General features: G+C 45.6%; 1 protein-coding gene across 1 annotated transcript; it reads left to right on the top strand.

Moving 5' to 3' along the window:
• Window positions 1-6396: 6396 nt before the first annotated feature.
• Window positions 6397-59648, top strand: LOC148454878 (von Willebrand factor C domain-containing protein 2-like). The gene is made up of 3 exons (XM_088460653.1): window positions 6397-7090; window positions 46873-47002; window positions 58398-59648. Exons 1-3 carry the CDS (start codon window positions 6746-6748, stop codon window positions 58583-58585), a joined length of 663 nt encoding a protein of 220 aa, XP_088316779.1. The 5' UTR covers window positions 6397-6745; the 3' UTR covers window positions 58586-59648.
• The last annotated feature ends 1300 nt before the right edge of the window (window positions 59649-60948 follow it).

A 60948-nucleotide genomic window follows, 5' to 3' on the forward strand; every position in this document is an offset into this window, starting at 1 on the left:
GTAGTACCTTAGTTCATTTTTTGAACCAGACAAAAAAAGTGCTCTAGTTAAATAAAATTTTTTGTAATCTCTTTATTTATAATTTTGATAGAAAATACAACATGAATATTATCATACACCAAAATTATTTGAATAATCTACAATTCAAATATATCAAATACTGTACTATTTCCAAAAAATAAAACTACACAAAAAATACACATCAATCAAATTTGATTTGTAACAAAAATACATAAAACAATAAAATAGAAAAATAAAAAATATACAGAATGAGAAAAAGAAAGGAGGGGGGGGGGAATTAAAGAAAGACAAGCTATGGTATAGTGAATCACTCACGGAAAACCAGGATCACTCCATACCGAGCAACTGTCTGTGAAATGCAGAATACCAAGGGCCCCAGGTAGCATGAAACTTGTTCACTGAATCATGAAGGAGTGCAGTGATGTATTCCATAGATGCCAAGTACCATATTTTATTCACCAATGAGGCTATTGCCAGGGCTTCAGTTTGCTTCCAGTTTGTGGCGATCAACAGATAGATATGGCCACAAAGTTTGTTCTGGGGTTTAGAGAGGGAGCCAGTGGGTTTACATAAAAGCATGTGTAGAAGGTCTCTAGGGGGAGAAACATTGAGCACCTTGGACACCAAAGATGTGACTTCATCCCAGTATTTGGATATCGTAGGGCAGTCCCACCACACATGGAAATAGGAACCTATTTGGCCACATTGTCTCCAACATAGGTCCGAAGACCCTGGGAAAATCTGATGTAGTTTTGCAGGAACCATGTTCCAGCGAGAATAAACTGAAGGAATTTTCCTTAATATTAGTGTTAATGGAGGACTTAGCCACCCATTTGCCTGATATCTACCCAGTCGTCGTCCTCCAAACTAATCCGTAGGTCTCGTTCCCAGGTCTGTTCAAATGGTTCCCTAAATTCAAGGGAAGATGGGGCTAACATTGAATACAAAGTAGATATACTCTCCCTTGCTGTCAGGGTTGTAAATACATTTGCGCTAGAATATGGTAGGTTGTCGTAATTTGTGAGGTTTACTGAGTGAGCGAATGAAACTACAAATCTGTAAATATGCAAATTGAAAATTAGGAGATAAACCATATTCTTCGCTCAGATCTGCAAAATTTTGTGGGGGGCAAAATCACCTAGAATGTACATAAGTCTGGTTAACCAGCCAGTATCCAAGGATGCATATAACAGTACACGCACCCTAATGGGAAGTGAGGATGGAGTGGAGTCAGAGGGGATGGATATGGTGCCAGTTGTAGGCGTTTATTCAGTTTGTCCCAAACCTGTAGGACAGCTCTTACACAAGGAACTTCTCGAACCGAGGCTGGTCTCAAGTTAGGGGGTAGCCAAGGAAGGTAACTAGCCGGGTGAATGCCCACCAGTTAATTTTCAAGTAGTACCCATTATCTTCTCCCCTCCTCCGAATGCCATGATGCAATATGACTCAGTTGTGTTGCTGCCCTAGTTCATTTTATGCGCTATAGTAGTGCCCTAGTTCATTTTATGCCCCATAGTAGTGCCCTATTTCATTTTATGCCCCATAGTAGTGCCCTAGTTCATTTATGCACCATAGTAGTACCTTAGTTCATTTTTTGAACCATACAAAAAAAGTGCCCTAGTTAAATTTTTTTTTTGTGATCTCTTTATTTATAATTTTGATAGAAAATACAACACGAATATTATCATACACCAAAATTATTTGAATAATCTACAATTCAAATATATCAAATACTGTACTATTTCCAAAAAATAAAACTACACAAAAAATACACATCAATCAAATTTGATTTGTAACAAAAATACATAAAACAATAAAATAGAAAAATAAAAAATATACAGAATGAGAAAAAGAAAGGAGGGGGGGATTAAAGAAAGACAAGCTATGGTATAGTGAATCACTCACGGAAAACCAGGATCACTCCATACCGAGCAACTGTCTGTGAAATGCAGAATACCAAGGGCTCCAGGTAGCATGAAACTTATTCACTGAATCATGAAGGAGTGCAGTGATGTATTCCATAGATGCCAAGTACCATATTTTATTCACCAATGAGGCTATTGCCAGGGCTTCAATTTGCTTCCAGTTTGTGGCGATCAACAGATAGATATGGCCACAAAGTTTGTTCTGGGGTTTAGAGAGGGAGCCAGTGGGTTTACATAAAAGCATGTGTAGAAGGTCTCTAGGGGGAGAAACATTGAGCACCTTGGACACCAAAGATGTGACTTCATCCCAGTATTTGGATATCGTAGGGCATTCCCACCACACATGGAAATAGGAACCTATTTGGCCACATTGTCTCCAACATAGGTCCGAAGACACTGGGAAAATCTGATGTAGTTTTGCAGGAAATATGTTCCAGCGAGAATAAACTTTGAAGGAATTTTCCTTAATATTAGTGTTAATGGAGGACTTAGCCACCCATTGCCTGATATCTACCCAGTCGTCGTCCTCCAAACTAATCCCTAGGTCTCGTTCCCAGGTCTGTTCAAATGGTTCCCTAAATTCAAGGGAAGATGGGGCTAACATTGAATACAAAGTAGATATACTCTCCCTTGCTGTCAGGGTTGTAAATACATTTGTGCTCGAATATGGTAGGTTGTCGTAATTTGTGAGGTTTACTGAGTAAGCGAATGAAACTACAAATCTGTAAGTATGCAAATTGAAAATTAGGAGATAAACCATATTCTTCGCTCAGATCTGCAAAATTTTGTGGGGGACAAAATCACCTAGAATGTACATAAGTCTGGTTAACCAGCCAGTATCCAAGGATGCATATAAGAGTACACGCACCCTAATGGGAAGTTAGGATGGAGTGGAGTCAGAGGGAATGGATATGGTGCCAGTTGTAGGCGTTTATTCAGTTTGTCCCAAACCTGTAGGACAGCTCTTACACAAGGAATTTCTCGAACCGAGGCTGGTCTTAAGTTAGGGGGTAGCCAAGGAAGGTAACTAGCCGGGTGAATGCCCACCAGTTCATTTTCAAGTAGTACCCATTTCCTACTCCCCTCCTCCGAATGCCATGATGCAATATGACTCAGTTGTGTTGCTGCCCTAGTTCATTTTATGCGCCATACTAGTGCCCTATTTCATTTTATGCCCCATAGTAGTGCCCTAGTTCATTTTATGCCCCATAGTAGTGTCATATTTCATTTTATGCCCCATAGTAGTTCCCCAGTTCATTTTATGCCCCATAGTAGTGCCCTAGTTCATTTTATGCCCCATGGTAGTGCCCTAGTTCATTTTATGCCACATAGAAGTGTTTTATTTCACATTATACCACCAGTTCATATTATGCCATACTGTATTCCCCCCCCATTCACAATATGCCACTGCTGCCAGTACACATAATGTCACACAGTCAGGGCCGGATTAACGGGGGGGGGGCGACAGGGGCAATCGTCCCTGGGCCCCCACACCTGAAGGGCCCCCACACCTGAAGGGGTTAAAGTGAACCGGAGGAGACGGAACCAGTTCCGCCTCCTCCAGCCAACCTAACCCCGGCGCCGCAGGGAGGCACCATTTGCCAGACGCCCGCTGAGATTGTAAGCAGCGGGCACCCGGCTACCTCCCCGCAGCGGCAGCTGGAGCCGGAGACTCGAGGGCTCCGGCTCACGCAGTGCACTATGGGAGAGACGTCATGACGTCTCTCCCATGGTGCAGAGGAGCAGCCGAGCGGCCTGGACGTGGACGGCAGCGGGCTTAAGGTAAGTAATAGCTTTTTTTTTTTTTTTCTTAGTGCAAGCGGCTATTGTACTGGGGGCATTACTCGGGGGGGGGGGAGCATTACTACTGGGGGCATTACTCGGGGGGAGCATTACTACTGGGGGCATTACTACTAGAGGCATTACTATTGGGGGCACCACTTCTGGGGGCATTACTATTGGGGGCTAATTGAAGCGGGGCATTACTACTGGGGCACTACTACAGAGGGAGCATTACTATTAGGGGCACTAATACAGGGGCATTACTACTGGGGGCATTTATACAGGGGGTACTACTAAAGGGGGCATGACTACTGGGGCCACTACTACAGGGGCCATGACTATTGGGGACACAACTACAGTGGTATTACTACTGGGGGTATTTATACAGGGGGCATTACTACTGGGGACACTACCACAGGGGGCATTACTACTTGGGGCATAACTACAGGGGGCATGACTACTGGGGGCACTACTAATGGGAGAATTGCATAGGGGGTGCTCGCACTCGCAAGCGGGTCAATGGTGGCGCAGTGCGCACGACGGAGCCGGCTCTGTCGTGCACATGCGCAAGACCCGGATAGCTACGGGCAAACCGTCGCTCCGGGTCTCGTACCAAAGGGGGCGTGCTGTCGATGTTGAGTGACAGCACGCCCCCTTTGGGGGGCGTGGCTGCTCAGACGGAGGCGTTCCCATGGGAAAGCCCACCGTCTGGGGCCGGCACCACTGACATCACAAGTGATGTCAGTGGGAGTGCTTTCGGCTCTGTTAGCCGAAAGCACTCTGGGGCTTGCGGCAACGAGACCCTACCACAAGGGTCTCGTCGCAAGCCCGATGGTCGCGATGGTCTTGACAATCGCGACCATCATCATGGCCGCTCGCTATAGCTGTGGGTGTTCACCCACAGCTATGCAAGCGGCCGGGAGGCCGCTCTAAAAAACCAGAAGGCCGGCCCTGATTCAGAGCGAGTGCTCTGTCAGAGCGTCCGGCTCTGAATCAGGCCCTTTGCTCCCAGGAAGATGTCTGTATAAACTTGTTCAGCAGCTTCAGCAAACTCCCATTGTTACTAGTCAATCAGTGCCATTGTCGCGACCTGGCCAGGATGTAGTTGGCATTCCGGTTTACACAATTCCGGTGGCCACAATCCCGACATCAGTCAGAATCCCGGTTGCGATCCCGACTGTGAGTTTTTGGGTTATGGGGTGGCTTAGAGTCATCGAGAGGGTTAGGCACTTGGTGGAGGATTAGGGTTTCGCCGCGGTAGGGGAGGGTTGGAGGGGTCAGGGTTAGGCTTGCGAAGGGGTAGGTTAGGGTTGGGCTGCGGGAGGGGTGGATTATGGTTAGGGAAAGGGCTAGAATACTTACCTGTATGTGTCGGGATTTCCACTGCCAGCATTCTGAACGCTGGCATTATCAGTGCCGGGATCGCGTACCCGACCTAGCTGTAGGGCTTGATCCAGAGGTGGACACAGTGCTGATGTTTGCGCAGTTAAGTGATTATTTGCTACTGTGCATGAGCGAAAAGTTCTGTAAACCCCTACGGCGCTTTTGTACCATCAAGTGTAAATAGACATCTCTGTTGCAAAAGAGATCGCTCCCATTTGAACTGGTGGCAGAAAGCCATGGGCGTTCCTGCGACTTGGAGGGTGCAAAAAAAGGCAGTGTTATGGGCGTGTGGGTGAACATGGCTGCATTCTCAAACGCAGAGCCGCAGCCACAGAGGCCACATTTAGAGAAATTTCAGAAGAAGACACTTGGTGTCCGCCATAGGTCGTAGTAAGTGGCAACGGTGCGCAGATGGAGTCCACCAGCAGATCTGCACTGTCCACAGATATTGAAAGTGGGTGTCTCAGACAGGGCCGCCATCAGGGGGGGACTGCCGGGCCTCGAGTCCCGGGCCCGGAGAGAGCAGAGACAGAAGGGGGTTCGGCTGGCTGCGGTGCTGCACCAGCAGCCATAGAGTACTGATAGTACCTGCTGCATTACAATTACAAATACGGTTCCGGCCGCGAGCCTGTTTCTGACTGATCGCTAGTACCTAGCATTGGGCTGGCGCATGTTCAGATGCTAATGGCGACTGCTGCGGCTATGTACAGAAAAATAACATGCGGAAAGGCCTCATGCTTGAAGCCGCGCAAATCCTGGTATTAGCCCTGTAGAAACTGATATTAGCATAAAGTAGTAAATCTGACTTCTGCGAATACAGCCACTTTGCGTTCGACTCTGAATAAGCCCTTTTATGTTCATTTTGTTACATTTAAGGGCTGGAGGGGGTCTAAAATGTCTAGTACCGCCTCTGGTGGTGATTAGTGGCTGCATATGTTGAGCGATGGTTGTTAAAGTTTCAATTTTTGGGGAAGATTAGTGAAAACCGTCTCAGTAAAAGGCCGGTTACTGGCAGCTGAGAGGCAGGAAGAGCAGCATGTGGGGAAGATCTGAAGAAGAACTGGAGCACTAGGCTGCTTATCTCTCACATCACAGGAGCTGCTGTCTCAGCTTAACTCCTTGATGCTCAGGTGTAATGATAACAAGGCTGCAAGTCCAAAGTTAGCAGCCAGATGCCCCCACCCCTAGCCCTGGCATCCCTCAGGCGTCTGTGTCTGCCCCTGTTTGTCATCCCATTCTGATGGGAAGGGGGGGGGGGGATCCGGGTCACATGCTGAGAGCCAGCCCTGAGAGCAGAAAAAGAATGAGGTTGTAATGGGATCCGAGAGCCCCCTCCCTCCAGACCAGGAATCATAAAGTGCAGCAGACACTCACTGAGCTCCAAAAAAAAACTTCTGGTCTCCAAGAAGGAGCCGCAGAGAACGAGGGTCTGAGCCGGCGCTTGTGGTGACCAGAGCAGAAATTATAACAGAAAATTGAATTGTGAAGAATTCACTTTTATCCTGTGACGGGATCGCCTGCCTGGCTGGGAGTCTCCGTACAGCAGAGGAGCACACTGGGGAGCCTGCTTGGAAGCACAGAATTTAGCAGTCTTAGGAGATAATAGGAATTGACCCTTATTCTGCACCTGTTTGATGGCAGACATCAGGATGGGCACCGTGTCGCAGAGCTGGTTACTACCCTCCTTGCTGTGCCTGCTGGCCATGAGTGCAATTGGCCTCTCTCTAAATCCCCAGGTGAACACCTGCGAGGCGAACGGCAGTGTCTATTATGTTGGGGAGTGGTACTTTCTGGATTCAGATCACTGCATGCAGTGTGAGTGCACCCCGGAGGGCCCAGCCTGCACCAGGACAGAATGCACAGCCCTACCACCGGCATGCATGCATGTCAGCCACTACCCCACCGATTGTTGCCCACGCTGTGAGAAGATCGGCTGCGAATACAGAGGAGAAGTGTACGAGCTTGGTGAACACTTCCAGGTACCATCACTATGCTTCCAAAATGCCCTAAACATCGGGCATCCTCTCTGCACTGTACCCCCTGTACTTCTTGCATACCGGGCATACTCCACACAGAGTACTGCACCTCCTACAGACTCTGCATCCTCTCCATACACTGCACTGTAAGCCATTGTACCTACTGCATATCCAGTATCCTTACCACACATTACACTGTGCCCATCTGTATCACCTACACACCCTGCATCTTCTCAACACAGCACTTACCCACTCTCCTGCACACCTACCCCTCTGTACCTGCTGCACTGTACCTTCTGCACACCCTGCACCCTGTACCTTCTGCACACACTGCACTTACCCACCCTTACCTCCTGCACACACTGCATCCCTCTGTACCTTCTGCACACCCTGCATCCTCTCTACACTGCACTCACCCACCCTTACCTCCTGCATACACTGCATCCTACTGTACCTGCTGTATACCCTGCATTATCTATACACTGCACTTATCCACCCTTACCTCCTGCACACCCACCATCCGCTCCTCACACTGCATCCCTCTGTACCTGCTGCACTGTACCACCTGCACACCCTGCATCCTCTCTACACTGCACTTATCCACCCTCACCTCCTGCACACCCACCATCTGCTCCACACACTGCACCCCTCTGTATCAGCTGCACTGTACCACCTGCACACCCTGCATCCCTTCTACACTGCACTTATCCACCCTTACCGTCTGCTCACCCACCATCCGCTCCACACAGTGAACCCCTCTGTACCTGCTGCACTGTACCACCTGCACACCCTGCATCCTCTCTACACTGCACTTATCCACCCTTACCTCCTGCACACCCACCATCTGCTCCACATACTGCACCCCTCTGTATCTGCTGCACTGTACCACCTGCACACCCTGCATCCTCTCTACACTGCACTTATCCACCCTTACCGTCTGCACACCCACCATCCGCTCCACACACTGCACCCCTCTGTACCTGCTGCACTGTACCACCTGCACACCCTGCATCCTCTCTACACTGCACTTATCCACCCTCACCTCCTGCACACCCACCATCTGCTCCACACACTGCACCCCTCTGTATCAGCTGCACTGTACCACCTGCACACCCTGCATCCCTTCTACACTGCACTTATCCACCCTTACCGTCTGCTCACCCACCATCCGCTCCACACAGTGAACCCCTCTGTACCTGCTGCACTGTACCACCTGCACACCCTGCATCCTCTCTACACTGCACTTATCCACCCTTACCTCCTGCACACCCACCATCTGCTCCACATACTGCACCCCTCTGTATCTGCTGCACTGTACCACCTGCACACCCTGCATCCTCTCTACACTGCACTTATCCACCCTTACCATCTGCACACCCACCATCCGCTCCACACACTGCACCCCTCTGTACCTGCTGCACTGTACCACCTGCATCCTCTCTCTCTACATTGCACTTATCCACCCTTACCTCCTGCACACCCACCATCCGCTCCACACACTGCACCCCTCTGTACCTGCTGCACTGTACCACCTGCACACCCTGCATCCTCTCTACACTGCACTTATCCACCCTTACTGTCTGCTCACCCACCATCCGCTCCACACACTGCACCCCTCTGTACCTGATACACTGTACCACCTGCACACCCTGCATCCTCTGTACACTGCACTTATCCACCCTTACCGCCTGCACACCCACCATCCACTGCACCTCTCTGTACCTGCTGCATACCCTGCATCCTCTCTACACTGCACACCCCTCTGTACCTGATGCACTGTACCACCTGCACACCCTGTATCCTCTCTACACTGCACTTATACACCCTTACCGTCTGCTCACCCACCATCCGCTCCACACACTGCACCCCTCTGTACCTGCTGCACTGTACCACCTGCACACCCTGCATTCTCTCTACACTGCACTTATTCGCCCTTACCTCCTGCACACCCACCATCCGCTCCACACACTGCACCCCTCTGTACCTGCTGCACTGTACCACCTGCATCCTCTCTCTCTACACTGCACTTATCCACCCTTACCTCCTGCACACCCACCATCCGCTCCACACACTGCACCCCTCTGTACCTGCTGCACTGTACCACCTGCACACCCTGCATCCTCTCTACACTGCACTTATCCACCCTTACTGTCTGCTCACCCACCATCCGCTTCACACACTGCACCCCTCTGTACCTGCTGCACTGTACCACCTGCACACCCTGCATCCTCTCTACACTGCACTTATCCACCCTTACTGTCTGCTCACCCACCATCCGCTCCACACACTGCACCCCTCTGTACCTGCTGCACTGTACCACCTGCATCCTCTCTCTCTACACTGCACTTATCCACCCTTACCTCCTGCACACCCACCATCTGCTCCACACACTGCACCCCTCTGTACCTGCTGCACTGTACCACCTGCACACCCTGCATCCTCTCTACACTGCACTTATCCACCCTTACTGTCTGCTCACCCACCATCCGCTCCACACACTGCACCCCTCTGTACCTGCTGCACTGTACCACCTGCACACCCTGCATTCTCTCTACACTGCACTTATCCACCCTTACCTCCTGCACACCCACCATCCGCTCCACACACTGCATCCCTCTGTACCTGCTGCACTGTACCACCTGCACACCCTGCATCCTCTCTACACTGCACTTATCCACCCTCACCTCCTGCACACCCACCATCTGCTCCACACACTGCACCCCTCTGTACCTGCTGCACTGTACCACCTGCACACCCTGCATCCTCTCTACACTGCACTTATCCACCCTTACTGTCTGCTCACCCACCATCCGCTCCACACACTGCACCCCTCTGTACCTGCTGCACTGTACCACCTGCACACCCTGCATTCTCTCTACACTGCACTTATCCACCCTTACTTCGTGCACACCACAGACATGCGGTTAGGTGAATGGATGGGGAGGCACTGGCTAGTATCAAAGCCAGATTTACACATACATATATGAACCTGCCCCATTTCCACAGATCTCCCCCACACACAGATTCCCCGTAGCACACATCCCCGCTAGCACAAAAGATTACACACACACTCACACAGATCTTCCCCTAGCAGCAGACCTTCCTCGCCTTTTTCTCCTTGGTGTATTTCCTCTGTCTGCATATTACAATTTCCTTCCCTCAGTGCTGCTGCTGAGCTCCAATGCCTGAGTGCTTCCTGGACGGGTCACCTGATTGTCAGAGGTGTCCATCAGAGCTCAAGGCACTCCCCCTCACAGTGAGGCATGCCTCCTTAGCTCTTTTTCTCTGTGTTTTATTGGCTGCTTCATGGCCCAGCCCTAGCTCCAGGCAGTGTCTGAGCTATTAGAGGTGAGGCTGAGTTCTTACTGCCTCATCTCTCCCTGTATTTCCAGTGAGTGCTGCAATTTTGGTGAGCTTTGTCTATAAAGAAGATATAAGTTCTAAATATCTTTTTTGTGTTATTCTAATCATTTTTATAGTCAAATCTCTGCAGTCTGACAGGGTGTATGACAGGGGAGGCCCTGCATGTCCCTGCTGCACACCCACCATCCGCTCCACACACTGCACCCCTTGTGTGCATACCTAGCATCCTCTCTACACTGCACTGTACTCCCCTGTACCACCTACACCCAGTTTCCACTCCACACTTAGCATCCCTCTTACCTTCTGCACACTCCGTATCCTCCCAACACACTGCACTTTACTACTGTGTCCCTCCTGCACACACCGGCATCCTCTCCACACACTACACCCCCCTGTTCCCCTTGCACACCTGCTATCCTTTCATCTTACATTATACCCAGCTGTACATCCTGGACAATGCACAGAGCCTACCTCTACCTCCTGCATACTCTAGCTGCCTAATCCTTCTGCCGCTGTGCATGTTAAGACGCTCCATCAGTCGCACCATCAAACATTGAACTAGCCCTATGGAGGTGGAAGATCTCTGTCTGAACATGGCCGCAGAAATCAGTGCAACTCCGGCAAAAGACACAGTTGCTGGCTCTGATAAGCCCGCGTCTGTCTAACTACCCAGGTACGCTTCCTTAAAGTGCCTCTCTCTCTGCGTCACACTTTCTTCTGTGGCTCCTGGCGGTAATCATCGGGATTCACGCACAGTGCAACTCGAAAGTATACTGGAAACATTGGCCGCTAGCATTCGGCATTGACACTGGCTCAGGCCTCCAGTATCCTCTCCATGCTCTGTATTGCACTCATCTCTACCTTCAACACACTCCACTGTATCCTCCTCTACCACTTCCATACCTGGCAATATCTCCATACACTGCACTGTTCCCACCACCACCCCAGACACCCAGCATCCTTTCCACACACTACATCTTACCTCCTCCTCCTCCTGCACACACAGGCTATACAGGTTGAGTCTCCCATATCCAAATATTCCGAAATACGGAATATTGTCAGCATGACTGAGATAGTGAAACCTTTGCTTTTTTGATGGTTCAATGTACACAAACTTTGTTTAAGTCACAAAATTATTAAAAATAAAGTATAAAATGACCTATAGACTTTGTGTATAATGTGTATATGAAACAAAGTAATTTTATGTATGTACACAAACTTTGTTGAACCCCAAAATTATTGAAAATATTGTATATAATTACTTTCAGGCTGTGTGTATAAGATGTATATGAATCATAAATGCATTCTGTGTTTGATTTGGGCCCTATTCCTAAGACATTTCAATATGGTATACAAATATTCCAAAATACGGAATATTCTGATATCCAATATACCCTTGGTCCCAAGCATTTTGGATATGGGAGACTCAACCTGTATTTACTAAAGTCAATACAACTAGAGACAGCGTTGTCTGTTCACAATATTCAGAATTGATGCCATTAATCTGTTCATGAGGGTCAGCTCCTCAGGTTTTTTGAAACAGCAGCAATCTGTCACATTAAAGTAAATTATTACCTAGTCCTCTATAGGGGTGATACGAGCGCTTATTTGGGGTTTTTAAAATATACTAAAGTGCTGGGTTTTAGAAGTGGAGATGTTGCCCATAGCAACCAATCAGATTCTAGCTATTATCTTCTAGGTGCTAGATAAATGATAAGTAGAATCTGATTGGTTGCTATGGGCAACATCTCCACTTCTAAAAACCTGCACTTTAGTAAATAGACCCCTCAGCATCTTCTACACACATTACATCATACCCAAATGTAGTTCAGGTGTGTGGGTCTAATGCTCGCTAGCTGCCTGCTGTCATCTGCTGATGTACTTTATGATATGAGAGATAATGGGACTGGTATTTATCTGGTCATTGGGAGATGCACTGGCTGATACAATGAGACCTCTTCATATCAGAAATGTTTCCATCTTCTGGGTTAATCCTCTGGGTCTGTGTTTGTGTCCTGGGGCTTTTTACTGCAGTAAATATAATTTACGAAAATGAAAATGAGAGAAATCATTATCAAGTGTCATTAAATGACAGCCTTTGTTTCTGGCCAAATATGGTGAAGAGGAATCATAGAAGAAATATAAAAAGTTTTCCATAACTGGGGGTGAAAATAAGACATTACTGATAAGTTATTAAGCATTTTATTTTCTGCTGTCTGCATATAAAAGCTTCTATATTGTATATGGGATCATACCGGCAGCTGTTTAGCCAATGGGTCATATCCCAACACGGGAAATCCCGACAGCAGAAGATCCCGACAGCGGCTGGTACGTACCCTAACCCTCCCCTCTCCTCTCCCCTAATCCTCCCTTAGGGGTGCCTAACCCTAAAACTCCCGGGGTGGTGCCTAACCCTAAGTACCCCTGGGGCGTGCCTAAACCTAATCCCCTCTTCCTACACCCTAAACCTAACCCTCCGGGGCGGGGGGGCCTAACCCTAACCTACCCCCGGGGTGCCTAACCCTCCCCCCTAGGGGTGCCTAACCCTAACCTTCTCCCCCAAAACCTAACCCTGCTGCACTCCCTAAACCTAACCCCCACCCCCCCCCCGTGGCTAACGCTAAGGACGCCCTGGACTTACCTTGTTCGGGTTGTCATCCTGCGGCGTTCCGGGTCGGGATTCAGATAGGCGTCATTGACGCCTATCTGAAGACCCTGTCGGGTTTCTCGTGTCGGGATATAGACCGGCGGCATTAAGTCTGCCGGTCTATAAACTGCATCACTTGTATATAAGGAGTCTTACCAGTACTCTGCTAAGCTGAGCTTGTCCTGTGCATTGTGAGTAAACGGGGTCTAGGCTACAAGTACCCCTGTACCCCCCTCCATGCCCAGGTCAATCTGCCCCAATTCCCCCTACACTAATATTGTTACTGGGAAACACAGTTGGTTAGAATAGACTGAATAGCAAAGAAACATGCAATATAAAGAGTACAAAGAGACGATATTAGAGATATGTAAGTTGCAACCTAACAACCCTAATTTATGGTAATTCCAGCCTTGAGCTTTAGATGACTTTTATGACTCTAGAACAACATAATACAGATTGACAGACTGTAAAAAGGTGATACATTTTCCACGTAACAACAGTACAACATAAATCCCCTCCAAAGGCTCCCAGGAGAGATACAGGGTTACTTTATCTTACAGTAAGTGGCTAGTGCTCACATTAGCCAGAGTTCAGTCATGTGCAGGCTGTATATGGTCTATTCACAGTTATAATTAGATGGTATGTTGTAGTTGGTGCATCCGACTCCCTATCCGACCACCACTGTGTCCTCTCATTATCCCATTAATTGGATATTTTCACAGTACAAGAGCAACCTGTAGCATAGAGCTCCAGCAATACCGAGTTCTGGCATAGTACTAGTAACCTTGTACAGGGAATGAGTACTGAATGCTTCATGGGGGATTTATTGCATGATTATAGGAAGTCTAGTATTTACTACAGCATACTAGATAAGTATTAGATGGATTTTAGAGGATATGAGGAGCTAGTACTAAATACTGCTTAGTACTGTGATGTTATATGGTTTACAGAAAACACAAGAATTTACTACTGAATTATGTTTAATAACAGCATGTTTTGGGGATTACAGAACACTAGAGGAGTCAGTACTAAATATCCAGTACTGGATCATTATTCTAATGATTAGAGTACATGAGAAGTTAACACTGAATACTGGTTAATAATACTGTGGTATTATAGGGATTACAGAGCACTGGTGGAGATGGTAATAAATACTGTTTAGTACTGGGGTATTATAGGGACTACATATGACATGAGGTGTTAGAATATTCCAGTAATAACCAGTATTTAGTACTAACACCTCATGTCATCTGTACTCCCTATAATACCCCAGTACTAAACGGTATTTATTACTATCTCCACCAATGCTCTGCAATTAGTATTGTACTGATAGTACTAAATACTGGTTATTACTGGAATATTCTATCAGTACAATACTAATTGCAGAGCATTGGTGGAGATAGTAATAAATACCGTTTAGTACTGGGGTATTATAGGGAGTACAGATGACATGAGGTGTTAGTACTAAATACTAGTTATTACTGGAATATTCTACTATCATCAGTACAATACTAATTGCAGAGCATTACAGGATTATCACTGAATGCTGTGTGTTACTAAAGTATTACATAGAATTCAGAGGTGAAAAGGAGCTAGTTCCAAATACCGGTAAGTACTGGATATTATACTGAGGTGTTATGAAAGTGCGTACACACGGTATGATTAAACAGGACGATATGAGCGATAACGATATCGATCATATCGTCCTGTTTTGGGCCCTTCCAGCCCCCAAACGACGGACGATGCGCCGGCATGGATGATCGATATCGACCATCGCCCGTGCATGCAGGCCAACCTGGTCGATATCGACCAGGTTAGCCTGGTTACTTAAGGGACCCGCAATCGTCGATCCCGGGTCGTTATATAGTGGTACGGAGCTTTAGTATTAAATACATGTTAGAACTGGAGTATTATACCAATTACACAGTACACTGGATATTCGTTTAAGACTGGGAAGTTATAGGGATTGGAGTGAACATGGGGGTCTATGTACTATGCCTTGGATGGAGATAAAGTACAACCAACCAGCTCCTAACTGTCATTTTTCGAACACAGCCTGTGACATGGCAGGTAGGAGCTGATTGGCTGGTACTTTATCTCCGTTCACTTTATCTCCATTCAAGGCTTAGTAAATAGACCCCAATATTAGTTAGTACTGAATACTGATCAGTACTGCAGTATTATATCATTTACAGAGTACCACAACTAGATAGTACTGAATTGTAAATAATACTGAGTTGTTATTATTGAGCTTATAGGGCAATGGAGGAGTTAATACTGAATACTTTTTAGAGAACATGATTAGTTAGTACTAAATACTGGTTAGTACTGCAGTCTTAGATCATTTACAGAGTACCACAACTACATAATACTGAATTGTGATTAATACTGGGGTATTATACAGTAGAGCACTGGAGGACATAGTACTGAATACGTTTTAGTACTGCTGTGTTATAGGGATTACAGAGTACACAAGGCTTTAGTACTCAATACTGACTAGTCTTGAGGTATTATACTGATTACAGAGTACTGAAGTAGCTAATACTGAATACTGGTTAGGACTAGGATATTATAGGGAGTAGAGAGACTCATGAGTTATTACAGATTACTGGTTAGTACCTCAGCATTAGTTGGTTTACAGAGAACACAAGTAGGTTGTACTGAATATTGGTTAATACTGGGGCATTAATCCAGGATTACAAAGCATGGACGTAATTAGTGTTAATAATTGGTTAGATCTGGAATATTTTAAGGATTACAGTATATTTGAGTTCTTAGTACTGAATACTTGTTAGTCTTTAGATATTATAATGATTACAGAGTACTGGAGGAGTTAATACTGATTACTGGTTAGTACTGGGGTATTGTACTGATGGAGTTAGTGCTGATTACTGATTAGTACTACGGTATTATATGGATTATAGAGTACACAGCAAATGAATACTTAACACTGCTCAGTACTGAGGGATTATAATGATTACAGAGTACACAAGGCTTTAGTACTCAATACTGACTAGTCTTGAGGTATTATACTGATTACAGAGTACTGAAGTAGCTAATACTGAATACTGGTTAGGACTAGGATATTATAGGGAGTAGAGAGACTCATGAGTTATTACAGATTACTGGTTAGTACCTCAGCATTAGTTGGTTTACAGAGAACACAAGTAGGTTGTACTGAATATTGGTTAATACTGGGGCATTAATCCAGGATTACAAAGCATGGACGTAATTAGTGTTAATAATTGGTTAGATCTGGAATATTTTAAGGATTACAGTATATTTGAGTTCTTAGTACTGAATACTTGTTAGTCTTTAGATATTATAATGATTACAGAGTACTGGAGGAGTTAATACTGATTACTGGTTAGTACTGGGGTATTGTACTGATGGAGTTAGTGCTGATTACTGATTAGTACTACGGTATTATATGGATTATAGAGTACACAGCAAATGAATACTTAACACTGCTCAGTACTGAGGGATTATAATGATTACAGAGTACACAAGGCTTTAGTACTCAATACTGACTAGTCTTGAGGTATTATACTGATTACAGAGTACTGAAGTAGCTAATACTGAATACTGGTTAGGACTAGGATATTATAGGGAGTAGAGAGACTCATGAGTTATTACAGATTACTGGTTAGTACCTCAGCATTAGTTGGTTTACAGAGAACACAAGTAGGTTGTACTGAATATTGGTTAATACTGGGGCATTAATCCAGGATTACAAAGCATGGACGTAATTAGTGTTAATAATTGGTTAGATCTGGAATATTTTAAGGATTACAGTATATTTGAGTTCTTAGTACTGAATACTTGTTAGTCTTTAGATATTATAATGATTACAGAGTACTGGAGGAGTTAATACTGATTACTGGTTAGTACTGGGGTATTGTACTGATGGAGTTAGTGCTGATTACTGATTAGTACTACGGTATTATATGGATTATAGAGTACACAGCAAATGAATACTTAACACTGCTCAGTACTGAGGGATTATAATGATTACAGAGTACACAAGGCATTTGTACTTAATATTGGTTAGTACTGGGTATTATAAGGATTACAGAATCCACGAGGAGTTAGTAATAAATTATATTTATTTGTATTATAGGGATTAAAGAGTACTGTAGGAGTTAGTACTGAGGTATAGTAATTAGTGTGTACAGGAGTAGTTAGTAATAAATACTGGCTGGTACTGAGGTACGATACTAAGTATACAAGTAGTTACTACTGAATACTGGTTAGTACTAATGTATTATGTACCTGATTCAGATTTGGGAATAGAATAATGCTGGGCAGGCCCGCCAAGAGCCGTGGCGGGCCCCGGTAATAGAGGGGCGTGGCCTAATAGCCATAGGCGTGGCCACGCCCCCTTGCCGAGAGAAAAGAAAAAGATTTGCAGCGCCGCGTAGCAGCGCTGGGGAGGGGGGCGCTCTGAGCCCCCTCAGCCCGGTCGCAAAGCCAGGGGGGGAGCGATCAGTGTGATCGCTCCCCCCCCACAGGCATAGGAGACTGCTCGTGGCTGCTACTCAGCAGCCACGAGCAGTCTGCAGCTCCGCACACGCTGTGCTGGGCTGCTGTGAGGGGGGCGGCGCCGGACCCGGGCCCCCGCCGGGCCCCTCAGAAAGCCCGGGCCCCCCCCCCCTCTCGGCACCCCTGATGCTGGGCACACACTGGTCAACACATTGGCCGTTCAATTGAACGACTGAATTATTGTGGGCGCGTCGGTGGGTGTGTACCAGCGATATGTGCAGCACAACCGATGGCCGATATATATCTGCAGCTTAAATCTATACTGCCAGGAAAAATAGTGGCGACAGAGATTTACATTTTGCGCAAGGTCTCTATAAATAGATCCCACATACCTATCACTGGTGAAAATGGTGTGTTCTTCAGAGATAGCGTTTCTGTTACACCCTCCATGCCAATCCAGGGCTGCTCTGCCAGGGTTATCTCCTCGCTTAACGCAACCAGCGAGGAATCCCTACAGTATTGGCCACGTCTGCACATGCGCGTTGAGCTTTGATCTGGGGGGGGGGGACTATTTGTATGGAATGTGTCGGTTCCTCACAGTCTACAGTATAAAATGTTTTGTTTGAGTACTAATATCTTCAGTCATTTCTCCACCCCATGGGAATAATCTGTGAGATGAGGGGGGGAGGGCGGACGGTTCTCTCTGAGCTAATTTTGGAAAAAAGTTAAACAAGGACAGTGATAGTCACATTTGCTTACACTTATATTAATCCAACTTTGCTTATTCTCTGCTGGTGTTTACACCCATTGGATTGTTTGGTTCATGTTACTGAACAAAGGGGTCAATCCTACTATGTGCAAAGGGCATTAAAACGCTGACAACAGACCGGCACCTTGCATCCTTCGTGGCTAAAATTGTGATTTTGACCTGTTGGCATGCAATCCAAAACCCAAGTTCGTTCTTTAAATCTGAGTTCCACATCGCTGGAAGATCTAAGAACCGGACCTGCACATCTCTACCTTTAATACAATCTTTTAGTGCTGATTTTTTATTATTTTTTTAACTTGTACATAAAATGAAAGACACAAATATAGCTGGATCCACCGCCCAAGCTCAGATTGTTTAAGAAACTGTGACGAGCTTAATAAAGAATTGAACATAAATATCTCCGTATAATGGAGGTAGCTCAGCATTTTACTGCTTTTGTAAAGTGTTTTATTATCTGTGAAGGTCATTAGGACCAATTTACAACCATTGTACTTACTGTTTAGTGCTCATTAGACAGTGAGAGAAAGTGCCTGATTGTCCGGGTTTAGTGTAAACTCTACACCTCGATGTTGGTTACTGAGCCCTGGGGACTGCACATACTGTAGCTAGCGCTCGTTGTCACGCCTGGGCTTATAATGAGGCACCTGTCATAAAACGTAGGAAATTAAAGAGTTTAATGTTCTTGGCTGCCGTAATTAGCAATTTTGCCATTTGTGGCTCTTGTTGACTCACAGGATTATGTAAGTTTTTATAGTGTACATTGCATGATTATGATAGGAGTACCACCATTTAAGTCTCTGGCTCATCCCACCCATACTTCCACTCCAGCCTGCCATGACCTGATGCCTTCACTCTCTGTAGTAGCTTCTGTTAGAGGGTGCTGGATGTGGGTCAGTGGCAGCAACACCCTCCGGATCATCAGGAGATGGGCAGCATCTGTGACTGGTGCATTTTGTGTGACTCTTTATACATGGCTGATTTCAAATGGGGGAGTCCAGCACAGGGCAATGACGGGGACTCTAACACCGCTGCTCTGCATAGCAGAGCAGTGGTGAACAGATAGGAAAGCAGAGCAGTGGTGAATGAAGGACATAGCAGAGCAGTGGTGAATGTATAGGTGAGCAGTGGTGAATGGATAGAGAGCATGGCAGTGGTGAATGGATAGGATAGCAGAGCAGTGGTGAATGGATATTAGAGCAGAGCAGTGGTGAATGGATAGGATAGCAGAGCAGTGGTGATTGGATAGATTGCAGAGCAGTGGTGAATGGTAGGAAAGCAGAGCAGTTGTGAATGGTAGGAAAGCAGAGCAGTTGTGAATGGATAGGTGAGCAGTGGTGAATGGTTAGCAGAACAGTGGTGAATGGACAGCAGAGCAGTGTTGAATGGATAGGAGAGCAAAGCAGTGGTGAATGGATAGGAGAGTAGTGGTGAATGCATAGCAGAGCAGTAGTGAAAGGATAGGAGAGCAGAGCAGTGGTGAATGGATAGGAGAGCAGTGGTGAATGGATGGGTGAGCAGAACAGTGGTGAATGGATAGCAGAGCAGTGGTGAATGGATAGAGAGCAGAGCAGTGGTGAATGAAGAGCAGAGCAGTGGTGAATGGATATTGAGCAGAGCAGAGCAGTGGTGAATGGATATTGAGCAGAGCAGTGGTGAATGGATAGGAGAGCAGAGCAGTGGTGAATGGATAGGAGAGCAGAGCAGTGGTGAATGGATAGGAGAGCAGAGCAGTGGTGAATGGATAGGAGAGCAGAGCAGAGTAGTGGTGAATGGATAGGAGAGCAGAGTAGTGGTGAATGGATAGGAGAGCAGAGTAGTGGTGAATGGATAGGAGAGCAGAGCAGTGGTGAATGGATAGAGAGCAGAGCAGTGGTGAATGGATAGGCGAGCAGAGCAGTGGTGAATGGATAGAGAGCAGAGCAGTGGTGATTGGATAGGAGAGCAGAGCAGTGGTGAATGGATAGGAGAGCAGAGCAGTGGTGAATGGATAGAGAGCAGAGCAGTCGTGAATGGATATTAGAGCAGAGCAGTGGTGAATGGATAGAGAGCAGAGCAGTGGTGAATGGATAGGAGAGCAGAGCAGTGGTGAATGGATAGGAGAGCAGAGCAGTGGTGAATGGATAGAGAGCAGAGCAGTGGTGAATGGATAGGCGAGCAGAGCAGTGGTGAATGGATAGAGAGCAGAGCAGTGGTGAATGGATAGGAGAGCAGAGCAGTGGTGAATGGATAGGAGAGCAGAGCAGTGGTGAATGGATAGAGAGCAGAGCAGTGGTGAATGGATAGGCGAGCAGAGCAGTGGTGAATGGATAGGAGAGCAGAGCAGTGGTGAATGGATAGGCGAGCAGAGCAGTGGTGAATGGATAGGAGAGCAGAGCAGTGGTGAATGGATAGAGAGCAGAGCAGTGGTGAATGGATAGGCGAGCAGAGCAGTGGTGAATGGATAGAGAGCAGAGCAGTGGTGATTGGATAGGAGAGCAGAGCAGTGGTGAATGGATAGGAGAGCAGAGCAGTGGTGAATGGATAGAGAGCAGAGCAGTGCAGTGGTGAATGGATAGAGAGCAGAGCAGTGGTGAATGGATAGGAGAGCAGAGCAGTGGTGAATGGATGGAGAGCAGAGCAGTGGTGAATGGATAGCAGAGCAGTGCTGAATAGATCCGCGCATCACCCGCACTGTACTGGGAGAAGCTGGGAGCTGCTCCCAGAGTACTGGGCAAGACCCCGGCCTGACGAGAACGGGGTCGTGACATGCAGTAGCGCCAGCAAAATGTGCTGAATAGGAGCTTAGGTGCACACCTTCGGTACGCGCACAAAAGTGCAGAGCCCATCTTCCCCAGTGTTGTAACATAGAGCCAGGGGAAGACACATGGATGAAAATTCGGAGCATATAGCTCTAGTACACACAATACCCAGCATGGTGGCAGGTGATTCTGTGGGGTCAATCCTATTAGGTGCGAACTGCGAGATGTGAGGTTTGATTTTCACTTTGAATTTGCATAGTGAATTAATTTTGCAATCCAATTAGCAACTCGCACTGATCAGTCAGACTGAATTCGCAACTTTCCACTCGCCCCTCCCTGAGGGTGAGAGATGTAAAGGAAAATCTTAATTTTAAAGTTAAAATGTGGGGACACTGTGCTGAACCCCTTGGACACCATCCCTAATGACTAATTAGGCATTTGGAATTTTATTTTCTAATTAGCTTAATTAGTCCAATAATTACATGTCATTTTTTGGGGTAAAAAAAAAAAAAAGTCCTCAAATTACTCCAAAATCAACTTATTTGTTAGCTAAGGCACCCCAAACTTAATTACAATAATTTTTTTTAGTTGAAAATTTTTTGTTTTTATTTATTTATTTTATTTTTTTCAAGGTGCCCTCAAAGTACTCCCAAAATCACTGTTTTTTTAATTCTACTTTTTTTTTTGTGTCATTTTTCATTTAATTCCTTTGAGATTAAACGAAAAAAGTTTTTTTTTTTTTATCATTTTCTTGCATTTAAAAAAAAAAGCACAAATCAGCCATTTAACACAATTTCAAAACCTACAGTACTTTCCTAATGGCCACAAGCAGCCTTCTATACGGTCCTGCTAACTAAATTATCCATTTTGGGGGGGGGGGTCCAGGATGGTCTCCCCATATCTTCATGCATTTCTCGCAAATCTCATTTGGCAGTCAATTCGCACCCCTCCGCTGCGAGTAGTGCGTAAAGGCATTTTTAATTGGATTGGAGAATTTTCGGGAGCGCACTTCGCGGGGAAGTCTGCGAGTTTTAAGACACAAGGATTTGACCCCTGTGACTGTTACTTCAACAGCAGCTAATGAGGAACAGGTTGTCCATCTCTGGACAATGTACAGGAAATTCTGCATTGGTGCACTGACTCGGGAAGTCCCTGAGAAGTGCCATCCCACAGAGGTGACCTGGAATAACACTGACTCTGTGTCCAAGGTTGGGTACGTGGCCTCTCACAAATACAGACAAGTAGTGCTTTTATTTGCCATGTGCTGCAATGTCCTGATGGAGCTAAACTGGACAATATAAATGGTTCCCATATGAGTCCATACACTAAACTGCACATTCCAAGTAAATATTTACATTGATGTGTGCATCGCGTGCTGTACATAAGGATTGGGGCCAGTTCCAGGAAAACAAAATAATGTTACCTAGTATCCTGTGGCTGCTGTCCTAAAAGTGAAATCAGATCCAATATTACTGGAAATATGCGCAAGGGGGGGTGGTGACGACTAGCGGGAACTGGGGTGTTTGTATCCTTTAGATGTCTGTCTAATTCTATAAATCATCTTCCTCATTGTTTATTTGTCAAGAGGCGCCACCAAAATACAAGGCTGTCTAAGGAGGTACAGATGTGAGGTAGAGGGGAGGGGGGGATCCTGAGATTATAGGAGCTAGTAGGATAGAATGGAGACAGCAGCACTACTTGTGTTTCTCCCCATCACCGGGCCTGGATTTGCCCCATAGTCATACAGCATTACTTGTGTTTCTCCCCATCACCGGGCCTGGATTTGCCCCATAGTCATACAGCATTACTTGTGTTTCTCCCAATCACTCGGCCTGGATTTACCTCATAGTTACACAGTATTACTTGTTTCTCCTACTCACTGGGCCTGGATTTACCCCATAGTTACACAGTATTACTTGTTTCTCCTACTCACTGGGCCTGGATTTACCCCAAAGTTATACAGTATTACTTGTGTTCCTCACCCTCACTGGGCCTGGATTTACCCCATAGTTATACAGCATTGCTTGCGTATCTCCACCTCACCGGGCTTGGATTACCCCATACTAATACAGTAATAGTTGTGTTTCTTCCCCTGACCTGGCCTGGATTTGCCACATAGATAGTCATAGTAATACTCGTGTTTCTCCCCCTTGCCTGGCCTGGATTACCCCATAGTAATACAGTAATAGCTGTGTTTCTCCCCCTCACCGGGCCTGGATTACCCCATAGTCATACAGTATTACTTGTGTTTCTCCCCCTCACAGGGCCTGGATTACTCCATAGTCATACAGTATTACTTGTGTTTCTCCCACTCACTGGGCCTGGATTTACCCCATAGTTACATAGTATTACTTGTTTCTTCTACTCACTGGGCCTGGATTTACCCCATAGTTACACAGTATTACTTGTTTCTCCTACTCACTGGGCCTGGATTTACCCCAAAGTTATACAGTATTACTTGTGTTCCTCACCCTCACTGGGCCTGGATTTACCCCATAGTTATACAGCATCGCTTGTGTATCTCCACCTCACCGGGCCTGGATTACCCCATAGTCATACAGTATTACTTGTGTTTCTCCCTCTTGCCGGGCCTGGATTACCCCATAGTAATACAGTATTACTTGTGTTTCTCCCCCTCACCGGGCCTGGATTACCCCATAGTCATACAGTATTACTTGTGTTTCTCCGCCTCACCAGGCCTGGATTACCCCATAGTCATACAGTATTACTTGTGTTTCTCCCCCTCACCAGGCCTGGATTACACTATAGGTCTGGATTTGTGGAAAGACAGCACTTTACGCAAAATATCTTTTCTCATCTTGTATAATAATTTAAATAAATATAAATCATTTTAGGAACAGCCCTTTACAGTAGATATAATAATAATAGACCCAGATTTGTGGTGTTTGATCAGTTAGAAAAGGGCCTTGACTTATAGTCAGCCTGGCTATAAATCAATCCAGAAACTCAAGTGGACAGACATATCTCTTTGTATTGGATTTATAGTCTCTCTATATTCCTTTTAAATGGAAAATGATGGCCACGCGCATGAAATGTCCGAGTTTATATTACAGGCTTATGATGACATGTATGATTACATGCAGCTGTATAGATGTACCTCACCAATCCATATGAGAACCTTTGTATGATTGTCTTCCAAAACTCTTTTGAAGAAGCTATTTATATATTGAGCTATTTTTATATTTACATATTCCTCCCACACATTAACTATAGGCCAATCATAGCCTGAGACACCATTGGTCACTAGTGCCTCAACTTTACTATTTTCCCACACAGACAGGTTCATTATATATCCATCTGGAATCAGTACTATACAAATAGATGGCATATTTAAAATGTAAAAAAGTAGATTATGACTACACTGGGTAGCTGTGACATGATGAGGGTTGTAGTGCTCCCTGGTCCGCCGAGACCTTATAGGACCATGAATCCAAGCTTGGGCCCCTGTGCCGCTTCGCAGCCCTGACCCAGAGAAAATGGCCGCGAGTCTGGACTTGGTGCTAAATATTTAATATCAGCGTTAAAGTATTGAGGGAAATGTGTAAATATGAGGAAATTATTAAATACTAAATAGAAAGTTCAGGTACAATAATCACAGTGTGACACAGTTACCTGATATTATACTAACATTTTATTTAGGTTTTAGCATTTTGTTGTCATAGAAGAATTGCAGCATTTACATAATGATCGAAACAGAAGAATAAATTCCGTGTGTCAGTCAGGGCACTGTCAATTCTTATCGTGTGACCACGGCACAGGCGTCGAGAGTTATTGTCATGCATGCCAGGTTTATCGGTGCTGCCTGTTAGGCGATTTGTTCTCTGCACTGTGCTGTCAGTGCTGTATATTGGGCATAAAGAACATTAATAATAATTATAGCCACCTAGAGCTAACTATGAATGAACATGCTCCTTAATTTAGTCTGGGAGGTCACTAGAATCAAATTCCCAGCCTGGAGAAAAGGTTTCCGACTGGTTCTCAGGGGTCATAGTGCAGCAAAATAGGTTTGAACATGAACATAACTGTGTTCCTTCATACAATAGTAGAGGTGAAGTCTTATGTGCAGTTGTATTTTATGCTATGCATTTATAAGTAATACAGTATTATATATTATTTATAGAGTATAATTATTTCGGAATATTATACTACATGCTGAGCCCAGGTGCAGGGATTGTTTCCGTCTGTGGAGTCCTGTCGGGATAATGTAGCCCGGTCCTGGGTCTGTTTGGTTGGTCTTGTGGTTTATAGATCTGTACAGCAGAATAATATCCGGGACAGGAAGTGTTTTCATGGTTCCCTGGATCTCATTACCAGACTGTGAGCATCTGTGGGCTGAGGAGAAGAGTGTTTACAGGGAAAACATTCCCTAAATCCATCCACCTGGGGCCCTACATAGTTCTGTCTGCTTTCATTTCCATCCTCATTCCTGAAATCCTCTACAATGTCTGGCATTATAGATCCCAGCCTTATTAGCATGTGGGTATAAAATACATATATCCCATTATACAAACATGCATATAATATACATACATCCCCCCATGCATACATATGTATAATATACATACATCCTATCATACATACATATAATATATACATACATCCCACCATACATACACATGTATGATATACATATTATCCCAGCATACATAAATATAATATACATACATCCCACCATACTTACATATGTATAATATACATACATGATACATCCCATACATATACTATATATATATATATATATATGTGTGTGCATTTAATATGCACACATCCCATCATACATACATACATCCTACCATGCATACATATGTATAATATACATACATCCCATCATACATACATATAATATACATACATCTCACCATACATACATAAATATAAACATACATCCCACCATACTTACAGATGTATAATATACATACATGACACTTCCTGTATGTATATATATGCATTTAATATACACACATCCCATCATATATACATATGTATAATATGCTTACATTCCAATATATCTATATATATATATATATATATATATTTATACACACACACACCAGTCAGCCATAACATTAAAACCACCTGCCTAATATAGTGTAGGTTCCTCTCATGCCACCAGACCAGATCTGACCCCTTGAGGCATGGACTCCACAAGACCACTGAAGGTATCCTGTGGAAACTGGCACCAAGACGTTAGCAGCAGATTCTTTAAGTCCTGTAAGTTGCGAGGTGGCCTCCATGGGTAGGACTTGTTTTTCCAGCACATTCCACAGATGCTCGACTTTAGAACTGGTGAATTTGGAGGCCAAGTCAACACCTTTAACTCCTCGCCATGTTCCTCAAACTATTCCTGAACAATGTTTGCAGTGTGGCAGAGTGCATAATCCTGCTGAAAGAGGCCACTGCCATCGGGGGAATACCATTGCCATGAAGGGGTGGTACGTACTTGGTCTGCAACAATGTTTAGGTAGATGGTACATGCCAGGACGCAAGGTTTCCCAGCAGAACATTGCCCAGAGCATCACACCACTTCCGCCGACTTGCCTTCTTCCCATACTACATCCTGGTGCCATCTGTTCCCCAGATAAATGACGCATATGCACTCAGCTGTCCATATAATGTAAAAGAAAACATGATTCATCAGACCAGGCCACTTTCTATTGCTCCATGGTCCAGTTCTGGCATTGACGTGCCCATTGTAGGCACTTTCAGCTGTGGAAAGGGGTCAGCATGGACACTCTGACTGGTTTGCAGCTACGCAGCCCCATACACAGCAAGCTGCTATACACTGTATGTTCTGACACCTTTCTACCATAGCCAACATCAACTTTTTCAGCAATTTGAGCTTCAGTAGCCCTTCTGTGGTATTAAAAGCAGACAGGCTAGCCTTTGCTCCCCACACGCATCCATAAGCCTTGGGTGCCCATGACCCTACAGCTATTTCACTGGTTGTCCTTCCTTGGACCACTTTTGGTAGGTTCAAACATCTAACCATTACACACCAGGAACACCCCACAAGACCTAATGTTTTGCTGACCCAGTCGTCTAGTCATTATAATAATATGGCCCTTGTCAGTTGCTCAGATCCTTACGCTTGCCCATTTATCCTGCTTCCAACACATCAATTTCAAGAAATGAGCGTTCACTTGCTGCCTAATATATCCAACCCCATTGACAGGTACTATTGTAATGAGATAATGCTATTCACAGTGATTTTAATGTTATGGCTGAACAGTAAAGGTGGCCATACATCTGCGATGGATCGTAGCAATCGGAAACTTCCCACCATTGATGTACTGCGATCCGTCGCCGGATCGCAGACATTTGTCATGTTAAATGTCGGCAATTTGATGATCGCGATCATTTTTTGATCTCGATCGTCAAATCGGCAAAATCCAACATGTTGGATTTCTGCGATGCCGGATTGTAGCATCGCGGGATTGCGTCAATAGATCGAAGATGTATGGGACCCATAAAACACACACACACCCCCCTCCCCCCCTATACATACTTATGCATAATATACATATAGTTTATACATCCCATCATATATACATGCATATAATATTCATACATTCCATCACAGTAATATAAATACATCTCATTACACATATATTCATACAGGTTTTTCACACAGGTCTGAGATTTTTGTTATCCAATGAAAAAAAAAATGTAGCGCTTGATTTTATTTGATTTATTTTTTAGTACCCCCAGTGCATGTCCAATTTTTTCTTTAATTCAATTTTAAGGAAAAATTGTCGGGACCTGCATCTGGAGCCCTTGGACACCCCATCCTCATAATGACTAATTAAGAAATCGAAAGATTCCAATTAGCTTAATTAGTACATAATTAACATCTCCAGCGCTGTCCTCCTACTCCACTTGCCCGCCATGCTGGTCTTCTGCAGCTGTGTGTGTGAGACCCGGTGAGTGTGTGTGACCTTCGGAGTGTGTGTCTGTGTGTGAGACCCCTGTGCGTGTAGCAGCAGCCAGGAACTACATCTCCCATAACCCCCCTCTGCCTCTCCGCATCCTCCTCTGCAACTTTACTGACAGGAAGGGGGGCTGACAGAGAGGATGAGAGACCAGGAGTGGTCAGAACATGTCAGTGAGTGCCTGGTGTTCCGTACATCTTTTTTTTTTTTTTCTCGCCTGCGGGATTTTGCATAAAAAAAAATTTTTTTGACCATTTTTTTACATTTTATACCGTGGGTACAGGAAGCGCGCATACCTGTGGTAATCCAGAATTGTGTGTGAGGAGCCCAGCATTTTTTGTGTCCAAAATCTCGCACTCAATCAGCTATACCCCATAATATACATAAACTACAGTACATGGCCAAAAGCATCTACTGACCCATCTAATCAGTGTATTTGGCTATTTCAGCCACAGACATTGCTAACAGTGCATAACATCCAGCATGCAGCCATGTTATCTCCAAAGTCACACATTAACAGTAGAATAGGTTGTATTGAGGAGCTCATTGACCTTCTCTGTGGTACTGTCATAGGGTTCCACCTTTCCTACAAGCCAGATCACCAGTATTTGCCTTGCTAGAGCCGCACTGGTCATCAGTAATACCTCTTTTACACTGACTTAAAAATCCCGGGTTGATGCACATGAACGTGCATCAACCCAGGATTTATGTCATTGTGAACGGATCAACCCAGGTTCAGTGACCCGGGGATCCGACTCGGCTAGCTTGCAGTGTTGAGCATGGTTCGTTCCCGTGTCACCCTGCAGTGTAAATGGTCGCATCGCATGCCGCCCGATGACATCTCCAAGCGTCCACTACAGGGCCGCCCAGAACGGAGCAGCGCACCCCCCACCCGCCCTCTCTGTCTCCAGACCACTCCGGAGTGAGGAAAGAGAGTCGTGAAGGAGGGGGGAGAGGAAGAAGCGTTGCTCACCTGTGGCGGAGAGCCAGGTCAGTGCCGACTGGCTCCGTTGTGAATGGTGCCTACCCGGGCACAGCCACGGTGTAAAGGGGGTCTGTCCCAGGTCTGATCCGGGTTGGAAACAGTGGCCCTGATTCGGAGCCGGACGCTCTGACAGAGCGCTCTCTCTGAATCAGGGCCGTCCCTCCTACTTTTTGGAGCGGCCTCCCGGCCGCTCACAAAGCTGTGGGTTACCACCCACAGCTATAGCGAGCGGCCAAAATGATGGTCGCGATGGTCAAGACCATCGCAACCATCGGGCTTGCGATGAGACCCTTACGGTAGGGTCTCGCTGACGCAAGCCCTGGAGTGCTTTTGGCTCTATCAGAGCCAAAAGCACTCCCACTGACATCACTAGTGATGTCAGTGGGGCCGGCCCCAGACGGTAGGCGTTCCCATGGGAACCCCTCCGTCTGGGCAGCCACGCCCCCGGCACGCCCACCAAAGGGGGTGTGCTGTCAATCACCATCGACAGCACGCCCCCTCTGGTGCGAGACCCATAATGACGGCTTGGCCGTCGTTATTCTGGTCTCGCGCATGCGCACGACGGAGCCGCCTCCGTCGTGCGCATGCGCACTTGGGCAACATCGACCCGCTTGCGAGCGGGTCTGAATCAGGCCCAGTGTTCCAAATCTTGGATCAGACCCGGGACTTTGGTGTAAAAGAGGTATAAGTGATGTATTTGTGACATGTGAACATTTTTAGCCATAGTTTCCTACCCTCTCGCATCCTGCGAGAAAGTCCTTGTTCACTATAGAGTCTCCAGCTGCCCCAGAAAGTTGAACATTCGCAGGGCCTGGAAAAGCACGTTACTCAGCCATTGCGATACGTGACATTGGGATACTTACTAGGCAGGCCACCGCAGGTTTGCGGGTAGCACCCAACGTGGGAGCAGCGATCTGGCTGCCGGAGCTGACTAGCAAGGGCAGCCCATACCTTTTTCACTACTTTGGACTAGCTGTCTTCTGTATAGATGTAGATTCTGGACACTCAGGGCCTGATTCTAACCCGGTCGCGAGCGCTGTGCCCTCGCAACCGGGTCGATGGTGGGCCAGTGCGCATGCGCACTACGGAGCCGGCTCCATCGTGCGCATGCGCGAGACACGGATAGCGACGGGCAATCCGTCGCTCCGGGTCTCGTACCAAAGGGGGCGTGCTGTCGATGTTGAGTGACAGCACGCCCCCTTTGGTGGGCGGGCCGCCGGAGTGGCTGCCTAAACGAGGCATTCCCATGTGAATGCCTCCGTATGGGGCCGGCCCCACTGACATCACGACTGGGAGAGATTTCAGCTCTGTTAGATCTCTCTCTGGGGCTTGCGGCAACGAGACCCTACCACAAGGGTCTTGTCGCAAGCCCGATGGTCTTGACCATCGCGACCATCTTCCTGGTCGCTCGCTATAGCTGTGGGTGGTCACTCACAGCTATGCGAGCAGCCAAGAGGCTGTTCTAAAAAAAAAAAAAGAACGGCCCTGATTCAGAGTGAGCGCTCTGTCAGAGCATCCGGCTCTGAATCAGGGTCTCAATTTGCACAGAATTTCCTGTGTAAGGGGGTCATTCAGACCCACTCGCAAGCGGCAGTACGCTCGCAAGTGGGTCGATGTTCCCCACTGCGCATGCGCACGACGGAGGGTGCTCCGTCGTGCGCATGCGCGAGACCCGGACTGCGACAGCCAAGCTGTCGCTCCGGGTCTCGCACCAAAGGGGGCGTGCTGTCGATGGTGACTGACAGCACGCCCCCTTTGTTGGGCGTGCCGGGGGCGTGCCTGCCAGACGGAGGCGTTCCCATGGGAACGCCTACCGTCTGAAGCCGGCCCCACTGACATCACTAGTGATGTCAGTGGGAGTGATTTTGGCTCTGATAGAGCCAAAATCACTCCAGGGCTTGTGGCTGGGAAACCCTACCGCAGGGTTTCCGTCGCAAGTGCGATGGTCAAGACCATCGCGACCATCTTTTTGGACACTCGTATATGCTGTGGGTGGTGACCCACAGCTATACGAGCGTCCAGGAGGACGCTCCATTTTAATGGAGGAGGGCCCTGATACAGAGTGAGCGCTCTGGTCAGAGCGTCCGGCTCTGAATCAGGGCCTACGTGTGCAGACTTGTGTCGGTTCTCTATTTGCCCACTGTGTTGTCATACTATAGGGAGGCAGGTCCCATAAATACAGCCCGACCGCAGCGACAACCGTATCGACTGTTGGGAGGTGCCTGTAATGAGCAGTTCCCTGCTGTTGCTGCATGGATCAGATGTCAGTGTAGAAAAACAAACAAAGCACCAGTTGGAAATTTCAGGTTGCTGTACTTCATGGATTTTAGGAGAACCTGGGAGGAGTGTAAATTGGATCTTATACATGAAGCATTTTAAAATGTTTCATTTTATTTATAGCATGCACTTATTATTTTCATACCTATTATCTTCTAAACTCTAACCATTATTAAAGTGTATTTTGGATGACGTTAAAAGGGGTGATCAATAATTGCTGAGGGAATGATATTGTAAGGCTATCAAAAATACTGTCTGTATTGTATGGCAGTCCTTGATGCTTTCTGTATTATATGGTAGTCACTGCAATGCTATCTGTTTTTTATGATGGTCTCTGTATTATATGGCGGACCCTGTGATGTTCTCTGCATTACATGGCGGTCACTGTGATGCTCTGCATTATATGGCGGTTGGTGATGCTCTCTTCATTATATGGTGGTCAATAATGCTCTCTGTGTTAAATGGCAGTCAATGTGATGCCCTTTGCTTTATATTGTGGACACTGCAATGTTTTCCACATTACATGGTGGTCACTGATGCTCTCTCTATTATCTGATGCTCACTATGATGCTCTCTACATTATATGGTGGTCACTGTGATGTTCTCTAAATTATATGGTGGTCACTAATGCTTTATGTATAATATAGAGGTCACTGTAATGTTCTCTGTATGTTATGGTGGTCACTGCAATGCTCTGTGGTGGGTGAGGTATTGTAGTACAGGTAGTAATACTTACCTTTTGAATCTTGAGACAGTGGAGCCTGTATGCTCTATTTACTAGTGAATACACCTCAGATCCACATAATAAATGCAGCAGGTGCTGGCACCTTAATGTAATGGGTTTTGCCCACACCCAGCAAACATTTCAGTCTTTACAATGTTGACATCTGTATTCAAGCAAGACAAGAGTAGCTACCTTCTCCTGGGTGGGGTCCAGTAAAGGGAAATCTTAATGCTACAACGTACAATGACATTCTAAAGAATTGTGTGCTTCCAGCTTTGGGGTAACAGTTGTAAATTCCTGCGAGGGGGCGTGGCCTAATTTCACGATCCGGCCTCCCACAACTCCGCCTACTTTCTTCACCTTCCTGGGCTTCTCCCGGGAAGGAAAAATGAATAGTCGGCAAGTATGAGCCAGGGGCTGATATAGCTGCAGATATATCGGCACATCATGCTGTGTGTACTTGCTGCAGAGGCCGCCGGTGACTAACAGCTCAACTTTAGGCACATATACATTCCCGCCCAGTGGTGACATCAGGCACCACACATCGGGCTGACGATTGGTAACTATGTGTGCACTTACAAATCGTCAGATAGGAAGGCGGGTGGCCGAACCATCATCCTAGTGTGTACCCAGCTTTAGTTTATTGATACCCAAAGAGCATCTTCTGCTCGTTCTGCAATGATCATTCACCTGCAATTACTTTCATCCGGGAGCTTTTGTTATAGAAAGGCCATTTATTTGCACAAAGAAACATTGCAACTAAAATGTAGAAATGTGACACATGAGATGAAGAGACCCGATGTTCCTTTTCCTTCATTACTTATTTAAGACATACAGTATTTTAGGAGAATAGTTTGTATTTAATAACAGGGTTGTCTAAATGTGAAATTACATAGGATTTCAAAGGGAGTTTTTCTCTTTTAATTTCCCCCAATACTTTATCCAACATTCCTACAACCGACCGCACTCCAGCAAACTGCTCTGCAAAAAGTCTGCATGGGCGGTAAAAGCTGTAGCACCTCCACAATCATTGCCGTTCATGATAGTTGTGTCATAACCTATTCTTAACCACAGAGTACAGTAAACCAGGTAATTGGCCTGATTCAGAGAAGTACGCTAATGGCATTGCAGCTGCATCTGAGTACGCTACTGCTTTGTGAAAATATGCAAACGTCGCAGCCGCAGGGGGATTTATTGAGACGGCCACCTGCGGCTTTGCAAAGCCAAGCACCAGCATACAAAGTCGCAGCATCTGCATACAAAGATGCAGCATTCGTCGCAGATCAATCGATTTATGCAGTCTTGAGTAAGTCTATGGTCCCGCAGAATGGGCGTCAGGCGACAGAGCCATGTTTCCTGTTTACGCAGGCAGCGTCACGCCCCCAAAACAGTCACGACACGCCTGGGTTTTTGCCACCAATCCCCGTTACCTCCCCAAAAGGCTGTCGGCCTGTCAATCACACTATGAGTAAAAAAAAAGTTGCAGCGAGCAACTTCGGCAAGGTACATTTGACGCATGCGCATTGCGACTTGGATACAAGCTCAGTTTACCGGCATAGCTTACAACTCTAAATCAGGCCCAATGTGTGTGACTTACAGTATTTATCTGGGAACTACAGAGCCTATAAACAGTAATACTGATTTTGGAGGATCTCAGTGAATAGTCCTTTTCTGTCGGGTACTTGAGCCATTAATCTCTGTCTGTGTTTGTTTTACTAACACTTTAAATGCCACTTAGAGATTGCGTAATTATGTGCATGAAAATAATGCTGCTAATTCACATAACGCTGGAATGTTCATTAATTAAAAGGATCTACTGTGTGCAGAATACAGACCATGGTGCAACAAGGTGATTAATTTACACTATACTCCTGTAAGTAAGAAATTATTTCATCTCGTCAGTAAGGGTAACGGGCCCCGCGGCATTGAACAATTACACATCACACCGAGGCTGTAGCTACAGACGTTTATTGTGTACCGTAATATGGGATAGGTCTTTCACTGTTACTATGTGTTATTACTAAATGCTCCACTAAAGGCACTTCATGGGTGACTTATAATAACTGGGTTCTGTGTGGCTGGGGTACAGAGGGGAGAATCTGTCACGTGGTTGTAAAGTCCTCTGTCCTGGGCACCCTTGTATACCAACCCTTGACCCCTCTGCCATATTAGTTTCTTACCTGCAAGCCACTGTATCCCCAATATCACTCAAATGACTTGGGCGCTCTGACCTTGTGAGTGCTGATGGATGGACCACTCCCACTCCTAAGCTACAAACCCATGTGAACTTGCTTTCCCCTTACGGCCGCCCACTTACAGAGCACAAGTGGACGGTCTATCTATGTCTCTTTGTGCCTACGAGAGTTGAGTCCACTGGAGTTGAGAGAGATCCACAGTCCGTCCTCACTCCCCCTCTCTGCCAACAGGTGAGTCCGGGAGACATTACCGACTATGGAATAATCACTTGTAGATGTCTGGGGTCCAGCACTAAAAAAAACGTACAAGAAAAGCTGGATCCGGGTGTGGGGACCTCACCCTGCACCCACATAAATATACTCACTGCTCTGTCAGGCCGGCGCTAGCTGCAGAGGTCACTGGGAAAATGGCCACTGAGGCCATTTTCTGGTGATTCATGCAGCCTTGTACAGATGTCCTGGGAACGCGGCGGGGTCGCCATGTGCCCGGAGACCTGGGCATGCTCAGTGGACTGACACTGCAGCGCCGGAGAGGAGGGGGCCTGATCGGAGCCTGCTAATTTTCCTGGTGTTTTGCGCATGCTGCGCCATTTCCCCAGACACCTGCGCACATGCAGTAGACTCTCACACAACACTAGAGTCTACTAGTGCCCACAGTCTTCTGCTGCGCTAATTGCACTGCTGGCTGCCAGGTAGAGAGGAGAGGGCCCTAGACGGAGACTGCACACGGGCTCCCTCCTCTTTTTAATATGGCCCTGGTGTGTGGGCCCCCCGGGGCGACTGCCCCTGTCGCCTCCCCCTTAATTTGTCTCTGTATATTAAAAGCATAATTCCTGGAATGTTTTATGTCTTTAGTCTTACACATTTCATATTTCTGTTGAGTTTATTCTGTGTCATTATGTTAATGAAATGACAAGTACTTAATGAGTATTATAGATGTGGTTGGTTAGGATAGGTGCATTGTTACTGGTGATCGCTCCATAGGGAGACAATTGTTGGAGGAAGCGGGTTGTCTCGGTTCTGCACAGACACATTGCTTAATGCGTCTATTTATAGGATGACCTGCTTCCGAGTCCAGGATCCGGCCATGGAAACTTCAAGCCTAATAAGGAGCTTTTTCCTTGTGTGTTATCCCAGTATCTCAGGTCTTTGTGATGGAGCCAAGTGATGTCACTGGCAGGGAAAGGTTAAGTCAAAAATTTTTGCTGGTTACCACTTACCAGTTCACAAACTGCGCCTGTCAGTAAGTCGGTGACTCTCCGTGAGTGCTGGCTGCAGGCTAATGTCTGCGATGCACAGGGGTCCCTAATATCCAGATCACCATTTTTTGTACATTGTGGGGTTTAAAAAAAGACATTGTAGCCATATTCTCATAAGGTGAATAAGGATTTGGGGTAATCAAACGTTGCCGCAGGTTTATTTCCCAGCAAAAAGTATGAAAGTTAAAATAAAACAATATTACAATTCAACAAATGTGTACGTTGTTCATTCGCAGTTTGTAAAAACAGTGCTGTGGTTATATATACTATACAATTTAACAGGAAAATGAAACGCAGTAAAAGGTGCACCTAAGTGGGGAAAGAAGAAAGAGAAATAGAAAAGAGTAAGTAAAATAATGTAATTAAATTAAAAGAGCCAAAAAGTGTACTGAAAGTAAAGTAATTACACATGAGAGTCACAGGGGTATATTTATTAAAGTGCGGGTTTATAGAATTAGAGATGTTGCCCATAGCAACCAATTAGATTTTATTATCATTTATCTAACACCTTTTAAAAGATAATAGCTAGAATCTGATTTGTTGCTATGGGCAACATCTTCACTTCTATAACCCCGCACTTTAGTAAATATACCCCACATTATTGACTGTGATTGACAAAAGTTTAATCAACTCATCATAATTACTATATAACTGAACATATGAGGGTGAGAGGGGGCTAAAGAGAGTGAGGTTGCAGCCTAGGTAACCTGTCGTAACATAACCCATTCCGTACTCTCAAATATTTTCCAGGTAGAAGTCTTGTCTGGATTGGTAATTTTTCAATATATTTGCCCCATTTATTATGAAATGTTACCATAGGCAAACGCAGGGGGGGGTTTCCGTCTGCCTGGAAACCCCCCTCCCCAGCCCACACCATGACCACAATAGAAATAGTAATATAATAAAATGTTACTAGTGCTGCATGTTCTTCTAAGTATCACAAATGAAATAATCAGCACCACCTGTGGTTCTTTTAACATGTATCAGCCAGTAATAAATCACCCGTGCACCAACTAGGAGATCTGGAAAACATGCACTGTTAGAGATGTACTGCTATAGAGCCCAATATGTACATATATGTCCAGGGCAGTGCTAGGTTCTTCTGCTGCTCCTCCAGGCTCCCTGAATAAAAACATTCTGCTCAGGCAGTATGGCCTACTGACGCATCTAATGGCTTACTGTGATCACTGGTCCTGTATATGCTGGAATTATTACACACAATACACTTTGTATGACACTTATTAAAAGTACTAATTCTGCCCTCTTCATTGACTGGCCACACTCGCTCTAAAATTAAGCATTTGGAATCCCCCCTCTGGAAATCCTGCGTTTGCCACTGGTTACGACCCCTTTTTCTGTATCAAAGGTGGCCAACCTTCATTCATAATGGAGTATCTCCAACAGAGGAGTTTTCCATTCCCCTACAGTCGGGAAAGTTTGGGATGTCTAATTCTGTAAAATAATTTGTTTGGCTGTAGTAACCATAACTGTTAGATGGGGTATATGGGAATCTAATGATGTTCCTGTTTCCTAAGAGGAACAGTCAGCAAAAGAGAAGCTTCCACAGTCTTAAGGCTAGTACACACTAGACGATGTTTTGTGTGTACCGACCTCGGGTGCCAACATCGGCAAGTGCATACACACTTGCCAATGCCGGGAGCGATGGGCAGCATGGCCCCTGATGACGACGTTTGGGAGCGAGTACACACTGCCTGTTGTGGACGATATGTCACCCGATCCAGTGAATAGGACGACATATCGTCTAGTGTGTACCCGGCATAAGGAAGTCCGAGAGTGGCCCTCAGATCATCAAGAAGTTTATCCCAGAACCTGCTGATCTTTTGACAATACCAAAATTACGAGATATCGTAGCATGGGGTCGCTGATATTTGAGGAAATCCCTGGACTCAGAGGAAGCTACAAGTGAATGATAATAAACAGTAATTTGACAGGCCCAAACAGCGCCCCCTGACCTGCGGTGCCCTGTGCGATGGCACCGGCTGCACTATCCTAGCTTCGGCCCTGGGCGGAGTGGTGGCGTTCCGTTGTGATCGCGTCATCGCTGCCCCGCCCCCCGCTTTATAATGCCGATATTACCGGCATTGCATTGTAAAGCACGGGTCGGGGCTACGGTGACAGGATTCACACATGGGTGTGGGGGATCGGGAGCGCGCACCAGAGTTTCGTGAGGCTCCCGGCAGTCCCGGGAGAGTAGGTAAGTATGCCCTGTAGTCATAAAATCAATTCACTCATTACAAAGCAGCATCAGGCATTTACCAACATACACTATGTAGACAGTGATTGGACACTGACAGCAAATAGATCAACAAGATTTTATTAACGCCAGTACTTTGTAGGTCCACCACGTTCAGTGATTACTGCAGACGCCCTTCTTGGAAAACTTTCCACAAGTTCCTGGACAACAGCAGGCGGTGTGTTTTGTAAATACAGTGACCAACTGTGACACTGAAGAAGGCCGAGTCGGCCTAGAATGTACCAGTCGCTCCAATTCGTCCCAGAGGTTCTCAATAGGGTTAAGATCTGACCAGCCCATCCAGGTTACTGAATTTTCTGTATACCAGTCCAACGTCGCCCTGGAAACATTACAGGTGCCTTTGTCGTTCTGATAAAATCATTTGTTGTTTCCGTAGAACTGCAAGTGCATGGGCCTCCCTACCAAGTGTTCTCGTCCAAACCGCCACATTAGTGGCCATTTTGAACTCGTGTACAATGGTATGCATGGTATAAATTTCACTTGTGCGGGGGTCTCCATTCACATTTGTCTACATAGTGTAATTTTAAGGGTAAAATGACTGTGGAAATATTGCCTCTAAGTGTCTCTGGCTCACTGGAAAAAAAAAGCAATAACTGTATTGGACGCCAAAGCCATATTCTGTTTTTTTTATTTGGCATTGTGGTCAGTGTACACTATTTTATACAGCAGGTTTGATCCATCACAGCAAAAGAGTAGTGTACATGATTGTTACACATCATTCTCTATATACAGGTTGTAAATGTTCTGCAAGATTGCAGAACACAATTCTAGGACTGTTTTTGAAGGTTTTGGAGTCTGCGCAGGCCAATATCAAACCATTCGCATCCACATAAACTATGTAGATGGGGACATTATTACCCTGGAAGACTGCCCCCCTCCTGCAAGGAAGGCAAGATCCTTCCCTTTTGACGTGATGACTAGATCCTATTACGGAATCGGTATGATTTACCGCCGGATGCAAGTCCGGCGGGTGGAATCCCAGCAGCGGCTGCCCGACATGGGTGAAAATCCTGATCATCCCCTTGGTAAGCATAGACTAACCTAATTCCCTCCCCTAACCCTCCCGCAGAGGTGCCTAACCCTAACCTGCCCCCCAGTGCCTAACCCTAATCCCCCCTCTAAGTGCATAAACCTAACCCCCCCTTCCCCGCCGCCTAATTCCCCCGGGGGGGTGCCTAATCCTACATCCCCCCGGGGGTGCCTAACCCTAACCCTCCCTCCCCCTAGCCTAACCCTAACCTCCCAGGGGGTGTCTAACCCTAAATTCCCCCGGGGAGCCCTAAGCCCTAACCCTCCTACCCCCGCGGTTGTCCGCGTCTGGCATCACTTCGATTGGGATGCCGGGCGCCAGTCTCCCGGCGTCGGTAAAATGACAGACGTCTAGATTTAGACGCCTGTCATTTAACCCTCGCCGGGATTAAACAGTCGAGAAGCCGGCTGTCGGGATTAGGTCCGCCAGCTTCCCGACTGCATACCAATATTACCCACTGGATTAATTACCTCAGTAAAAGAACCCCTACGTTCTCTTCTCTTGTCCCAAACAAATGGCCCCCTGTCAATGCTTCGTCAGCCGAACTATTGCCTGGGCAGGATTAAGGTTTGTGGGGGCCACAGAGCACTTAACTTGTGTGGGCTTCTATTAATATAATTGTCAAAATGATATACTGGTGATATTTAACTGTAATGTGTAAATAATCCCAGCTCCATAAATGTGTTAAACATACTGTAGTGCCCCCAGTTCACATTATGCCAGAAAGTTCTCCCAGTTCTAATTATGCCACAGTGCCTCCAGTTCATCTACTCCCCTCCCAGTGATCTAAATTCTTGGAACCTGCAGGCTGCAGCAGGATCTTTTAAAGAGCATTTGCTAAGTGCCAGCTAGAGGCGTCACCGGGTCTGGTGACACCCGGTGCGCACTCCTTCGCCCCCCCTCGCACGGCAGAGCCGCGCGCACCCGAAAAGGGGATGTGGCCTAACATAAAGGGGCGTAGGCTATCGGGAAATCCAGATTGGATTACTCTAGGGGGGTGCCCAGCATACCCAGAGATGCTGGGCTGCCCCCGGAGACCTGTGCCTCCTCCTCTGTGACAGGAACGGAGTGCTGCAGGATAATGTCACATGGCAGCACCCTGCTCCTGTCACTGAGGAGCTGGCATTTTGGTGTCACCCCCATAGTGACGCCACTGGTGCCAGCCATACCACTGATGCTGTCGGAACCTTTTTGTTCTTCATCCTTGTCCCTCCCACTCATCTCCTCCTGGGCTGATAATGTTACCAGTCGCTGCGTCATGTGTGGCAGCCTGCACCTGTTGTTCGTTCGGTACTGACTGTTGCCCTGGCCCTATCCTCTTATTTACACCTGCCCCTCCACCTCGTGCTTCATGTTCTCTATATTCCCACCACAGGTTGCGTCACCAATTGGTAGCTCCTGACAAGGGAGAGTGGTGGAAACATAGAAGAAACCAGTAGGGTAGCCGTGTTGTCTATTGCATGATAGATTGTACCTGGTGTTTGGGCATGCTGGCATTTGTGTGGGTAATGGGGTGAAGATGTTTCATTGGGAAGAGGGAACATTTAGGTTAATTAGGTTGGTATTAGTCTGTAGGGCGGCAGCAGATCTTTATCTATTATATAATAATACCCAGGATACACAAACTCCCCAGAAAATCCTGCAGGACGGAAGTTACATTCTATGTTTATATTCAGTTGCCCCCTCCAGGTAGATGAGACTGGTTACTAGTGTGTCTACATCATGACATGGTCACTGACATTAATAAAAGTTTACCCTCGGTCACTTCCACCTGTAGGCCGGTGCACCATCGCATCTCGTCCCTCCCCCCTCTTTTTGATCTCTGGCTCTCCAGGTGAAAATATAGTATTAACCAGGGGCGTAACTCACAGAGACAATGGAGGCGCCTGCCTCCGGACGCCAAGCCCTGAAGGGGCTCCTCCATCTATAGCATGTACAGCAGCAATAGTGTGATTCACAGATGAAAACGAGTGTGACTGCTGATCTTCCATTGTAGCTCTGCAGCGACATACCTGCTGCTGCTGCAGCATTGATGTCCCGGGAGCTCTGCTAACACCTGCAAAAGGGGACAGGAAGGCTCCCATCTGATACCCCTCAGCCTGTGCTGCAGCAAGTGACAGTGCACCCGTCACTGCTGCTGGACAGTGTGCTGGGACCTGAGACACCTATCCCAGGGACCACCAGTACAGAGAGCCACACACTGGTAACTGCCCATTATGCATCACAACAAACGACTGCTCACCAGCATACAGTATGCTGCTGCAGAGGTGGCTGAAACGCTGTGATTCTGTCTGACGATGACCCACCACCTGGAGCCGTGGAACAAAATTTATATATTAGGTATAATGGTATATGAGCATCTGTGACTGATTCGGTGCTGCCAAGGCTAAAAGCCACAGCGAAAGGCATGTCGGTGTCCTGCTGTATATCCGATGCCTCGTACAAATTGTGAATACTACATATATATGTTTGTACCTATGAACTAATGTTAGGAGAACTATACCTGGGTCTTGACACTGCAAGAACCTGGGGCTTGGTGGCACTAAATCAGGCACACTCTCTTACTCATTTATACCTGATATGTAAATTATCATACACCTCTAGGCCCCATTGAATCATCTTCATATATTCTTTCCAGGTGTGATTGCGTGGGTATATTTGTTTTGTGGGGGGCGCCAAACTCTAAATTGCCTCTGGGCGACTGGAATGAACTTACGCTCCTGGTATTAACGGACCATTATTTGCTCTGAGCTGGGGCCAAGTGCACTGAATTGCAGTGATTATGACTCGGCAGGCTCAGGCCGCTAACAGCTATCATCTGTTTTCCAGCTGCCCGATTATCGGCTACTATAATAGAGCTGCCTATTAGCCATCAGCATCATTCATATGGATCTCATTAAATATCCCTGCATTCCATACCGGGATCTCTTAGGGGGAAAAGCATGAGGATCACAGATCTGGGCTATCCTGGAGAAACTACAATCTGTAACTAAACTGCTAAAACAAGAAGAGCGTATGACGTTCCACCACTCGCTGGGCTAGAACTCATTATTCTCTCATACAAAACTAATTATGAGAAAAAAAGATTCAGTTATAACTGTTCTATTAACCCCACCATACCGAGAGTATACTGGGCCACAGTTACATATAGTGCAGTTTACAGATTTACGGGTAACTTGCCCTTGCGACCCTCTATGGGGCATATTTATCACAATCTGCATCTCAGATGCAATTGTGATGCGATAATTTCGGCTACATATGCAATGGGATATTTGAAAACAATGCATGAATTTATTATAATTCGCATCCCAGGGCAGAGCATGCGAGAAAGCTCTGTCCCTGCTAATCCTCTTCCCGCACGAAAATAAAACGTACCTGCACCCTGGGATCGGGGAGCTGCTTCTGTGACCCGTCAGCTGATCTCTGGAGTCAGCTGAGATACTGGCCCGGGACTTTCACTACACCTCAGCTGACCGCACAGATCAGTTGACCGGGTCACAGAAGGAGCCCAATGATCCTGGTGCAGGTATTATTTTATTTATTTTCTATTATAACTATATTTTTTCCTCTGTATTCAGCCTGTGGTCTATAGACATACAGGCTGATCACAGAGGCTGGCTCTGCTGTGCCTGTCAGCATGCAGGAAGGGCAGAGCAGGAGTAAGGGGAACGGAGGGAAGCCTGCATAAAGCCATCTGAAGAGGGCGTTAATTTCGCAAGGATCCCCGTGTTAATATTTTACAATTTGTCTTTAGTAAATCTGAAACATTGCATTTCCCATTACAGGTATGGTAAATGCAATCTGCATACTAAAAATATGCAAATGTGAGGGCATGGAGGAGAATTTAGCAAATTCTCCTCCAATAGCCCCTTGATACATTTAAGTGATATTAAAATAATGTGAAATGGGTGTTTAAAACACCTTGTTTTCACATTATTTTAGTAAAAACAAAATTGAAAGAGAGGCGGATCAGGGGCATGCGTAGTTAGAGTAGCGGGGTAAAGGTACCTGCTGACAGTGATGATCTACTAGTTACAAAAAACATATCAATTTTATGTTTGTTTATTTAAATATGCAACTTGCCCCCATCCCCTCCTTTTTCCCGAGATAGGTGACCAGACCAGACCAGACTTCAGCACAAGGGCCTCTTTGACCTGGGCGGCACACTCTAGGCCAGTGCTTCTCAAGCTTAGGGCCTGTACTCAATGCTTTGGAGGTGTATGAAGGAAAAAGACGTCTCCAGTCAGCATCTCAGATCCGGATCGGATCAAAATCGCGAACAATGCAATGCTGTGTCAGAAGATGCAGCCACTGGTCTCAGCACTCCCAAAAAACTGGAATGACACGCACAAGTTTTTGGGAATGCCGCCCAGCACCGTCCCCAAATAGCCGCAGCTTGTCAATCAGAGTGCGGCTTAGGGTGCACTGTGAGTGATCTGGCAGGACCCTTCTGCACAGGCACAGAATCATTTGAAGTCTCTGAGCGCTGAGTTCATTAACATGAAGAAAGTTTTCTCTTTTATATTGCATTTCTTAATGATCCGTGATGTCTTAGGAATAATTTGTTAGTATAAGATTCCTATTGTTAACATGTCACTTATTGTTTTTTTTTTTGTTTTTTTTCCCCTAATAATTGCACTTAACTTGAAAGATAAAATCATTTTATATTGGATGTATGTCCTTTTCCCTTTCATCCAGACAAAGATATTTTCCACCAGGTGTTTTTTTTTTTTTTTTCAAAAAGAGCATGTGTTGAAATCCCCGGAACTTTGGTTCCCCTCTGCTACCTCTATATTGCTGTCCCCGCCAGGAGGTTTCTCTGCATCGACGAGATAGCTGCTCTAACCTGCCGCCCGACACGTTTCAACCAATGTGGTCTTTGTCAAGGCGCAGGTGAGAGTGGCTGGGTAATACTATTACGGAAACTGCCGTAATCATCTTTGAAAAACTCCGGTGAGACTCACATCCCAGCAATGCTAATCACTGTGCCAACGTTGCATTACTGTCCATATTTCATTGACAATTGAACATTCCAGAGAAAGGGAATAAACACAGCTTTACTTGTAATATTCTATAAAAGAAATGTACAGTACACCGTATTTTGTTAGTTTATGTATTTGACAGTTATTAGATCATTGCTCTTTTTTTTGCAATAAAAATTATTTGTCTGCATTATCGTTAATTTGATATGGGCACATTTATTGCCTGTAGGATGCGTCTTTGGCAGAGTCGCCCTAAAATCCAGCGACCAAAACCGCTGAAGATGCTGCGGCTTTGACATTTTATTTCCAAGAGACAGAACACAAGGCTGTAACAAGTCGTTCAGTGGGGGCTGGCTATGCAGAGCTGGAAGTAAGGGAAAATACACCTGTTGGGAGGCGTAACCTTTGCACCTAGTAGAGGGCAGGTGTAAGTGCACACTATGAGGATGACTAGTATCAAACCATGCAAGTTACACACACAGATGTGCACGTATATATACATTTTTCCATGCACGCTTCTTTTCAGGAAGACAGGTTTAATTTACTTCCATCTTTGTATCAGGCTGCCTGTTTGTACATTTATTACAGTGTAATAAATAGCAAAATTTAGACCTATTATTGGTGTAATATTTATTGAATATGAATATGGCACCATCTAGTGGTCAATTATATCTAGACTACAATTACTGTATACTATATTTTCTGTTAAAGAATGTGCAGCTTTAAGTAGAGGTTTTATTATAATAATATTAATTTATTTCAATTATATTTTGCCGGAAGTGCTACACTCTCACTATGGGCCTCAGTGATGGAAGCTAAATGCAACGCATTTGCGAATTTGTGCGCAGCGGTTGTGTGGAAAAAATGCAAATGTCACAACCACCTGGATTTGTATTAATGAGCCCACCGGCGGCTTCACAAATGCAAGCGACTGTGTACAAAGACGCAACTTAGTCGCAGATCAGTCGATTATCGGACTTCATAGTAAACCCACGGTTGTGCAAAATGGCTGCCGGAACTGTGATGCTGGAGACATTTTTACTGCTTACTGGATCGTAGCCGCAGGCAGAGACACGCCCCCAGAAACAGTTGCAAAACACCTGCATTTTCGTTGACACCCACAAAAGGTCACTGCCTGTCATTCACTTTACAAGTAAATCCTCACTACGAGCCACAACAAGAAATAAACGTGACTCATGCGCAGTGGGACTAAGACGCAGGCACAAGTCACCAATAATCGCTCATCTGCGTAACCATCTGCATTTCGTCCATCTCAGAATCAGGCCCTATGTTAGGAAGTAGTGAATAGGTGGCTAGGTTATTACAGGTGGCTAGATTATTATTACTGGTGGCTAGGTTATTATTACTGGTGGCTAGGTTATTACAGGTGGCTAAGTTATTATTACTGGTGGCTAGGTTATTGCTGGTGGCTAGGTTATTACAGGTGGCTAGATTATTATTACTGGTGGCTAGGTTATTATTACTGGTGGCTAGGTTATTACAGGTGGCTAGGTTATTATTACTGGTGGCTAGGTTATTACAGGTGGCTAAGTTATTATTACTGGTGGCTAGGTTATTGCTGGTGGCTAGGTTATTATTACTGGTGGCTAGGTTTTTACAGGTGGCTAGGTTATTACCATTCTTGGCAAAGAAAACATTAATTTAATATGCCGGGATGCAGTTTATATCCCGGCGGTCGGGATGCCGGAATCCCGACACCAGTCAGAATGCCGGCACCAGCATCCCGACTGTAAGTATTGGGGTTAGGGGGAGGGCTAGAGTTAGGCATTAGGGGGAGGGTAAGGGATAGGCTGTCGTGGAGAGTTAGGTGTAGGCTGTGGGGGGTGGGTTAGGTTTAGGGGGAGGGTTAGTCTGTCGGGGAGTTAGGTTTGGGCTGCGGGGAGGGTGGGTTAGGAGTAGGATACTTACCAACAGGTGTCTGTATCCTAACCCTGGCGGGCAGGGTTGCCGACATTTTAGCCGCCCCTTCGGGGAGGGAGCAGCCAGATCGGCATAGCAGGGGGCTTGGCCGGCATAGGGGGCGTAACCAGACAGCATTTGTGGTCATATCGGGGGCGTGGCCACTCAATCACGTCAGAGTAGGGACGGCCTTCGGAAGAGGGCCAACAAATAGTGCTGCCGTTGCCTCCACCACAACATTCCTTTCGATGGCACGTAGCCAATTGCATGTTAACCATTCGATGGTTTGTTAGTGCGCATACACAGTGGACACCTGAAGCTTGCACCAGAATGGACCTCAGCAGCCATCTGAAACTACAACCACGTGATGGTGGCAACCATTGCGATCCTGGTATTAAATGAAAAAAGCATTTCCATCAGATCGGGAAAACTGATGGTTGTGAATGATTGGTTTCCAATGCCCATACCTGGGTGAGAAGGGTGCAAGAGAGGATGGGAGGTCTGCAGGGGTGATCACATTGGGCATATAAATAACCGTAGCAGGAGTGGTGCGGAGACACGTAAAACATGGGACAGAAGTTGGGGAATTCAGAAATTTAGAATTATACAGCTGCTGTTAATACGTTATATAAAGATGTATGGCAATTGCTCCTGAGAACCTGGATATAATCCTAAATCATATGCGATACTCTCTCAGTATTCGACTCCCAGTTATAGGAACCAGCTCTGCAGGTGTTTGGAAACCCCCCAATATTTGTGCTACCCTTTCAGTAATGATGTCTGTGCAGGACACTTCTTAGTCAGCTAATGGAGTGGGGCAATGACAGCCCCCCCATACATTTTTAAAAGTTGTTATTCTCCCAGTTACTGTGTGATTTAGCACAATTGTAAGTACATATACTTTCTGATTTTATAGCTCTAAACCTCCATGCACTTAATTTATTGTGGCTTTCATCTATGTGACCTTCTAGCGCCGAACCCTCCATTCTGATCCTTCAACTTATTCACCGTCTGCACTTTAAGGACCTACTGCTTAATATAAGGGACCTTTTATTGGACTATTGTGGACAATAATTCCAGCTGTTCTTACAATGCATCATACTGAATCCCCTTTGGTTTATCGTTGCTGCAATGTCCGTTTTGTCTGCATTTCTCACCGGCTCATTGTTAAATTTCTCTAAACTTCCAGCCTTCCGAGTGTGAGCAGTGCACCTGTGACCTGGATGGGATCGCCCGCTGTCTCGTAGCTGACTGCGCCCCTCCGCCATGTGTGAACCCCGTGTATGAGAAGGGAGAGTGCTGCCCCAGATGTATAGATGGTCAGTATGTGCTAAATTGTCTTTGTGAACTGAAAGACGGGGAGGAGATAGTTACTTATGTCACAACTGAATCAAACTATGGGGGTCATTCAGACCCACTCGCGAGTGGCAGTACGCTCGCAAGTGGGTCGATGTTCCCCACTGCGCATGCGCACGACGGAGGGAGCTCCGTCGTGCGCATGCGCGAGACCCGGCGAGCGAAGGACTTTCCATCGCTCCGGGTCTTGCACCAAAGGGGGCGTGCTGTCGATGGTGATTGACAGCACGCCCCCTTTGGTGGGCGTGCCTGCAAGACGGAGGCGTTCCCATGGGAATGCCTACCGTCTGAAGCCGGCTCCACTGACATTACTAGTGATGTCAGTGGGAGTGATTTTGGCTCTGATAGAGCCAAAATCACTCCAGGGCTTGTGGTTGAGAAACCTGACCACAGGGTTTCACTCGCAAGTCCGATGGTCGCGATGGTCAAGACCATCGTGACCATCTTGTTGGACGCTCGTATATGCTGTGGGTGGTGACCCACAGTTATATGAGCGTCCAGGAGGACGCTCCATTTTAATGGAGGAGGGCCCTGATTCAGAGCGAGTGCTCTGGTCAGAGCGTCCGGCTCTGAATCAGGGCCTATGTTTTCAAATAGAGGAAGACATAGGGGCTCTATTCAGAAATGATTTTTTTTTACATAAAAAATGCGGAAACTATCATTTCCGCATTGTTTATGTAAATCCACTATTCAGCAATGGGTTAATGGAGAAGATAACACAATTATCTTCTCCATTAATTCCCATGTCGCAGAGTACCGCACTGTAGGGATCAGCCATTGATCTCTACATTGCTTTAACACTTTTTGTTCTTCAGCAAAGCAAAAAGTGTTACATTAGTTGAAAAATATTTACTTTATATAACATCATCTCAGAATGGCGTTATATGAAGAAAATCCTTAAATATCCCGAAAAGTGCAGGGACAGGAGGAAAGTTTCCCATAAGTCCCTGCAGGATCTTAAAACTTTTTTAAATATAAAAGCACATAAATATAAATGTATACAGACTAATATAAAGCCTGTGCACACATTTCAATCACTTTGGACAGATTTGGCAGGCTGTAGTTGGACTTACCCTCGGTGGTCACTGCAAAGCAGGGACGGAGACTATTCCCAAGCGCATGACTGAGGATAAGCAGCAGAAGAAACAGAAGGGATTGTTTTTGGAATTATGTATACAATGCCTTCTGCAACATCCCCGGGACAGTGTGTTAATGCAGCTGCTGTCCCTGCATAAAAAAAAGGTTGAAAAGCAACGATAAAATGTAATAATTGATAAAAAATCGTGATAATGTTGCCCGATAATATTTGGGGCAACATCGTCATATAGACACAGTGGCATCCATCCCCTCGGTGTCACCATGTGTCGGGAGAGATGCTGTGCCGCCTAAAGGGAAGGGGCGTGGCCTCATGGGAAGGGGCGTGGCTTAGCAGCTGAACCCCCGTGGTCCAACTCCTGTCACTGTGCTTATTACAGGCGGGGGGGACGGGGACGACTACTTTGTGTGCAATGCCAGGAGCCGAGTGCTGCACTTAATTATACAGTGCAGCACCCAGCTTCTGTCACTGAAGGGTAGTCTGCACCCGGGTACGGCCCGCATCCCCCTTGTGATGCCACTGCATAGACACATATAGACACAGTAATATATTTTTATAATGCAAGAGTGGAAAATACCCTCTCCATACAAATAACAGGGGTGCCATGGGCCCCTCCTGCAAACTTCAAGTACAAACATTCACTTTCTCCAACATAGAAAACAAATAAACAGCACTTAAGGCCGCATTATGTATTAGAGAATCGCATCATTAGTCTACAATGTGGCATACGGTATTTTATGGAAAGTAGTGGAGTTTATGGAAGGATAATTCCATATCTAAATAATGTTTGTAATAAAGACAGTGGGCCTGATTCAGAGCCGCTCGCATTTAGCGCTCGCTCGTTCAGAAAAAGGTGTTGGCTATTCAAATGAACCGTTCGCTCCTTGCGGTCTGTTGACGCCTCCATGTCTGAACGAGCAAACAAAACATGCGCTCGTTTATTTGAAAAAAACGCCCCCTGGCCGCTCGCATCATACATCATGTCCGCTATTTATTAGATTAATCGAGTACATCAAACAGCGTATGAACTGCTCGCTAGTCTTGTGGTTGGTTTTTCCTACCGCAATCTTGCGAGCAGTTTTGGCTAAAAGACACCCAACTGACGTGGTTGATGACGCTGCTGTTTTAATTATGCACACCCATAAAACGCCCGCTTTGACCTTTAAGCACGCCTGCGTTCTGATCTCCACTCCCCGTTTTCAAGCACCTTCCCCTGTTACCACCCACATACGCCTCATTCTGTCACTCAAAATAGCAGGCACTCGCTATCTAGCGAACAAACTATTTTTCGCCGCACAGACTGGTTCGCGCATGCGTATTACAATCCGTACGCATGCGCAGTGAAAACATCGCTCAGAGCGAACGAGCAGCCGCTAACGAGCGGCTCTGAATCAGGCCCAATATTTGTACTTTGCCTCAGTATAAATTATTGTTCAATTTCCTGGATATAATTCTCAGTATCTGCACAAATTACCAATTATTATGAACTGTACTTGAATGTAATTATATTCTACCCTCACATTATTATATCCTTATCCTACAATATTATCTCTTTCCCTAACATTAATATATCCTTTCCCACACATTATTAAACCCTTCCCCCACATTATTGTATGCTTCCCTCACTATATTATATCCTTCCCCCACAATATTATATCCTTCCTCCACAATATTATATCTTTCCCTAACTTTAATATATCCTTCCCCCCACATTATTAAACCCTTCCCCCACATTATTAAACCCTTCCCCCACATTATTGTATGCGCCCCTCACTATATTATATCCTTCTGTCACATTATTATATCCTTCTGTCACATTGCTATATCCTTCCCTCACTTTATTATATCCTTCCCTCACATTATTATATCCTTCTGTCACATTGCTATATCCTTCTGTCACATTGCTATATCCTTCTGTCACTTTATTATATCCTTCCCTCACATTGCTATATCCTTCTGTCACATTATTATATCCTTCTGTCACATTGCTATATCCTTCTGTCACATTATTATATCCTTCTGTCACATTGCTATATCCTTCTGTCACATTATTATATCCTTCTGTCACATTATTATATCCTTCTGTCACATTGTTATATCCTTCTGTCACATTGTTATATCCTCCTGTCACATTGTTATATCCTTCCCTCACATTGCTATGTCCTTCTGTCACATTGCTATGCCGCATTGTTATATCCTTCCGTCACATTGTCATATCCTTCCGTCACATTGTCATATCCTTCCATCACATTGTTATATCCTTCCGTCACATTGCCATATCCTACTGTCACATTGTCATATCCTTCCGTCACATTGTCATATCCTTCCGTCACATTGCTATATCCTTCCGTCACATTGCTATATCCTTCCCTCACATTGTCATATCCTTCGTCACATTGCCATATCCTTCCGTCACATTGCCATATCCTCCCGTCACATTGCTATATCCTCCCGTCACATTGCTATATCCTTCGTCACATTGTTATATCCTTCCGTCACATTGATATATCCTTCTGTCACATTGCCATATCCTCCTGTCACATTGCTATATCCTCCCGTCACATTGTTATATCCTTCCGTCACATTGATATATCCTTCCGTCACATTGCTATATCCTTCTGTCACATTGCTATGTCGCATTGTTATATTCTTCGGTCACATTGCTATATCCTTCCGTCACATTGCTATATCCTTCCGTCACATTGTCATATCCTTCCCCGTCACATTGCTATATCCTTCCGTCACATTGCTATATCCTTCTGTCACATTGCTATGTCGCATTGTTATATTCTTCGGTCACATTGCTATATCCTTCCGTCACATTGCTATATCCTTCCCTCACATTGCTATTTCCTTCCGTCACATTGCTATATCCTTCCGTCACATTGCTATATCCTTCCCTCACATTGCTATATCCTTCCCTCACATTGCTATATCCTTCCCTCACATTGTTATATCCTTCCGTCACATTGTTATATCCTTCCGTCACATTGATATATCCTTCCGTCACATTGCTATATCCTTCCGTCACATTGCTATATCCTTCTGTCACATTGCTATGTCGCATTGTTATATTCTTCGGTCACATTGCTATATCCTTCCGTCACATTGTTATATCCTTCCGTCACATTGTTATATCCTTCCGTCACATTGCTATATCCTTCCGTCACATTGCTATATCCTTCTGTCACATTGCTATGTCGCATTTTTATATCGTTCGGTCACATTGCTATATCCTTCCGTCACATTGTTATATCCTTCCGTCACATTGCTATATCCTTCCGTCACATTGCTATATCCTTCCGTCACATTGTTATATCCTTCCGTCACATTGTTATATCCTTCCGTCACATTGCTATATCCTTCCCTCACATTGCTATATCCTTCCGTCACATTGCTATATCCTTCCGTCACATTGTTATATCATTCCGTCACATTGTTATATCATTCCGTCACATTGTTATATCCTCCCGTCCCATTGCCATATCCTTCCGTCACATTGTCATATCCTCCCGTCACATTGCTATATCCTTCCGTCACACTGCTATATCCTTCCGTCACACTGCTATATCCTTCCGTCACACTGCTATATCCTTCCGTCACATTGCTATATCCTTCCGTCACATTCTTATATCCTTCCGTCACATTGCTACATCCTTCCCTCACATTGCTATATCCTTCCCTCACATTGCTATTTCCTTCCGTCACATTGCTATATCCTTCCCTCACATTGCTATATCCTTCCCTCACATTGTTATATCCTTCCGTCACATTGTTATATCCTTCCCTCACATTGCAATATCCTTCCGTCACATTGCTATATCCTTCCGTCACATTGCTATGTCCTTCCGTCACATTGTTATGTCCTTCCGTCACATTGCTATATCCTTCCGTCACATTGCTATATCCTTCCCTCACATTGTTATATCCCTCCCTCACATTGCTACATCCTTCCGTCACATTGCTACATCCTTCCGTCACATTGCTATATCCATCCGTCACATTGTTATATCCTTCCCTCACATTGCTATATCCTTCCGTCACATTGCTATATCCTTAACTGACATTGTTATATCCTTCCCTCACATTGCTATATCCTTCCCTCACATTGCTATATCCTTCCGTCACATTGATATAACCTTCCGTCACATTGCTATAACCTTCCGTCACATTGCTATATCCTTCCGTCACATTGCTATATCCTTCCGTCACATTGCTATATCCTTCCGTCACATTGCTATAACCTTCCGTCACATTGCTATATCCTTCCCTCACATTGCTATATCCTTCCCTCACATTGTTACATCCTTCCCTCACATTGTTATATCCTTCCCTCACCTCACATTGCTATATCCTTCCCTCACATTGCTATATCCTTGCGCCACATTGCTATATCCTTCCCTCACATTGCCATATCCTTCCGTCACATTGCCATATCCTTCCGTCACATTGCTATATCGTTAACTGACATTGTTATATCCTTCCCTCACATTGCTATATCCTTCCGTCACATTGATAAAACCTTCCGTCACATTGCTATATCCTTCCGTCACATTGCTATATCCTTCCGTCACATTGATATAACCTTCCGTCACATTGCTATATCCTTCCGTCACATTGCTATATCCTTCCGTCACATTGCTATATCATTCCGTCACATTGTTATATCCTTCCCTCACATTGTTATATCCTCCCGTCACATTGCTATATCCTTCCCTCACATTGCTATATCCTTCCGTCACATTGCTATATCATTCCGTCACATTGCTATATCCTTCCGTCATATTGCTATATCCTTCCGTCACATTGCTATATCCTTCCGTCACATTGCTATATCCTTCCCTCACATTGCTATATCCTTCCGTCACATTGCTATATCCTTCCCTCACATTGCTATATCCTTGCGCCACATTGCTATAGCCTTCTGTCACATTGCTATACCCTTCCGTCACATTGCTATACCCATCCGTCACATTGCTATATCCTTCCCTCACATTGCTATATCCTTCCCTCACATTGCTATATCCATCCGTCACATTGCTATATCCTTCCGTCACATTGCTATATCCTTCCCTCACATTGTTATATCCTTCTGTCACATTGCTATATCCTTCCGTTATTTCCTTTCCTTAAATATATCCTTTTTTTCGCATTATTATATTATTTACTCACAACATTATATCTTTCCCTCACATTATATCCTTCCCCTACATTTATTATATTCTTTCCTCACATTGTTATATCCTTCCGCCACAATATTATATCTTTCCATCACATTATTATATCGTTTGTTCACATTTATTATATTTTTCCTCATATTGTTACATCCTTCCCTCACATTATTTCCTTTCCTTTTCCCACATCAGCGGTTCTCACCTTGGGTTACAGCACATATTTGCCTACTCTCTCGGGACTCGGGAAAATCGGGTGCCGCTCCCGACACCCCGCAAGACTAAGCTGGTCCCCCGGAATGGCTGCCGGGACCCCGCAAAACCCTGCGCCAGCTGCAAAAGTGGGCGGTCCGGGTGTGCGATGACATGAATCGCATCATTGTAGCCCCACACCCTGCCTTATAATGGCAGTAGTTTTGGCATTACAAAGCCCCCTGCTTTGACGCGATCGCGTTGGCATGCCTTCGCTCCACCTAATTGAACCGCCCCCACCCTCCCTTCTGGACGGACCTGCCAGCCCCCTCCCAGTACTTTCTGTGATATTCAGGGGAATTGCTAAAAATTTCAGTAAGGAGTGGGGTTGACGGGGCAGGTTTTGGCAGCCCTCAATGGCAGACGTGCATCCTTGGCGAACCGTAAATAGCTCAGTTACCCCACCAGCCTAGCTAGTATAGTAGCCAAGACAGTCAGCGCCTCTTCCTCCCTGTTTTAGAGGCTCAGTCCCTGGTCTCGTCTCCTCTACTCTGGTTATCTGTTGAAATCCTTAATAATGTCCTTGCCGTAATTACATCAGGACCTGTCCCATAATGAACGTTAGGATGCCCTGTGCCACCATGCCTCCGAGCGTATGATGTCATACCAAGGGTGGCGGGACCACCAGTGCCCGGAAGAAAAGCAGGATGCTCTGGGGAGCTGTTTAGGCTGCAGCACCCATATCTGGAGCGTCCAGTGGCTGCAGGGTGCCTGTGCTCTGTGTGGTGACGCTACTTGCACAACCCTAGTTACGGCCCTGGATTAGGTGTCCTAATGACACTAAGGGAAAGCCGTGTCCTAGGGATCTCTACCCTCCATGCATCACAGTACAAGCCTGATAAAAACAGGCCGGAAAATACAGTGACAGGATCACTGCTGTTCTTGCATAAAGAGATTATTTGGAGTTAGTAAAATGCAGATCATTTCTGATACAGCATCTCTTATGTCAGAGCTTGTGACTATAACATCAGCCTATAATATTACATGGTGATATATGTTTTACCAGTCTGTAGGTGATTCAGAATAAAAAAAAAAAAAAGATGTAAAAATATTTGATCATTAATACAAAAATGAAATAGTCCACAGATGTGGTGCCTCTGTAACTGTTAGAACATAACTGCTCTAAACATGAATAAGCAATACAGTACGTGGGTTGTATTTCTGTTGTCACTTTTACATTTTTTCCTGATATCGTTATGTGTTAAATATTTATAATACATTGTATTCTTTCAAAAACTTGTTTTATTGCTTTTACAGTATATATAACGTCGCCTAAACATGTTATCTAATACCAAATATATTTATTACAAATATTTCACTTTGCAAATATTGGAGATGCAATAGAAAACATTATAATCCAGTAACCAAAACATAACAGAGCACAAGTAACAATTAGCACCACAATTCTCCATACACAATACAGCTGGGAAGCTGAAGGCTGTTATTGAAGTGCTAGAGAAGAAGGCTCTGAGACAGTAGGGAGGAGGACCCTACTCATAGGAGCTTACAATCTAGGGGAGAAGGGAGACAGACAGATGACATGAGGCATGAGTGTGTAGATGGAGACCTGAGGGCAGGATGTAGGTGAGGTAGTGATGGCTGAGGCAGGATGGTGTGGAGAAGTATAGTTGCGTGTCATCAGCATAGAGGTGGTATTGGAGGCCGAAGGAACTGATTTCTCCCAGGGAAGAGGTGTACAGGGAGAAGAGCATGGGGCCCAGGACAGAACCCTGCAGGACACCAACAGGAAGGATGGAAGGGGGGGAGATGGACACAGAAAAGGAGCAGTCGGTGAGGTTAGAGGTGAACCAGACATGGACAGTGTTAGAGAGGCCAACGGTCCGAAGGGTGTGGAGGAGGAGAGGATGATCCACGGTGTTGAAGCCTGCAGAGAGGTCCAGGAGGATGAGCAGATAGAAGTGGCCCCTGAATTTGGCTGCAAGCAGGTCATTGGTGACTTTGACCAGTGCAGTATCAGTGGAGTGAAGTGGGCAAAAGCCAGTTTGGAGAGGAGCAAGGATGGAGTTGTCAGAGAGGTAGCTGGTGAGGCGGCTGTAGACAATCCAAGTAGTTTGGAGGCGAAAGGGAGAAGAGAAATGGGGCGGTAGTTGGTGGGTGAGGACGGGTCGAAGTTGTTGTTTTTTTGGAATAGGTGTGAGCATGTTTGAATGGTGAGGGAAAGATGCCAGTGGAGAGAGACAAGTTGTAGAGGTGAGCAAGGTGGGAGCAGGCAGTGTCGGAGAGGGAGTGGGGAAGGTGAGAAGGGAGGCGGTCAAGGGGGCAGGTGGAGGGGGGAGAGGGCAAAATGAGTGGGAGGGCGGAAGGAGCACAAGGTGGGGTGGTCGGGAGGTGCAGATGGTGGGGGAGGTGGAGCTGCAGCAGGGAGATCGGAGACGATTATGCGACTGATTGCCTCAATTTTGGAAGAGAAGGAGTCAAACTCAGTTGCAGTGAGGGAGGATGGGAGGGGAGGAGGGGGTGGACGATGGACAGTGTTGAAAGTACCAAAGAGGTGGCGTGGACTGGAGGACTGAAAGGAGATGAGCGACTAGAAGGATTGCTTGGTGAGGGAGAGGGCTGAGCTGTAGGAAGAGAGGACAAACTTGTAGTGCAGGAAGTCTGCCAGAGAGCAAGATTTCCTCCAGAGGCTCTCGGTGATGCACGAGCATTTTTGGAGAAACCAGGTCAGTTTGGAGTACCAGGGTTGGGGATTGAGATGACAGAGGGGAACAGAGGAGATGGTGGCAATGGAGTCAAGTGCAGAGGTGAGGGTGATGTTGTAGAAGGAGGCCATCTGGTTGGGGCAGACCATGGTTGGTAGATGAGAGAAAAGTATCAAGTGAGGAGGACAGGACAGCAGGGTCGAGAGATCCAAGATTGCGCCTGGTGACAGTGGCTTTGGGTGAGTGGAGGAGTTGAGAGAGTGAAGGAGAGTAGATGGTGGTCAGAGAGGGGGAAGGGAGAGTTGGAGAAGTCAGGCAGAGCACAGATGGGTGAAGACAAGGTCAAGGGAGTGGCCAAGACAATGGGTAGTGGTGGAGGTCCATTGAGAAAGTCCAAAGGAGGAGGAGAGGGCAAGAAGATTGGTGGATGCAGGATTAGTAATGTCAATAGGGATGTTAAAGTCGCCAAGGATGATAGAGGGGAGGTCAGCGGAGAGGAAGTGGGGAAGCCAGGCAGCAAAGTTGTCAAGGAATAGGGTGGGGGAGCCTGGTGAATGGTTGATGACCGCAACACAGAGATAAATGGGGTAGAAGAGACGGATAGAGTGGACCTCAAAGGTGGAGAAAGGGAGGGCTTTGGTGGGATGATGCTTAAACACTACTCTTACAATGGATGTTGATGTACAACAATTTGCCTAGGCTATTCTATCTCCCCCCTCTCCTTTTACTCTGTTCTACCCGATTATCATACCTTTACACAATTCACACAAAACTTACATGTGTTCTTTCTTCCCTGAAACAGCCATATGACCCAACATTGCTGTGCTATTGGATCATCCCTAGAAACTTTTATCCTTGCATTCTGGCTGGGCCAATATGCAATGTGTAGCACTTAAACTCATGTATTAAACTCCTTTTATTCCATAGATTGTAAGTGTTTTGTCGGAAAGCACAGGTTTGGCCAACATTGACCATTAAAGATGTGACAGATGTAGTGGAATGGTATATAAGGATTAAAGATCAACAGTATCTAGATAGACACTCAATAGGTCGACACCAGGTGGTCGACAGGCAATAGGTAGGCAGGTACAAATGGTCAACTGACAAATGGTCGACACATAAATGGTAGACATGTTTTTGCTCAACAATTTTAGGGTTAGGCACTAGCCGGAGGGTTAAGGTGCAGCAGGGGACAGTTAGGGTTAGGCACTAGGAGGGACGGTTAGGGTTAAGCTGCGGAAGGGGATGGTTAGGGTTAGGCACTATGGGGAGAGCTAGGTTAGGTTTAGGCACTTGGGGGCTATGATAGGTTTCAGAACACACATTGCATCCAGGCTGATCCCTGTCCACTGCTGAAAGCACATACAATGAGCATCAGAACTGGACCATAGAGCAATGGAAGAAGGTGGCCAGATCTGATGAATCACGTTTACCTGGGGAAGAGATGGCACTAGGATGCACTATGGGAAGGCAAGCCGGCGGAGGCAGTGTTATGCTCTGGGCAATGTTCTGCTGGGAAATCATGGGACCTGACATTCATGTGGATGTTACTTTGACTCGTACCACCTACCTAAACATTGTTGCAGACCAAGTACACTGCTTCATGGCAACGGTATTCCCTGATTGCGGTGACCTTTCAGCAGGATAATGTGTCCTGTCACTCTGCAAACATTGTTTGGGATTGTGGACTTGACCTCGAAATTCCCCAGATCTCAATCCGATCAAGCATTTGCAGGATGTGCTGGAAAATTAAGTCCCAGCCATGGAGGCCCCACCTCACAGCTTACAGGACTTAAAGGACCTGATGCTAATGTTTCCATGCAAATATCTCAGGATACCATCAGAGGACTTGTGGAGTACATGCCTCGACTGGTCAGAGCTGTTTTGGTAGCATGAGGGGGACCTACACAATAATAGGAAGGTGGTTTTAATGTTATGGCTGATGGATGTATATTATTAATTGCTTTGCAGCCACCTATCCACTTATATTCCTATTGTAGTAATCCGGACTGAATTATTCTCGCCTTTGAAATCCAACTCCAATCATCCTGTGTTATATTGACAATTTGCTTCTAGTGTATAATGTTGTAGTACCTGTTTCATATACTGTTGAGATAGAATTTTATGATCCGTCTTTTTTTATTTGTTTAACTGACCTTAATGTTTCCACGATTAGGTCCCAATTGTTACTCTGATGCCTCTCAAAGTCGTGTCATCCCCGCCGGTCAGTATGTCTGGGTGGACTCCTGTACCAAGTGTCGGTGTCACGATGGCCAAGATGTGGGCTACTGGGAAGGCAATCGCTTGGCCAAATGTGAGAAGACAAAGAACTGCCACCCTGAGGAAGGCCGGGAGAACTTGTAGAGGGCAGAGGTCACTGCACGGACATTGCTGATCTCCAACTGTCACTCTCCCTGTAGCTATTATACTAATCTCTAAGTGTAGCACTGTACAACATGGCCAGATACATAATGGACTTTGGGTGGCATTTCTATTACTCATAGCATCCTCTCTCTGCTGGTGTCTTACCATTTTCCATCAGTCATATGGTGGCATAGTCCAGATACCATACCTAGTACTATCACCAATTTTCTCTTTCTGTTACGGTGAAGCTGGATTCTCGACCTTCTACACCTAGCAAGCAAGGAACTACTGTATAGACAGTCATTTCAGAGTATGTTGATTTATGGACACAGGTAGAGTAGAAGGAGGAACATGCCAGATGTACAGTAGGTCAGAGAACCATTTTGGTGGGAGTATCATGAATCCAAGATGAGAAGGTGCACATGGGTTAAGATTATGAATTCTAACAATAAAAGTGCACTATCATTTCCATGTAGAGATGGTTTCATAGGTAGAAGGCACCATAAACTCTCAGGCAGGGTTTTATGGTTTTAAATTAGTACATTTCTTTTATCAATCCATTTTACATTCCAGATATTATATTGGGTTGTTGTAGTCTTACCTGTACATGCCTAGATCATACAGTACATGTTACCTATGGTGGAAGTACCAGATTGACATCATACGTGTTATAATGAGAACACTGGGCACAGACTATAATGCCGATATTTCTTAAGATAGCTGTGAATACTTGCCTTAGTAAATATCTGAGAGGCATTTTATTATATGGGACATGGTGATCTGTAGCTTGTGACTGCACATAAGGGGGTGATAAAGACTAGGCTAGCAAAGCATTAGTTTTATTATAAGACATGTGTTCTCTTGCTGTGGAACGCAGAGCGTCTGTAGGCCTGTGAGTGGTTTATTGGAAAGAGGTTGCGAAATGCGTTAAGTTACATCTGGTCTGATAAGAACAAATGGAAATTATGTGGGTTAAATTATTTATCCAGGGTAACAGACTGGGAATGTTACAGGTGAAGTGTGTGTGAAACAAATTTTCCAATAAAACTAGACTTTTATAGTCCCCATACGTCTCCATCATCAATTTATTATTTTTTTATCTTTTAGTTTCCATTGTAACGGAATGAAGTCTCAACTGCTGTAAAGAATGTTATTCATGCTTCGTGATTAGTAAATCTGGTGTTTATAAAGCACATGTGATATTTATATGGAAAACATGCCAAGCACTGTAGAACTACTAAAACATAGTAATAAATTATTGTTAACATTATGAAGATTAGATGTTCTCTATCTTCTGATGCTATTCTATAAGGGATTAATGCCAAACATCTACACATACAATGAAGCAGAGGCCCAAGTAAGAGTACAGAGCCGCTGTCAGTGCTACAAAGATATTCCCCAGTTGTCAGCTGGCCAAGTCAGTTACATGAGAATAATACACATTGCACAGAGAACGATATTGCATATCTTCACTTACTACTGTACCGTTTGTATCTGCATTCCTTAAAGACACAAGATAGGACCGTCATCCACGGCATAAAGTTTCTCATTAACAGACCCTCAAAAAATGTTCTGGGTTATCTATATGCAGGGTAATCTCTGTGGGGTTATCTATATGCAGGATTATCTCTGTGCGGGGTTATCTATATGCAGGGTAATCTCTGCAATATTATATATATATATATGTAGGATTATCTCTGTGCCGGGTTATCTATATGCAGGGTAATCTCTGTGTGGGGTTATCTATATGCAGGATTATCTCTGTGCCGGGTTATCTACATGCAGGGTAATCTCTGTGCCGGGTTATCTGTATGCAGGGTTAGCTCTGTGCCGGGTGATCTCTATGCAGGATTATCTCTGTGCGGGGTTATCTATATGCAGGGTAATCTCTGTGCGGGGTTATCTATATGTAGGAATATTTCTCTGCGGGGTTATCTATATGCAGATATATCTCTCTGCGGGGTTACCTATATGCAGGAATATTTCTCTGCGGGGTTATCTATATGCAGGGTAATCTCTGCGGGGTTATCTATATGCAGGGTAATATCTGCAGGGTTATCTATATGCAGGATAATCTCTGCGGAGTTATCTAAATGCAGGATTATCTCTGCCGGGTTATCTATATGCAGGATTATCTATATGCAGGATTATCTCTGCGGGGTTATCTGTATGCAGAGTATTCTCTGTGCGGGGTTATCTATATGTAGGAATATTTCTCTGCGGGGTTATCTATATGCAGATATATCTCTCTGCGGGGTTACCTATATGCAGGAATATTTCTCTGCGGGGTTATCTATATGCAGGGTAATCTCTGCGGGGTTATCTATATGCAGGGTTATCTATATGCAGGATAATCTCTGCGG

The sequence above is a fragment of the Taudactylus pleione genome, unplaced genomic scaffold (genome assembly GCF_031769625.1).
Source record: "Taudactylus pleione unplaced genomic scaffold, aTauple2 ptg000969l, whole genome shotgun sequence".
NCBI lineage: Eukaryota > Metazoa > Chordata > Amphibia > Anura > Myobatrachidae > Taudactylus > Taudactylus pleione.

Excerpts from the sequence above, each read along its gene's own strand:
- LOC148454878 (XM_088460653.1), top strand. The coding sequence starts at position 6,746 with ATGGCAGACATCAGGATGGGCACCGTGTCGCAGAGCTGGTTACTACCC. Across the intron at positions 7,091-46,872 it reads AGCTTGGTGAACACTTCCAG|CCTTCCGAGTGTGAGCAGTG; the intron begins GTACCATCACTA and ends CTAAACTTCCAG. Across the intron at positions 47,003-58,397 it reads CTGCCCCAGATGTATAGATG|GTCCCAATTGTTACTCTGAT; the intron begins GTCAGTATGTGC and ends TTCCACGATTAG.